This window comes from Sus scrofa, chromosome 10 (genome assembly GCF_054392235.1).
Source record: "Sus scrofa isolate SSC_HxYL_T2T_F1_AM1 chromosome 10, Sscrofa_HxYL_maternal_Yorkshire_Landrace_v2.0, whole genome shotgun sequence".
NCBI classification, from domain to species: Eukaryota; Metazoa; Chordata; class Mammalia; order Artiodactyla; family Suidae; genus Sus; species Sus scrofa.
This window is the reverse complement of record NC_139392.1, coordinates 37,600,381-37,672,469: the sequence shown is the minus strand read 5'-3', so window position 1 is coordinate 37,672,469 and position 72,089 is coordinate 37,600,381. Positions and strand designations below refer to the sequence as shown.

Below are 72,089 nucleotides of genomic sequence, written 5' to 3'. Positions count from 1 at the left end.
TATGAGAATTTGCTTCAGTTAAAAAAAAAGCCAGCTACAAAAGGAAATGAGATTTGATCCTAATTTTTATCTTTATTCCTTGGTCTCCGAAGGAATTCATTCAAATTTTTGAAAAGAAAAAGTTTTCTTCCTTCTAACTAAAATTCCAGGGCTTCCAATTTCCATGCTATTGATAATTAACCAAAAACAAGTCAGTTAATTCTTTATTTTAACCTTCCATCCCTAGTTTGCTGAGTATTTTTATCATAAATATTTGCTTAATATCATTAACTATTCTCCACATCTGTTGAGGTGACTGGTATTTCTACTTTCTTAATGTAGTAATGTATATTGATAAAATAGAAATGATATACCGAACTTGCATTTTGTTCATTTTTTAATTGCTTATTACTGTTACAGCATTTATGCAATTACATACAATTTAAATGCATCCATTGTATATACTTTGTTGTTGTTTTCTTATTTTTTTTCCCATTTTCCAATGAGTGATATGTTGGTGTCTGTGACATTGAATGAAAGAGAAACTGGAACTTCCAAGAATGCAGGCTTTTTTTTTTTTTTTCATTTCCACTGTCTGATGAACAGAACTACAGGTGCACCCAAACCCGGAGATGCATTAGCATGTCATGAGAAATCTAGGGCGGCTGAGTAGGATGAGAGAATGTTTGTTCTTCCCAAAAATACCTGGGGAGGAAGCATGAAGTCTTGCTACGGAGATACATGTGGACAGGCTAAGGGGGCTGCCTGAAAGATGGCATTCATCCATAATGTTTATATATATATAATTAGAAAGGCTGTAAATTAAAAAGAAAACTCAGAAAATACTGCCTTCATAAAGATCTGATAGCCTTAGCATGGGCCCTGCTGGCAGTATCAAAATTCTTCCTTCCCAATTCCCCCTTGTAGAAGACAAGATGTTTGGGATCTTAATGGCAGAGAGCAAGTAACAGCAGTTCAGGTACAAAGAGATGTACTGTACTTTCAGACATTGAAGTCCTGGACTGATTGGTAGAGGTGACTGAAGTTATGTTAGTTCTTCCCCCACAAAAATACTATTTGGATTCTCCACACCCCCTCCCTCCCTTGATGGGACAAAATTCTTTTACTCAGGTGATACTTATCAGGACTTCCAATTTGAAACCAGTTAGTGTAGGAGAGGAGAGAGAGAGAGAGAAAGAGAGAGAGAGAGAGAGATCATTGATTAGCTGTATTTTTTTTTCTCCATAGGCTGTCCTTGTTACTTTTGAGTCCTATGGTTTGAACTGAATTAGCTTGGGGTCTCAGATTTGACCTCATCTGCAGGGCTGTGGGGGCTCCGGGGGCCACAGGGGCCTGGGCCTTTGGCATGGAACTGGGTGCTTCTGTGGCTGATGGGGTCTCCTTGGAGGATGGGGCAGCCTCAGGGCTGCTATGTTTTGAGTCTGAAGTTGGGGCCCCATCACTTTTCTTTCCTAGTAGGACCTTTGGGAGCCTCAGTCTTTGTGGTTCCCCTGCCTCCTTACTCTTGTCACCCTTAGTGGGGACCACAAGCTCCATGGTCACCTCAGCCTCTGAGCCTTGGGGTCTTCATCTCCTGCCACTGGGCCTAGGAAGCCACCCCCTCATGTTCAGCATCCCTTGGGGGCTCCTGCTACCCCTCTGGATCTGCCTTTGGCTGCCTAGATTGAGTCTTCCTTGCCCTCCTTCACCTCTGGGGACTCCATAGCCACCTGAGTCTCAGTCTCCTTCAGTGTTCCTTCCTCTTCTGTCCTGGTTCCTTTGGCCTTATTTGCACTGTACCCCTTCTTCTTGCTAAACTTGCCTCCCATCTTGGAGTTTGGGTCTGGGTGCCTATGCCACCCCTGGTTGAACAAGCTGCCTCCAAGGGTCTTCGGTCAATGGCATCACCCAGCCTGGTGTCTGGCTGCTGGCTAAGGACCTTGCTCAGGTTCAGAGGTGGAGCCTGGAGCAAGTAGAAAGTTGGGGCCCTGTGCTGCTGCTGCTACCGCTACTTACTCAATCTTCCACTCTTTTGATTAAATGCCGCTTGGATAAGATGTATTATCTTTTTTATATATCAATGAATTGATTTAATGTCACATATTTGCCTATATATATTTATGATCCTGTATTTTTCTTATTTGGTGATGCTGGCATTATACAATGGACTGTAAAATGTTCTTATTCTATGTTTGGGCTAAGATTATGTAGGATGGAAATTATATTGCCTCTAATGAGCCATCCATATGGCATGGCACAGCTATAAGTTTATAAGGATTACCTGGAATTTTGATAATAGCAGTAGGAAATAAAGACCAAATATAGCTAGAAAATCACTCTTAGGTATTACTACTCTCAGATGCACAAGCTTGGGAAAATTTTTATATATTTGGGGTTGGACTTTATCTTTGTGCTTAGAATGAGACTTTTATTTATTTATTTATTTTCATTTACAGGGCTGCCCTTGACCTCAAATGAACCATGGATGTATCTAGGCAGCAATACCCAGGAAACACAAATCATTGATGGAGATACTCTACCACCCTTTCCCCTCTCTGCCCATCACAATTTTATTTTTCTCTTTCAGCATCAATCCTTTTTTTAAGATGATGAAGGGTAAGGAAGATCAATTGCACAATAAAAACACAACCTACCCTCCCTGGAATACACATATCTATCATAAGACAATTGTCTAGCACCAACAAATTTCTGGAATTCATGTTACTATTAAACATGATATGAAAATTAGATTTATGTAGTGTGGTTTATATCCAATTTATAACATTTTCTCTGTTAGATGACTATTTTGTACACTCTTCTTTTATTTTGTGAATAATTTCATCAAAATATCTTGCCCTGGCACTCCTGTGAGCTGTGATGTAGTTCACAGCTGTGGCTTGGATCTGGCATTGCTGTGACCATGGTGTAGGCTGGCAGCTACAGTTCTGATTCAGCTCCTAGCCTGGGAACTTTGATGCCATATGTGCTGCTGTAAAAAGTAAACAAAACATATATATATATATATATATATATATATATATATATATATATATGTAATATAATGAAAAATATGTACAGGACACTGATCTAGTGTAAGGCTAATCAAATAACTCTCTCCTCTCTACTTCTCCCCTTGCCACACACTTCCTGTCATTTCACCTGAGTGTCCAGAGAAGACTGAGTCCAGGAGGAGTGAGAGGGTTTTCCACTCACAGCAAAGGTGGGAACAAGACATCCCTCAGAGTAATTCCATCTCTTTTCCACCTTCTCTCCAAGCTCACACCTGGATTCCCCTCCAGGGAGAGACTCACCTCCCTCTCTATCCAAGTGGATTATTCGAGAAGGGACCCAGATGAATGAGCCTGGAAGGACCAATGTCCATTGGCCACAATTTATGTAAATAAAAATCAAGCTGCAGTATATGATGAAGAACATCAATAGTTGTCCAAGGGATGGAGTCAGGCCCCAAACCCTCACATTTCCAGGAATGTTGCTGTGTGATGGGGATGGAACAGAGTGTTTGATGTTGACTTACACTTAGAACCTCAGGCTCAACACCAGGAAATTCTGGGACATACACTTCCACAGATGAGAGACAGACTGTGGCAGCTGAACACAAAATTAGAACCTACTTCCAGTGTGCTCTGGACCATTCCCTAAAGCGTTGTTGGAGCAACAATGACAAAACGAGATAGAAGAAAAAAGGCTGATTAAGAATAGGTCTTGGGAAAGTTACTTCCAGGCATAGTCTCTCTGAGCAAAAGTTTCAGCCTCATTTCCTTCCTGGGATCTGGAATTCTAATCAGCAATCAGGAGGTTGCTGTGTGAGAATGGGGGATACACATGTGCCTGGGCCAAAAGAACCCAATGCCCATTTGGTCATGAAGAGTCTATGCCACCTGGCCATTGAGCATGGAGGCTTAAGACCCAGCCTCCCTTCCACCAGCAGGTTGAGCATGGTTACATCTGTGAGTCAAGGAAGGCTTCTGTATACTAGCCCCGTATTTTTCACTTCTGCACAGCAGGCCAGGACCCATTAGCTCCAAGCCCATCAGCATCATACTTAATTTCACACACCTAGTTGTTATAGCGTCCCAATAAGCAGATTTTCAGCCATTTAGAACCTGTGTGTTTATCATACTCCACTGCACACAGCACCTGCTCACCATAGATAAGACAAACATCTGGCTGTCAAAGACCTCAAGCTACAGCTCCCATTGGTGATCTCTGATGAATAGGCTCCTGCCAAGCTACTGAGTGATGTCTCCTGGACCCGCCAGCCCCCGGCCATTTCCCTCTAACCCAGCATCTCTCCTTCTCTTATCACCTTGGATGGTGCTATCTTTGCTATAGCTTCTAGAAGGTCCCATATTGTGAGAGACATCCCTTATCAACAACCTGGCAGAGTGAACCCTAGTACAGCTCAGTATGGACACCTGCCATCTCATGACCTCATCATTCTTCTTAATCAGTCCCCAAGTCTTGGCCAGGTGACCCAACACTTCCTACCCCACATCCTCATCTGAAAAATGAAGACACCTGTAGACCTGTTTGGAGGATTAAATGGCATAAACATCAATCTGTTGAAGCAACATCTGGCCCATTGGAGTGTGTAACACTGCACAGAGCATTGGTGCAGGATGCCTCCTTGTCTTCTCATCATGCAGATCTGCTTCCTGTTCACCCTTTCCTTTTTGCTGTCTAATTATCTGTTGCACAAGACCTGACTCACAGGCCACAGTGACCATGCATTTGACTAGGGCATAGACATCCTGGTATTCTGGAAGAATACTAGACTCTGGGTCAAGATGGACACGGGTTCTCATTTAGGTAGGTTACTTATTTCTTATGAAGAAAGCAAGCATCAAGAGTAGCTGATTCTTCAGCATGAAAACCTGGATGGCCTCATGGAACTCACTGGAGGACAGAGTTTCAAGATGGCACACATGCTTATCGGTAGTAGGAGTCTAGACATGGGGAAGATGGGGAGAGGAATTGCCATCTTCCGCTTAGGCACTGTGACTCCACGAGCTCTCCTGCACTACCTTTCTTCCACATGGGAAGCCTCTTTTAGGGAGAGCAGGGCCCTTGAAAAATCTGGATTTGGCTTTGTTCCTGATCCAGAAATTAGTCTACTGCCACCTACAGGCCAATGCAGGAACTGCTGTCTGGCTGTTGTTCTGGGTGGAGGTTCTCAAGCCTTTCCTGACCCTCAAAACTCTCTTCTAAACAGCCACCCAGAGTGGGAGTTTGAAACCCCAGAGCACTGACCCTCACTCTTCACCATGCCTGTTTGCATGATTCTCTGTCTGCATATCTCAGTTTCATACTGATGCTTGCACGTTTTTCTGACCATGGAAACACAAAGAGTAAAATACTGAAGAGGGAAGAACAGCTGATGAGGGGGAACATTCCAGAGATGATGAGGGAATTCTAGCTATCCCAACAACTGAAACAGTCACAGCCAATCATTGTAACTGAGCAATGCCTTTTGAGGCTTCACATTTCTTGTTTTTAAGAAATGGGCCTCATTCAGCCTCCATGGCCTTCCCTGAGTTCCCAGGGGCAGATTCAGACAATTTCTGATTAGGCAAGGAAGGAGAGGCAAAAACAAAGGGGGATCAGTGAAAAAAACAGTACAACCTTGGGGCAGGATCCTGGCTCCCTCTCAAGGGATAACAGAATGACATAGGCATCTTCTACACCTCAGAGAAAAGTGATATTCCTTTTGGTTACTTTAGAAAAGAATACTTAAAACTGAACAGCATAGTTTTCATTGTCCTTCTCACTGGCTTCATTGCACCCTAAACACAATCACCCATAAGATCAAGATTAGGCACCCTGAGTGCAATTGCCTGTGGGTTAAAGACGATTAGCACATGATGCTTTTTCAAGATATACACTAGTTTTTATTAATCAGTGATCGATATGCCCATTTCTCAAGTACTGTTATTCTAGGAAATAACCCAGAAGACAACCATTATGATCATGCCGAGATATCCTGACACCAGCTTTGGTTACAAACATCCCCCTTAAAATGAAGAATGCATGTTTTCCCCAATCCTGATTTTTACCTGAAAGCCTGCTTTTTGTTTGTTTGTTTGTTTTACTATAAAACTCCCCCACAGTTCTCCCAAAGGGGGCAGAGTCTTCAGGGCAGTAACATGCTGTGGCCTCCTTTGCCTGGCAAAGCAATAAAAGCTATTCATTTCTTCTTCAGCCAAAACTCTGTCTCTGCATTTCTCTTGAGCACTGGTGGAGAGAGGCTGAGTTTTGGCAACAATACGGATCATCTACCAAAAACTACAGCTCACCTCACATATAAAGCAAAAACCAGATTCCCCCCTGCCCTGAAAGTAGTAACAAAACAAAGGAATCTAGTGTTACCAAACTTATTCAACATCATACTGGAAGTCCTAGCCATGGACATGTTTTCTGTAGATCTATACAGAGTATTTGATTTTTTGGAGCTATTATAAATGTGGTTTTTAAAATTTCACATTTTCAAAAAGACAACTTGCAGAATGGGAGAAAATAGTTTCAAATGATGCAACTGACAAAGGGCTTAATCTCTAGAATATACAAGCAATTTATACAACTCAACAACAAAAAAGGCAACAGCCCAATTGAAAAATGGTCAAATGACCTGAAAAGACATTTCTCCAAGGAAGTTGTACAGATGGCCAACAAGTAAATGAAAAAATGCTCAACATCACTGATTATTAGAGAAATAAATATCAAAACTACCATGAGACACCACCTCACACCAGTCAGAATGGCCATCACTAATAAGTCCACAAATACCAAATGCTGGAGGGAGTGTGGAGAAAAGAGAACCCTCCTGCACTGTTGGTGGGAATGTAACCTGGTACAACCACTATGGAGAACAGTATGGAAGTACCTTAGAAAACTCTACATAGAACTACCATATAACCCAGCCACCCCACTCCTGGGCATATATCTGGACAAAACTTTCCTTGAAAAAGACACATGCACCCACCCTGAAATTGTCTAGTCAGCCATGTCCTCTGCAAATGGGAAGTTGATTCTTCCCTCCTAGTTTGTCTGCTTTTTCTTGCCTTGGGAAGCAGCTGAGTTTTTCAGGACTGATCTGCAGTCGGGAGCAGACTTTCTGGGTCATTCCCACTCCAGGAAAAGGCTGGGGCCAGAGCTGGTACCTGCCACACATGCCATCCAAAAAGAACACAGATGTGGTGTCCAGTGTCACTTGCAACACAGGGCTGGTCCTTATCTGCAGTGATCATGGTGCAGCTGGCTCAACAAATGGGCACAGATGGTGACATTAGATGGGCACCACAAGACCAGGTGACACACCCTTCATGGCCAGAGTGAGGGACCTGGACTCAGTCCAGGAGCTGGTAGAGTTCAAGACAGAGAGAGACAGAGATATAGATACAGAGAGACAGAGACAGAAGATGTGATGGCACAGGAGGTCCTCTTTTGTGACTCTGTGCCTTTGCAGTGTGACCTGAGGTGGGACTTTTACTGACCAGCTATAACACAGATTCTGGACACAGATCAAGTCCCCAGTGCTCACCCACCCCAGCTGGGTCTCAGCACTCCTGAGGAATCAGGTTCCAGGACTCCTGCTGGGGGCACAGCATGTGTCATCCAGCACCTGGCAGGGGCAATGCCCTCCTCAGAGTTCTGGTAAGGGTAGCGCAGTTCCTTTGATTTTCATTGGCACTTTCTACTCTTTAGGGATCCGAAAATCAGGAGTGCTTGATGATCACACATGGCAGTGACCTGGGTGTGTCCTTGTGGCATCACCTCAGGACTTTCCATCCTGGGCCAATCTGGAAACAGTCAGGTGAGTGGAGCTTTGGCCAACCTCCCAGTGCTAGTCATTGGCAGGGCAGAACATGCAGAGGGATGGAGAGCCTTGTGTCTCTGCAGGGACCATGCAGGGTGGAAGGGAGCCAGGCACTCTGGTTGCCTGGCCCCACAGCCCTTGGGGACCTTCTTGTCACTGAAAAATCACCTGTCCTGCAGAGGCCTCCAGACTCCGCTCACTCTCTCCAGAATTTCATGGCATCTGGTGGGCCTGGTAGGCATCACTTGGTGCACATCCGTGTGGCAAGGACCACAAGGTTCCCACTGCATTCAGTGAGCTCAGTGAAAACTAGCAGTGAGGCCACAGCCACTGGACCCCCAGGCACAGCTCTTGAGCCTCAGGTGAGCAGGCAGTTCCCTGCCTTCACCATGGCTCCTGGGAGTTCTCACCCACCAACAGGCCCCCCAAGCTGTGTGCTCATCTGCATGCTCATGGGCTCCAGGCTTTTTGGAAGAACCAGCTCCTGGGCCCTCCTGAGCCCTCTTCAAAACTCTCCTCCTGCCCTTGACTAAGCCTATTCTGCATCCAGCCCCATGAATTCATGAACCACTCATAGACTTGCAGTTTCCCTTGTCACCTGGTTCAACAACAGACTCCACTCTTCTCCTGAAATCCACTTGAGCGGCATCTCACATGCCTGTTGGTGTAGTCACTCTTAAGTATTTCTAATTCCCATTGTGAATTCTGCTCAGACCTGTGATCCATTGAGAAATGAATCTTTGTTTCCAAATCTGTGGATTTTTAATCCATCAACAAGGAAGTATTAAGGGCACTCTGGAGCACTCACTCTGTTCTAGGCCTGAAATACCCAAGAGGGCTCTCCACACTAAATGTATATTTTTGGCTATACATACGTTTTGTTTTGTATGTTTGTTTGTGTTTTTTTTTGTCTTTTTAAGGCCACACCTGCAGCATATTAATGTTCCCAGGTTAAGTGCACAATTGGAGCTACAGCTGTCAGCCTATGGCACAGCCACACCAATGCCAGATCTGAGCCAATTCTGCAACATATGCCATAGTTTGTGGCAATGCAGGAATCTTAACCCACTGAGCAGGGCCAGGGATCAAACCTGCATCCTCATGGATACTTTTCAGGTTCTTAACCTGTTGAGCTACAATGGGAAATACCTACACATGTGTTCCCGAAACATTTTTTTTCCTTTTTCCTTTTTTTTGGCCACGTCTGCAGCATGCATTACATTCCTGGGTCAGGAATCAAACCTGTGCCACAGGAGCAACCCAAGCTCCTGCACTGACAACACGGAATCCTTAACCCAAAAGAAAATGCCAGCCTTACCTGCATTTAGGTAGAACTTATTTTTTTTTTCACTTAAATCACTATTTTCAAAGAGAAAGTGAGGCCCTTTTACAATTATTTTAGTGACTGAACATATTGGGCTTTATTTTTACTGTCTTACTTTACATCATATTCACCTCATTTTTCTTTCTTCTTTTTTTTTATTGTGATGTAATCATGAGATCTACCCTTTTGACTTTTACATCACGGAGCAGTGTTGTTACCCACTGGCACCTCTAAAACTGATGCTTTCCAGCCACACATGCTTAAACTGATTTCATTCTGGGGCCTGTGCTCTGTGTTCAGGAGCTGTCCAGGGCACAGAGACTAGAACAGAGGCCACCCAGCCCGTGTGAACTCAGGAACAGTGGAAATCATTAGAATGTTTTAAAGTGGTTCACGGGTGCTGAGTGAAGAGAAAACTAGAACAGGGGAGTGGGAGCAGGGCTCCCTAAGACAGGGTTTCCTTGATGCCCCAAGGAAGGTGGTGACATGGTGGATGTGGTCAGTAGGGTCTCCAAGCCTGTGTGGCTGCTATTCTGAGGCCAGGCTACAGATTAAAGGCAGGAGGGCTGGCTGAGCAGGATCAACCCATGACCATGGTCAGTTCTCCTATGTTTTCTTAACAGTGGGAGACCGCCTCTGACAGTATTGGGGGCAGAGACAGCGAGTTGAGGCTCCAGGGCCCCCACCAACTCAAGCCTTGGGGGTTGGGCAGCCATGCCTGCTGGCCCATGTGGGGCTGAACTTCCCTCGTGTGGTCTCCATATCCAAGCCCCACCAGCCAGGAGGGTGGGTGAAGGGAAAGGCTGTAGATTCCTGCCCTGGTGGACAGTCCTGGACCAGTGCCCACACCCCTTTGTACCCTCAGCACATACCTAGGTCAGGGAGGGAGACTGGGGAGGGCCATGCCTGATCCACCCATACTGTGGGTGACAGTGATGAGATGCTGTGTGCAGGGTGGGTCAGCTGGGCCCAGAGGAGGAGCCAGATGCCCACCCACACAGCATATTTGCATGGTCACATGCACAAAGCATACATGTGCCACTCTGGGAGGTGTAGCTAGAGGGAACACCTGTACCAGATGACTTTGCTATAATCCAGGCCACCAGCACAATGGATTGGCCTGGGTCCATCAGTGGACTTAATAACTTTGCTATATTTTTTCTTTTTATTTATTTATTTTTTAGGGTCTCAGGTGTGGCTTGAGGAAGTTCCCAGACTAGGGATTGAATCAGAGCTGCAGCTCCCAGTCTATGTCACAGCCAGAGCCCAGCCTGCAGCCTACACAAAAGCTTTCAGGAATGCTGGATCCTTAACTCACTGAGCAGGATTAGGGATCACATCCATATCCTCATGGATACAAAACAGGTTCATTTCCAATGAGCCACAATGGGAACTTTCAGGTTGCTATTCTTTGGGAGGCTCTTGGTGTCAGGGAAATTACAGAGGCCCCCCAATCCCACCCCTCTCTGTAGTAATGTGACTGTCTGTGAAGCCTGCAGGTCCCACCCCAGGCCCAGGCAGGAAAGTCTCAAGCCCACCACCATCAATGTCCTCTGCCAGGGTGGCGCCTCCATGGACCTCCTTCTCCCTAAGTGGATGACACAAATGAGCCCAGGGAAAATGTCATGCGAGCTCTTTTGAGGCCTTCTTGGGCAGCTTCAAAAGTTCACATGCAGAGTAACTAAGCAACAATAGCTAGAAAAACTGAAAAAAAAATGTTCAAGAGGGGTGTCCGTGGAAGCTAAGAAGACAAACAAACTTAATACAAGGCTAACATACATAAGAAAAGCCTTGCTAAGTCAGACAAAATCCTAGAGGCTACTTATAAAAAGGGAAAGATTCAAACACACACAAGTCAAGTATGTGTATGGAGTAGGGGTTCAATGAAGTCAAAGAAAATTTGAAACTGAAAAAAAATTGCACTTCTAAAGTCTTTAATGAGTGAGGAATTTCTACAAATCAACTTTTTAAAGGCAAACAGATGGGAAATGATGTGACATACAGGTCACAGTACAAAGGGAGGAGAGATAAACCATGCCTATTTGACCTCACTACTAAGAAATATGCAGATGGAGAGCAAAAGCCCTGACAGCAGGCAATTCTAACTCAACGGCTTTTAAGGTCAAAGCTGGGAGGGAAAGTCTGAGGGTCAGGAGGTCTCAGAGAGTAAATCTGGGGGCAGTGGGCACCACCAACACCCTTATTTATAACCACAGGCTCCATCTGCCCCTGGTCACACTTCCCTGTGTGGAGAGAGGACCTCATACCAAAGGAAAGTCATTTTATAGGTCAAGAGTTCAGTGCTGCTCCTGGCCAATGGGATGGCCCATTTCCACTGTGGGTGGAAAAGCAGTGACCCCAGAGTACTGCCCCCTGCCCTGTACCCAATTTGCTTCATGTCTCCAGGCAGTTGGAGTACCTCATAGTCGCTGACCTACTCTGACGCTCATTCAACTGTCCTCCCTGCTCTGACCCACCTGATCCCCACACCCGCCTGGTTACCTTTTTACCATTTTGAGAGGAGAGGCCCAGGTCCAACAGTGAGAGTCAAAAAGGTGAGCTTGAACTTCCCCCTCACCCACTACCAACACCTCAAGGATAGAGGCTACTGATGGGTGCCTGTGCCACTCAGATCTGGGGCTGAGGTGATAAGGACTTCCAGCACCAACCACTGAGCATGCAGCACCCCTCAGGGCCAGAATTCCCAAGTCCCTTTGAGAAGCCTGAGGTGACAGCTCAGACCCCTGGCCCAGAAAAGATAGAGGGGGAGGAGGAGTGAGGGGAGAGTATCCAGTAGCTGGAGGAGGAGGATGGGAGGATGGGGAGGAAGGATGGTCTGGCTGGACCAGAATTGGATGGAGAAAGAAGGATGTAGGAGGTGAGTGAAGAGGAGTATTAAAATACGGGAGGGTGAAGAAGTAAAAGAAATATGGTTGGAAGAGGGAGTGGGAGGGGAATGGCAGGAGGAAGGATGCAGAGGAGAGGAGGTGGGGAGATTGAGGTGAATGGAAGAGAATGAAGGTGAGGTGGAGAAGGGAGTGAAAGAGAAGCAGGGTGTCCAGACCAGCCCAGTGTCTGCTGTATTGAGTTCCAAATAGTGTTTCTTAAAAGTTGTACCTGAGTGAGCACCTTGTTTGATGCTGTGACCCAGGGAACCTCAGGGAGATGGGTGAGGCCTGGGTTGGAAATCTCTGGCCTGATTTTTAAGTCCAAAGGCAAAAACGTCGGGTCCACCTCACTATCCTCCCAGAAACCTCTAAAATGGAGGAGTGAAGGAAGGTCAGAGTTAGGGGACCAAGTGTTCCTGAGGGTTGATATGCCCAAGTCCATTGCCTGCCAGGACCTTCTCCTGATAGCCTTGTCCCTGGAGCAGATGACCTCCCTGGTTATGCACTCAACGTTGACCCTGATCTCTGACATCAACTCTACTGTGGGTGGAATGACAGTGAATGCACAATTCTGCCTGCTGCCTGAGAGCCACTCTGCTTCATGTCCCCAGGCAGTTGGAGGCGCTCGTGGTAGCTGACCTGCTCTAATGCCTGCTCCTCTGTCTGCCCAACCTTCTCTGACCCACTTGATTCCCACACCTTACTGGTTATCTTGTTACTTTTTTTGAGAGGAGAGGCCCATATCCAACAATGAGAGTCAGAAAGGTGAGCAGGAGCTGCATCCTCACCCCCTAACAACACCTCAAGGACAGAGGCCACTGGTGGGTACCTGGACCATTCAGGGCTTGGGGGAGGTGGCAAGGACCTCCAGCAGAAACCACTGGGAATGCAGCCCCCTCAGGGCTCCCTGCAGTGCGGGCTTCTGCCAGAGGTGGCTGAGTCCCTGTCAGGAGCCTGAGGTTGGATCTCAGACACCTGTCCCAGAAAAGGAAGGCATGGAGTAGGAGGGAGGGAAGCAGATGCAGGAGAGGAGAAGGATGGGAGGAAGGCAGGTCGTTCTACATCAGAGTTAGATGTAGGATGATGGAGGGAGGAGGTAGTGAGGGAGGACAAGGAATGAAGACAGGAGTGAGAGAAAGAAGAGAAGAGATGGATGGAGTGTTAGGCAATTGATGGAGGAGGAGGAGCTGGAGGAGGGGGAGGATTGAGAAGGAGGAGATGTATGGTGTGAGAGGTGGATGGAAGAGGATGAATCAAAGATGGAAGAGGATGTGGAGGAGAAGCAGGGGCTCCAGGCCAGCCCTGGGTCAATCTTGGGTCCCAAGTTGGGTTGCTAGAGATTATACTTGACTTAGGCCCTTGCTCATCTTCCGGCCCTGCTCTAACCTACCTGATCTCCACACCTGCCTGCTTACCTTGTTACCCTCTTGAGAGGGCAGGCCCACCTCCAACAGTGATTGTCAGAAAGGTGGGCCTGATCTGTACTCTCACCCCCTAATGATATGTCAAGGACAGAGGACTGTGGTGGGTGCCTGGAGCATGTGGGCCTGAGGTCAAGGTGACAAGGACCTCTAGCACCATCCCCTGAGCATGAAGCCCCTTCTGGGTTCCATGGACCATGGGCTGCTGCCAGAGGTTCCCGACTCCCTGTGAGAAGCCCAAGGTTAGAGCTCAGACTCTTGGCCAGAAAAGGAAGAGGGGGGGGAGGAGGGACAGGAAAGCTTGCAGGAGGTGCAGGAGGGGAGAAGTTGCAGGAGAAAGAGGAAGATGGGAAGGAATGAAGGTCTAGCAAGAGGAAAGATGGATTCAGGAGAAAAGGTGGATGCAGCAGGATGTAGGAAGGAGGTAAATGAGGAGGAGAAGTAGTGACAGGAGTAAGAGGAAGAGGAAGAAACGTGAATGGAGGTGAGGTGGATGATTCAAGTAAGATGGATCAGGAAGAACATGAAGAGCAAGAGTAGGAAGAGAGAGAGATAGAGGAGTGGGAGTAAAGGACTGAGCAGGAGGAGTCGGATGAATGGAAGATGTTGAAGGACAGATGGAGGAGGTTGGAGGGGAAGCAGGGTGTCCAGACATCTGACCTTTTGTCCTAAGTGGATGGATGGAGGGGGAGCATGGTTCCATGCCAGCCCATAACCAGTTATATTGGGATCTGGATGGGGTCCCTGCAGTGCTTGTACCCTACTGAGACCCTAGGTTGATGCTCACACCCAGGGACATCAGGAAGTTGTGTGAGGACAAGGTTGTATGAAATAGCTGGCCTGATTCAAGTCCTCATGGCACTGATATCAGGCAGGGGAGAAGAGGAGTGCAAGAAGGGTTGGAGGACAAGCTGGTTGCAAGTTTCCAGCTGAGTCAGTCCCCACCCACCCCTGCTGATGCACCCCTGTGTGTAGACCCTTCCAGAAAAGAAAGTCACTTTTCAGGCCAAGGAGTCAGTGCTATACATGAGCAGTGTGATGGGCACCATAGTGGTTGGAATGGCAGAGCCCCCAAAGTTGTATCTGCTGCTATGAACCTACTCTGCTCCATGTGCCCAGGCAGTTGGAAGCCCTAGTGGTCACTAACCGGCTCTGACACTCACTCATCTGCCTTCCCTGCTCTGACCCACCTCATCCCCACACCCACCTGATTACCTTGTTACCGTCTTGAGAAGAGAGGCCCACATCCAACAGCTAGTATCAGAAGGTTGAGCAAGAGCTGTGCCTTCACCGCCTACCAACACCTCAAGGATAGAGGCTACTGGTGGGTACCTGGACCACTCTGGTCTAAGGTTGAGGTGACAAGGATATCCAGCACAAACCACAATGTGCATAGCCCCCTTAGGCCTCTGTGAAATGTGGGCTGCTGACAGAGGTGCCTCAGTCCCTATCAGGGGCCTGAGGTCAGAGCTCAGAATCCTTGACCATAAGTGGAAGATGGGGAGTATGAGGGAGGGGAGAGGTTGTAGGAGGAGGAGGGGAGAGGATGCACACAAAGGAGGAGGAGAATGGGGAAGAAGGAAGGTAAAGTCAGACAAGATATGGGTGTAAGAGGAAAGGTGGATGCAGGAGTATGGAGAAATCAGGTGAGTGATGAGGAGCGTTAAAGACAGGACTGTGAAGAAGAAAATAAAATTTTGACTCATGGGGAGGGGGATGATGGAGGAAATGTATATGGAGGATGGAGAGTGGGAGGACCAAGCACGAGGAGATGGAGCAGTGGGAGGTGGATGGAAGAGAATGAAGGTGAGATGGAAAAGGGGATGAAGTAGAGTTTCAGGTCCAGGCCAGCCAACAGCCTGACCTACTGGGATTCAGGTGGTGTCACTTAAAAGTGTACCCATGTAAGCCACTGGTTTGATGCTCAGACCTAGAGAAATCTGGGAGCTACTCTTACCTGGGTGGTCCATCTCTGGCCTGATTCATGTCAAACTCAGGAGCTTAGAGTCCACATCATTATCTTCCCTGAACTCCTAAGAGGGATGGAGGGAGGAATAGTGAAGAAGGTTAGGGTTGGGGGACCAAGCCTTCCTGTGTTTCCATGTTCCCTGGTCCATCCCCTGACAGGTTGCATCTTCCTGTCACCATCCCCTGCCATCTTGTCCTGCTGGGTTCAGCCATGCCCCTGCAGATAATGAGTCTTTAGTTATGGGCTCAGTGTGAATTCTGCCCTCTGCCCTTAGCCCTATTGTTGTTGGAATAACAGTAACCCAATTCTGTCTGCTGCCTGGCACTCACTTTTTCTTGTCCCCAAGCAGCTGGAGGCCCTGTGGTCTCTGAACTGCTCTGATGCTCATCCATTTCCCCACCTCTCCTGCCCCATCCCTGGGTGCATTTCCACCAAAGTGGCACAGCTTCAGCTGCAAAAAGCCACAAAGGTAAGTGTGACTTGCTCCCACCACATACTGACACTAGGGGACAGAAGTCACTGGTGGGATCCTGGACCATTATGGTCTGTAGCCAATGTGACAAGGAGCTACAGCACCAACCACTGAGGATGCAGCACTCTCAGCGCTCCATAGTGTGCAGAATGCTGCCAGAGGTGCCTGAATACCTGTGAGGAGCCCGAGGTCCAAGCTCAGACCCCTAGCCCAGAAAAGGAAGGTGGAGAGGAGTAGTGAGGTGAGAGGATGCAGGAAGAGGAGGAGATGGACAGTCAAGGGAGCTGGATCATGTGGAGCAATGGATGTAGGATGTGGAAGGGTGAATGGCTTGTTGAGGAGCAATGGGTGGGGAAGAAAAACATGGAGGACCATTGCGGAGGTGGATGGGGGAGACACGGTCCCTGGGTAATGGGCAGAATGCAGCATTGAGACTATAGTGGATGAGTGTGGATGTTGGAGGAATGTGGAAAAGTGGTCGTGGGAGGCAGAAATTAGATAGACATAGGTGGTAGAGATGGGTGAATGTAAGGATGAGGAGTAGCATGGGGCAAATGTGGAGGAGGAGGTCTGAGATCAGGCAACTCTCCAGGTCCCAATGGTTCCTCCAAGCCTCTTCTTTGGCCTGGATCCTGGAGGTTTCCCATCCAACCCACCTGAGATCAGGGACAACAGCTGGGTGAGATTGTGTGGCATGTGGGTTGGGGAGCCTCACCCAGGTCAGCATACTGTCCCCCATTGTTTCATGTGTCATCTGATCCACAGACCCCAGCTGTGTCCCCCATTGGCTAAAAATTCTTTGTGTTGTCCCAGAACAGATGTATCCCACCATGTGAACAGGGAAAATGAGGTCCTTCCCCCGTGACTTGTTCAGAACTGTGAACCTAGGGATGATCTCATAGCACAGAGGCTGCCTATGGTCAAATATATTATCCTTGTACCAATTCCACCACCACCCAATGGGCTGGTGTTCTTCCCTGATTCGCCAGAAAGAATCAGCTTAGAGTTAAAAGTAATGGAGCAGGAGTTCCTGTCATGGGCTCAGTTGTTAAGGAATCCAACTAGGAACCATGAGGTTGCAGGTCCAATATCTGGCCTTGCTCAGTGGGTTAAGGATCGAGCATTGCAATGAGCTGTAGTGTATGTCACAGACTTGGCTCAGATCTGGCATTGCTGTGGCTATGGCATTGACTGGCAGCTACAGCTCCGATTGGACGCTTGGCTTGGGAAACTCCATTTGCCACAGATGCAGCCCAAGAAAAGACAAAAAGACAAAAAAAAAAAAAAAAGGAATGGTACGGATGGGAGCCTCTTGTCCTGGAGATCTCTTGTCTTCACACTCCACCCTGCCTCCATAGTGGGCACATCCAGGGTGGGCACATGGTCAGGGAAGAGCTTAGTGGGCTGAGGCAAAGGGCTCTCCTTGGCTGGGAGAATGCTGGGCCTTATTTTCCCCTGTGCATCTTCCACTCCCAACTTCAGTGCCTCCTCAGAGATTTTTTCTTAAAATTTACACATCAAATGTTATTATACCACTCAATGGTATTTAGTGTATTAGCGGAACCATGCCACCATCACCACTATTTCCACCTTCCTCTAACTTGTGAAAAAATTTATCCTATCAGTACATACCCCCACTGGGCCCTCCCCCAGCACTGAGGGCCAATGACCTCATTCTGTCTGGGCCTGGCTCTCCTGGACACAGCACCTCCATGGAACCTCACAGCATGTGGTCTCTGTGTCTGCTTTCTTTCCTGAGCATCATATCCATCCATGTTGCAGCATGTGGCAGTGTTTCCCTCTTTTTCTGGTTGAATGATGTACCTGGTCTTCCAGCCACCTGTCCAAGGCTACTTAGGTTGTGCCCTCATTTTTGCTCTTGGGAGTAGCTCTGCTATGAATGTGCATGTACATATATTTGTATCCCTGTCTTCCTCTCTCTTGGGTATATACCTGGGAATGGACCTGTTTTATCACGTGGCAACTCTTCATTTATCTTTTGGAGAAAGGACTGGTTTTCCATAGAAGCTGTCCCATTTTACAATCCTGCCAGCCAAACAGGAAGGTACCAGCTTCTCTGCATCCTCATTTGATCAGTAACAGCCACTCCAGTGGGTGAGAAGTTTTGTCCTCTGCTGGATTCAATTTGCATCCCCCTGATGCTAATGTGCCCATCTCCTGTGCCCTTTGGCCTTGATCTCTAAAGTTGGGTTAATTTTGCAGAAATGTCTATTCAGACCCTCTGCCCAATGTTTACTTGGGCTGTTTCTATAGTGAACTTAGGAGTTTGGCTGTATTCTGTATACTGGGCCCTTATCTGTCAGGTCATTCTCACATTTTTATTCATTGTGTGGGTTGTCACTTTCTTGACAGTGTCACTTGAAGCACAGCTGTTTTAATTTTAATCAAGTCCAGTTTATCAATATTTATCTTTTGTTGCCTGGGCTTTTGAGGCCTAAGCAAAATGTGAGTCCCATGAGCCTGTGGGGCCTTCCATAGCTGGTAGCTGCCCTTCACTCAGTGCCCCTGGGCCAGAGAGCTCACTTCCCTGTGCTGAAGGACAGCTGCTACCCTTGGCCTCCTGGCCCCCTTCTTGTTCTTCCTCATGTCATCGTGACAGGATCTCCAGGCTGCTGGCAGGGTTCTGTAAGTGGAAGTGTTAGGATGTTTGGGATGTCACCCCCTCAAGCAGCATGGTTTTCTCCCCTCTGATCAGACAGGAGAGCTACCAACAGGGGGCCCACTTCAACCTGTTGGTTCTCTGAAGCTCTTTTGTGCACTGGGATATTTGGATTTTTTTCAGCATCAGACATGGTAAAGCTGGAGACCCTGCTGACCCTGGAATGAGCAGATATCATTGCCAGCTATGATCAGGTGAGGCCACAGAGGAGCCATAGACATTAGGAGAAGCTACAGCCTTGGCAGGGGTCAGAGCCAAGAACAGACAGGGAGGCCTGGTGGGTACAAGAGCCAGGTATAACTGGTGAGGCCCAAAGGTCATCAGCAGGAGCAGGAGCAGGTGTGGACCACCACCTGAGGGGAAAGGTGAGACCCAAGGTGGGAATCACAGCCCAAGGGGGCAAGTATGTCCCTGGGGGATTAGAGCAATGACTGACCAGGTAAGGCCAAGAGGCATCAGGAGCCTGTGTGCCCCATGCAGGATCAGAGCAGGTAGGAGCAGATGAGGTACAGGTGGCTCCCCTTGGGAAAGTTCTCATGCTGGGCCACCATCAGAGTTTCCTGGGCTTCTGAGGACACTCAGCTTTTACCCTCATCTTGGTGCCCCATCTGGGTTTCAGGGGCACTGGGCAGGGCCTCCAGTGGACCCATGGGATCATGCTAACCTGTTGCTCTACAAGGTCACCGACAGGCTAGGTTTTTTGCCATGAGTCACCTTGACACCCACTGCCCCTCTCCCAGGGAGGGTTGACATTTGGAGAAACCTCTGGAGGCAGAACCCTTCTGTCTAGCTCAGGGCCTCAAATCCTGGTGGCCACTGGGGAGCAGCATCCACACTAGGCTTGGGGTGAGTGAGCTTAGGCAGAACTGGGGTCTGAGCCATCCTGGGTCTTAGCACTGTGGCTTCCATACCCACACTGGTGAGAGTCCAGGGCAGCTATCCAGCAAGGTCAGGGTAAGGGTTCAGCCTGATCCTGGCCACAGGGCGAGATGAACCTTGCCAATGGGTCTCCAAGGGCAGTGGGCCCAGCCAGGGGACTATGTGGGCACAGCATGAAGGACAGTGAGATGTTGCTTCAGATGTTGGACAGATGGTTAGGAATTGGTAATGTAGGACCTAAACGCTCACAGGAAGGTGACAGAGGCACGTGGAGTTTGACTCCTTGTATAGTGCCAGGAAGAGATTCAGAATAGATCCCTGGCCTGGCCATGATGGGGGAGGGGAGATGGGGCTGAAGTTTCTGCTTCTGCTCTGGCAGTGGCCACACACCTGTCAGGTCAGAAGTTGGGGTGCACAGTCCATAGGGGGTGGCCAGCCTCAGTGGAAGTAGGGGCACTGGCTGGGGTGCTGCAGTCTGCTCCAGAGCTGGTACCCCCTGGGGTCCTCCTCTGTTTCAGGGTGTCCCTGGTTAAGAAGGGGGTTGCAAGGGCTGGGGACCTCCAGGCAATTGGTCTTCACAGCTCTACTTTTCTTGCCTTGTAGTCAGGAGCAGCCTAGCCTCAGCACCCAGGGCCTCAGCATCCACACCCTCAGCACCCAAGAGGTGAGGGTGAGAGCCATGCTATGCTGGTGGGAGGTGGGAGGTGGCCAAGGGGTGGCCGTTGTTCCTTGCTGCCTGACCCCGAGCTTTTGGAGGTCCTTGGGCTGTGAGGGGTCTGTGCATTCACTGCCTCCTCTAAGATCAGAGCCCTGAGTCAGGGATACTTTAGGGAAGCAGGAAGCTTGGCTAATACAACTGTGTCCCCTTTTCTAGCAAAGAGCCCAGGAGATCAGGCAAGCCACTAATTGGGTGAAGATGCTGAAGAACTGGAGTAAATACTAGGGCAGTCAAAACGTAGAAACCTGAGCCTTCAGACCCTGAAGGAGGCTGGTCTGGATCCCCTGGGGCTTCCCTGGCCACCCTATCCTAGGACCCCACAGGCTGGACCAGCCATGCCCACACCACAGCCTTTTATTAGTTGGGGGAGACTGGGCCAGGCCCAGGCAGAGCCAGCCTCTCCTGAGCAACTCCTGCATGAGTTTTGCATCATTTCACTGGGTGTCACTTGCACCAGTCTTAGGGCCCCTTCATTCCTGAAGATGTGCCATTGAGTCTACAAGGGAATCCCCGCAGAGGTGAGAGGACAGGCATGGTCTCTGCTGTTGGACCTGGAGAAGGTGAAGGCAGAGAACCAAGGGAAATACCAGGTATGGCCCCTCCACCTGTGACTCATGGACCACTCACCTGTCTCCAGGTTTCCTGGCACATCCCAGGCTCACAGGTCCAGGGTCCACCTTTCAAGAAAGCCATGTATACCATGCAGGCACTGGGTCTGGGGTTGGATAGGTGCCACCTAGCATCACTCTAAGGCCTCTCAGACCCCTGACAGGGACATAGTCACAGAGAAAGGAACAGAATCCAAGAGTAAAGAGCAAGCTTACCCCACAGAAACCATGAAAGTAGATAGCTAGGCTAGATGAACACAGGCCTGACTTGGGACACCCATCCCCACAGTGGGTACCCCAAGTCCCACAGCCCAGGGTGGGTGCTATATGCACCTAGCTGATCTGCAGCATCAGGGGAAGTTCAGGGTGAGTGGGTGTGACAGTGGCTACAGGTGTCTAAGTTTCTTGATGATGGGCGGTCTTAGAGGCCCCAAGCATTGTGAAAACCCACTGACACTGTGGGAAAAGAGCCAGCATCACATTTAGACCTAAGGCTCTCAAAAGACCCTGAAAACAAGGTATGGGCTCCCCTTCTGGCCTTCTGTCTCACCCAGTCTGTGTGTGGTGGGGTGCAGAGGGGGCAAGGGACAGAGACCCAGTTGCCCTCCCAGCCTCCCACTGCCCTGGGACACACACCTAGGAGCAGCCTCCCAGGTGACAAGCCCAGGGCTGGGCTATAGCACTGTCATCTTGGACTGCCTTGTGTGGGCTGGGGGAGGAGGGGCTCTGGTGGCCTGGCCAGTGTGTCACCATTGGGTGGGGCTCTGGGCCTGGAGAATCCACAGGCTGATTATCCACAGGGCTGCTGGGCACAGTCTGTGACCTGGGCCCCCTTGTTATCCTGCCTGGCTTCTGAAACAAGCAAAAGGAAGGTTTCTCTAGGAACCCTCATGTTGAGCTGGCAGCAACTGCTGTGCTGGTTAGGGTTCCATGCGTCTGACTTTGCCACATTCTACTCCCAGCTCCACCAACAGAGAATGAAGGAGCAGGCCAAGCTCTACTCTGAGGACATCAAATTTATCAAAATGGATGTGAGCCAAAACTTCCAAAACAATATTATGTTCAGGGAGAATTACAGCATTAAGTGAGGATTCTGGGCCACTGGTCCTGGGGCAGGGAGCAGGGGGCAGGGGTGTAGTGGCCAGGGGGTCCTGGAGGAGGGGAGGCATGTGGAGAAGGGCTGGACCTGAGGTGGTGAGAGTGGGGCCTGTGCAGAGCGCCTGCAGGAGTGGGAGCACACAGGGCTGGGGTGGCCTTGAAAGTGGTTGGCTGTGCCCTCAGAGGTCAACAGGCCCCTGTGGGGAGGGGAGGAGTACTGGGCAGCCAAGAGCAGGCTGGACCAGGACACAGGAGGATGGAGAGAGAGAACAGATGAGTCAAAGTGACACTTCATTTAGATGTTTGTCTACTTTTTTAAACAAATTGTATCATTTATGAAAGTAAAGTGGGATGGAGCCCCCAATTCTATCACCCTGTCCTACATTAGCAATTCTTGCCTGATCCAGTGTCCCACACTCACCACACACTTGAGCAGTGGAAGGTGTTTATAGTGAGCCCTATTTTCCCCTTTCCAGGTAGCAAGCTCTCTTCAATGTGCACACAGTTTACTCTGTCTACAACATATTGAGTAAGCACCCTTGGTCTGCCATCCCACAGTGGGCATACTTCTTAAGTGGCCTGTTGGCTTCACTCAGAATGCCAGCTCCCACAGCCACAGAGATGATGCAAGGGGATCTCTGCTCTCAAACTGACATGGATGGCTGGGGTGCATACCCCACTTTTAAGGACAGAAATGGCACATGAGACCTGGGCTGCACCAGACCATGAACTTGGAAATGTCTTCTAGCAAGTTCACATGACCCTAAAAAGCATTGTTGTGGTCATGACACTTGAGTTTATGTTCTGAAATGCCATTTTATGAATCAGAATCTTAGTAGGGATGAGATTTCCCAGCAACCCATCTCATGTGTGGCCCACGGAGGGCAGCTCCCCACCCCATCTTCTCTTTCTGGAGTAACCCCTCAAAGAACACAAGCTGAGAGGACCCAATAGGCTTCCCACAATGCAGCTTGGGGCTGCCCACACACAACCACCACACAAAATCCAGGCACACACAGGCCAGTCAGCAAACCACCACCTCCACTCACAGCAGGACCTCCAGACCTTGCTGGTTCCCAGCATCCACCATGCCTAACGTTGGAAAGGGGGCCCTGGGATGGTGCCCAGTCATGAGTTGGAGCTCTTCCAGGAGCTGAGGTGCAAGTGCCAGGGTGGGGGTGGTGGAGGCCTCTGAAGTGGTCCCAGCAGCCATGTCTGACTCTTGCAGGAGGTGGGCTACTTCCAGGGCATGAACCAGATTTTCGCCATCCTACTCATATTTCTAAATGAGGAGGATGCTTTCTGGGCACTGGCCCAACTGATGGACAGCAAAACACATGCCATGCATGGTGGGTGACTTCCATGGAGCACAGGATGTTACTCAGAGTCAGGAGTCTCTCTTAAGTCCCCCCCAATTGGTGGGGCTGGCAGGGAATGACTTGGTCCATCTCCTCATCAGCAAAGGTCATGGCCTCCCCCCATGGCCCTCTGGGTCCTGTAACCAAAGCCCTCAACCTTGGCCTTCTCCAGACCACTCCATCCCTGCTGCTCCCTCTGCCTCTCTTCTGCCACCACCAGGCCACCTCCAGCCCCACCTCAAGCCCCTGATCAGAGGAGGCCCAGGTGGAAGCATCTCCCTGCTATGCCCCCCACCTGACTCCAAAGCCCAGATGTTCATACACACCCCACCCCCATCCATTGGGCCACACTCCCTGCCTCTCAGTACTGGGACCCTCATCCCTTGCTGCAGCCACAGTCAGCAGAGCCTGTTCCAGAGACAAATGCTTGCCTGATGCTCAGCACTGGGCACCCATCAAGCCGGGCCTCAGTGAGTAGGTTCTCAACCCAAGGCCTCAAAGGCAACCAGTCCTATCTGGGAAGAGCCATCCAGCCAGGCTGGGGTGGGCCCTTCACACTGGGGTCACTGTGCATGGAGGAGGCCCTGGGTTCCCAGGGCACACAAACCCCTGCCAGGTACACCTATGACTTTCTGGGGTTGATTCTTGTGGCTTCTCAGGCTTCTTCATTCCAGGGTTCCTGAAACTAAAGAGATTGCAGGCCTATCATGATAAGATTCTGGAAAGGACCCTCCCCAAACTGAAGCAGCACCTGGTGAGTAGAAGCTTCTTTCACAGGGTCTGGCCTGCCTGCACTTTCATCTTCTGTGTTCTGGTGGGGCCAGGCCTGAGCTGGGATCCACTGGCCAGGGGGTGGCTGCATGGGGCCTCCAGAGGGGGAGGTTTGGGGCCAAGCAGGCAGGCCCTGATCACTTGTGTCTCTGTCAGGACAAAGAATACATCTCCACAGCAATTTACACTATGTTGTAGTTTCAATGATGCTTCATTGATGGTGTAAGTGTGCCCAGGGTGACCTGTTCCCTAAGGGGTATCCCAGGGGAAGTCCAGAACCCTGGGGAAGGTGCAACTGGGGTCCAAGGCAACCTGTTTTCCCCTGGGTGCCTGGAGGTAAGTTTGGGTCAGCCAAGGAAGAAGGTAAGCCCATGCCCACCCTAAAGTCAGGCCCAGGTTCCTTGGAGGATCTCCTGTGGAGCCTGGGGCATTCTTTTATCTCTAGGTAAGTGGAGGCACAGGTCAGGCCCTTAGGACCCCAAGTCTCCTGGTGGGGACCTCCTCAGTCCACTCACTTAAGAGCTATAGGGACTGTCTGGAGGCAGCTGTGGGACTGCAGGACCCAGAGGTAGTGGGGGCTCTTACCCTGTGCTGGGACACTCCCCCTGCCATACATTTTGTCTTGCTCAAACTGCCACTCTTAGGCCTGCTGTCCCCATAGACACCATTCTCACTCACACTGAGACTATGGGATATATACATTCTGGAGGTTGAGCAAATCCTCACAGCCATGGCCTATATAGTCATCAAGATGCACAGAAATGAGTAAGCCTGAACCTGGGTCATTTAGGCCACAGAGGTGGGCCAGCCAACATATAGCCTGGGAAGGAGCCCTGGGAGAGGTGGTGGGATTGCAGCCAGTCCCTGGCCGTGACACTGTCTTGGCTCTCCTGGGCCAAGCAGAGCATGACTGCTGCCCCCAGGAAAGGGCCCATGGTGGGGGCTGAACCTTCCCAGTGGGGCCCCTGTTGGCCTGATGGCATCCTTATCCCCAGAGCACCTCCTTGAGCTGCCCCTGGAAGGATTGCATGAGTTTTTCCAGTACTTAATCTCCAGGACCTGGCCCTGGAAGATGACACATTGATCAAAAGGCTAAAGGCCTCAATGACTGAGATGCAAAGGAATAAATATGGCCTACCCACTCCAGGTGGGTTCAGCAGGGGTCCCCTCTTGATACCCCTTCCAGGTGACCTGTGGATCATCCAGGGACTTCCTGCTCCCCCTTTACACTGGACTTTCTGCTCTAAGCCTTGGCCAGCACGGGTTGGACCCCAGGGAAGCATCCACAGATAATAACCCTAACCTTCCCAGGCATGAGGGATGTTCTCAGGATGGGGCCAGGGTGGCTATTTGGGCAACCAGAAGCCCAACCCTGCACAGACCACAGAGCCTGGGGGAGACACTGACTTGGTGTGCTCACTTCCAGAAGAACCTGAGGAGTTCCCCATGAGGCCCCTGGGCCTGGAGCAACCATCCCTCGAACCCAGGCCTTTCCCTATCACTACAAGCAGCAAGGAACTCTCTGGGGAGGATGGTCCAGCTCTCCCTGGCCCACCTGCCCAGTACCAGCAGCCCAGACCCTCACCCAACCAGATCTGCCTAAAGGCTGAGGCACCATCAAGAGGGGACAATGGCATCAGAACTCCCCCAGAGGGCTCAAGAGTCTCTGAGTCTGTCCTGCCTGTTCCCATCCCTCCACATACCTCAAGACCAGATGTGGCTCTGGAGATGGACCTCTCTTCCCAACATCCAAGGAAATATGAGTGTCCAGTGAAGTGGCCAATTGACATTGGGTTCAAGCCATAGCGTTGGGACCTTTGCCCTTCAGCATGGGCCAAGATCACTCTCAGGCCACACTGCATAATTGAAGAATAGAAATATTTTCACCATTATCATTTTAAGAACACAATTGGCACAATAAAGAACTACTTTAGACGAGTACTATAGAGGGGCAGAGCGAGGTGGTGGAGGACTAAAAGGTTGCACTCACCCTCTCACACAAACACATCAAAGAAATACATGTACATGTAAGTTACACAGAACTTCAGCTGAATGCTGGCAGAAGAACTTAAGCCTCCAAAAAGGGCAAGAAACTCTTGACATAACTGGGAGAAGAAAAGGAAAATAAAAGAGAGAGATGGAATCAGGATTGCACTAGCATTCCAGGAAGGGAGCCTTGAAGGAGAAAAGAAAACCATACCCTGGGAAGTCACCTAACTGATGTAAAGATCAGCCAAGCCAGAGGGACCTCAAAGTCACCAAGAAAAGTGCAGCAGCAGGACTGAGAACATCAAAACAGAGTGAGAACCACAAGATTATCTGAACCACCAGCCCAGACATCACAGTCATATATTCTTGGTGTGGGGGATGGATACTGAGCCTTAGACTCCAGAGGTCAGTCCCCAGGAGAAGATTGGGTTTGGTGGTGTGGTGACAGACTGAGGGGCTAAGAACCAGTGTGCCATGGGCAGAGGAGCAGTATATCACAGGCTTGGGAGTGGAAAGCCAGAGCAGAGGGAACTGGGGAGAAGGTCAAAACACTTAGGAGAGGCAAGGCACCATTGTTGGGGAGGGAGAGAAGAGGAGGGGCGGACCCCTATAGGAAACTCCTGGAGCCTGAGCCTATGCATGAGCCAGCAGGCTCACAGAGGGTGGGGCATTTCTGGCACAGGCTGCATGGGTGGAGAAGCTGCTTGCTAGTCTGCAGCAGACCAGAGAGTTCTGGATCAGGCCACCTCAGGCATGAAGCTGCTTGCTACCCATGGCAGACCAGATGGCTTTGGCACAGGCAGCCTGTGTCTTGGGGCCACTTGCTAGTCTGTGGTATACTGGGCATCTCTGATGCAGGCAGCCTGTGGCATGAAGCCCTTCACTAGCCAGACAGCTCTGGCTCAGACTGCACATGGCAAGAAACCTCTTGCTCCTATATGAGGGATTGGGCACTTCTTGTGCAGGCTACTGGTAGCCAGGCCCCTCTAGTGTGGGCTAAGGGCATCAGGGGGCAAAGTGTGGCACAGTGCCCACCATGCACCCTTCACTGTTCCTCTCACTCCACTGGGAACACATCCACCCTGCAGCTGCCACTGTTAATCACTTTGGGTGGCACACAGACAGTTGGTTACTGTCCCTTCCCAAGACCACACAACTAGGAGCAGTGGTCTAAGTGGTACAGGGGGTGTCTTACATGGCCTGCACGAAATGGGGGCAAACCATCACAGTTATCCCTGACTCTGTAGGTGGATATGGCCCACCACCATTGTGGATACCTGAATAAAAATCACTTGCAGCCCCAACCACCTCAGAGGGCACCACAGAGAAGGACATTATGATGGACCACCAACTTTTATTGGTCTCGCGCCCCTGGAAGCAAACCCACCCAGGTACTGCCACTGCCAAAGCCTCTTGACAGTGCCCAGATGCTTGATCACTCTGCCTTCCCAGTAATCTGCAACTAATAGCAACTGTGTAGCACCTCATGTGGGGGCTAAATAGGATGAGGTGATCTTTGCACGGGCTACAGGAGGTAGGGGCAAACCACCACAGTTATCTCTGGCTCCAGAGGTAGGAGTGGCCTAGCCCCTCTAGGGGTCAGAGAACAGGCACCACTCGCAGCCCCAATCACATCAAAGTCACACAGAGGAGGGCACTGTGACCAAACACCACCTGTTGGTGATCTCACACCCCTGGAACACACTGGCCCTGCTACTGCCACTGCTGGATTCTCCAAGAAGTACCCATATGCCTGATCTCTGTCACTTCCCAGGGTCCTGCAACTAGGAACCAGTCTGTGCAGCACCTCCTATGTGGGCTAAGAGAGTCAGGTTTCTTCTTGCATGGTCTACAGGTGGCAGGGGCAAACCACCACAGTTATCATTGATTCTAGAGGTCGTCATGGCCCACTCCAACTAGGAGTCCCTGAATATGCACCACCTGTGGTTCCAATCACCTCAGAGGAGGGCATTGCAATTCAACACTAGCTGTTGTTGCTCTCACTCTCCTGGGAATTCACGCACATTCTGTTGCTACTGCCAAATGCCCTGGTCACCTTGTAGATTAGCCTAGAGCTCATTATCACTTCCCAGAGCCCTGCAACTAGCAGTACCCTGTGCCACCTTCCTGCAGGTCCTTGCTGCTGGTGAGAGTCCAGCAACCAGGCACAGACTACTGGCCCTACGCATTGCCTCCTTCTCCCTGAAAACACACTGAGCATCCTGGGGATAGCAGATTGCTCACACTGAAGAAAGAGACAGCAAATAATCAAACTCCTACACCAAAAATAAACAGTAACCCCCCAAATACAAAGGGGTGCACTTGCATAGAAGTAGCCTTACAAGACTACAGTTTGTCTTCCCCAAACTCACAGAAAAAGAAAAAAACACAAGAAAGATGAAGAAGCTCAGAAACCATTGTCAGTTAAAGGAACAGGAGAATTCACCTAAAGCAGTCAACAATGAAACAGACCTCTGCAGTCTAACAGACAATGACTTCAAAGGGGAGATAATGAAAATACTAAAGGAATTAAGGCTGAATATCAAGGAATTGAGATGACACAAATAGCAATGCAGATTCCCTTAGAAAGGAACTAGAAAATATAAGGAGCCAAGAACAGCTAGAAAATTAATTTTCAGAGATGGAAACTGAGGTAAAGGCAATAAAGAGCAGATTTAATAATGAAAAGCAACGAATTAGCAACTTGGAAGATAGAATAATGGAAACCACTAAATCAGGACAGCAGACAGAAAACCAAAAGAAGAAATATTAAAGCAATATAAGAGATCTATGGGATAATATAAAGCAGGCCAATCTATGCATAATAGGAATTCCAGAAGGAGAAGAAAATGAAAACATGATTGAAAATATCTTTGAAGAAAGTATGTCTGAAAACTTTCCAAAACTAAGGGAAACTAATATCAAGATACAGCAAGCACAGAGGGCCCCAAACAAGTTATACCCAAACAGGCCCACATGAAGACATAATAAAAATGGCAAAAGTTAATGATGAAGAGCAGATTATAAAGGCAGCAAGAGAAAAGCAGTGTCAATTATAAGGGCACCCCCCATAAGGTTATCAGATGATTTCTCTAGAGAATCATTACAGCCCAGATGGGAGTGGCAAGATATATTTAAAGTGTTGATAGGAAAAAAATTTGCCACCTAGAATACTCAACCCAGAAAGAATATCATTTAAAATAGAAGGGGAAATAAAGAATTTATCCAACAAACAAAGCTAAAAGAGTACAGCAATACTAAACCTTTCTAAAAGAAATTCTTATAGGGCTTCTCTAAAAAAAAAAAAAGAAGGGAGAAATAGAAAGGAGGAAACCACAAGTGGAATGCAATCACTTAAATAAGCCAGCATACAGATCTAATTATGAAGATGTTCAATAAATAGATAAATAAAAAAGACATAGAAATTTCACAATAGTCCCCCTCTAAATATAGATTATTTTTTTTAATTAAAAAATTTAATGATTGGAGTTCCCATCATGGCTCAGTGGTTAACGAATCTGACAAGGAACCATGAGGTTGTGGGTTCAATCCATGGCCTTGCTCAGTGGGTTAAGCATCCGGCGTTGCCATGAACGGTGGTGTAGGTTGCAGCCAAACCTTGGATCTGGCATTGCTGTGGCTCTGGTGTAGGCCAGGAGCAACAGCTCTGATTAGACCCCCTAGCCTGGGAACCTCCATATGCCATGGGTGCAGCCCTAGAAAAGACAAAATAAAAATTAATGATGTGTTTGAACCCATACGGCTATCAGGCAAAAGCAAGCAGATATAGGAGGTTGTTAACATACTTAAGAAACAGGGAAACCACAAATCAAAACCAAACATCACATTCAAAAAAACTGAAAAGTACTCAATCATAAAATAAATGGAAACCATCCAACCAAAAAAAAAAAAGAAATGAAGAAAAGAGAAACACAGAGACAAGTGGAAAACAAGGTCTAAAATGGCAATAAATACGTATCTATCAATAATCACCTTAAATGTTAATGGACTGAATGCTCTAATCAAGAGACACAGAGTGACAGATTGGACAAAAAAGCCAAAACCTACAATCTGCCTCCCTCAAGAGACTCATCCTAGGGCAACGGACACATATAGATTGAAAGTGAGGGGATGGGAAAAGATATTTCATGCCAATGGACATGACAGGAAAGCAAGAGTTATAATACTCATATCAGACAAAACAGACTTTAAGATGAAGGTGGTAAAGAAAGACAAAGAAGGACACTATTTAATGGTCATGAGATCCATTCAAGAAGAGGATATTATAATCATCAATATATATGCCCCTAATATAGGAGCATCCAGATACCTACAACAAATACTAACAAACATAAAAGGAGAAATCAATGGGAATATGATCATAGTAGGAGATTTCAACACCACACTCCCATCAATGGACAGATCCTCTAGACAGAAAATCTTAATAAGGCAACAGAGATCCTAAATAACACAATAGAAAAGTTAGACCTAATCAAAATATTCAGGAGATTACATCCAAAGTGTCAGAATATGTATTCTTTTCAAGTGCACAGGGAACATTCTTGAGGATAGATCTCAAACTGGGGCACAAAACTAACCTCAACAAATTTAAGTGTATAGAAATTGTTTCAAGTGTCTTCTCTGATCACAATGACATGCAACTAGAAATCAACCACAGGAAAAGAAATGACAAAAAACACAGGTCTTGGAGACTAAACAACATGCTACTAAAAACCCAATGGGTCAATGAGGAAATCAAGAAGGAAATTAAAAAATACCTTGAGAAAAGTGATAATGATGACATAACCTCTCAAAATCTATTGGATGCCACAAAAGAAGTGCTTAGAGGGAAATTCATAGCAATACAGGCCTTCCTCAGAAAAGAAGAAAGATCTCAAATTGACAGCTTAACTTATGTCTATGTCTAACCACTTCTGATGAATCTATACATGTATGTGCAACCGGGTCAACACACTGTACAGTAGAAAATTGACAGAACACTGTAAACCAGCTATAAATATATATATATATATATATATATATATATATACATATGTAAAAAAATAGAAAAGTAGTATAAACTTTACCTGATGTGAAATCCAATATTTTAATAGGGTTTATAATTATCACTTAATTTGTATTTGAAAACAATATTTAAAATATTTGATACATGCATGTTTGATCAAGTAAAAATGAATTATTATAATAACATTTAAAAATCAGGTAGTTTCCTTCCTAACTGTTCCATTTCCACAATACTAGATAATTGGACTCCATAATAAGCTCATGTGTATCAAAAACCTAAATTCATAATTGGTTAACTGTTTTTTTTCCTTGTCATATTGGTTTTGTATTCATGAAAACTCAAGGAGACATTCAAAATTATATTTTAATGCTATCAAAGTTCTAATTTTCTGTTCATTTATATTATATGGAATGATTGTGTTGTTGGCAAGGTCTGCTAATGCTGATAAAATACCCCTGAGGTCCAATTAGCCTACGTTAAGAAACTATAGAATTTGCCTGCAAGCAGGGTATGCAGTAGCAATTTTGCGTGTGTGTGTGTGTGTGTGTGTGTGTGTGTGTGTGTGTGTGTGTGTGTGTGTGTGTGTGTGTGTCTTTTGTCTTTTTAGGGCTGCATCCACAGCATATGGAGGTTCCAGGCTAGGGGCCTAAACTGAGCAGTTGCTGCCAGCCTACACGAGAGCCACAGCAATGCCAGATCTGAGCCATCTCTGTGACCCAGACCACAGCTCAAGTCAATGCTGGATCCTTAACTTTTTTTCTTTCATGGTAGCACTTTTAAGACTTATCCAGTGATATCATTTATAAATCAACAAAGAAACATAGAAGCTGAGTTGCAGTTGGCATTTGTAATCTTACAACCTTTCTTGGGGAAGTAGCAGCTGCCTGGGGTCCTGGCCAAGAAGTTATATCAGACAAGTTTGTAGGTGAGATTTTTTTCCAGAACTTGTATAATTATAGACTCTCATGTTTAAATGAATCTTACACATCAGGAAATCACCCTTCATCCTCACCCATCTCACAGTTAAATCCCTTTTTCAGTACACAAAGCATCATAAACTATAGATGCATGTACAATACTACCAACTTAGAGGTAAAAATAATTTTAGGATATGTTTCTTTATTGACATAAATTTAAAATATAATATAATAAACTTGCTTATAATTAAATTAGTCAGAATAATACTGCAAAATTTGCATCCATAATTTTCTTCATTTAAGAATACTACTTAAGAATGTTCTCACATTCTTTTACATTTACATTAATTTACATTTACATTACATTTACATTATATTACATTTACATTAATTTTTACAACACCTGTTAAAAAATTGTACATTAATCAAAGAGAAACACCATTTTAATTATCCATTTCTCTATTATTCAAAAATCAATATTTCTAAATTTTCACCAGCTCTTAATGATTGCGATGACATATATGTGAGTAGTAATCTTTCTCCTTTAATAATGATTTATTTAGTGTTTATTCCTAGATGTTATATTGTGGATCAAAAAAAACACATAACATATTTCTTTGTGGTTACTTCTAAAAAACTTTTCTTAATTATGTCTAACACTTACATAAAGTTAAGTAAATGGTAGTAAAGTTAAGTAAGTTATTAATGTTACTTACTTTATGTACACAATAATCCTTTCTGATTTATTAGGCAAGCCCACCTTGGAATAAGGGAATGCAACAGAGCTGCTGCACATGGTACCCATATATATAGAATCTTCATTTTTGGATAATTAAAAAATAAAGCTCTTGGCCATTGTGGCACAGCATAAATGGATCCAACTAGGAACCATGAGGTTGCAGGTTTGATCCTTGTCCTCACTCAGTGGGTTAAGGATCTGGCATTGCCCTGAGCTGTGGTGTAGGTCACAGACAAAGCTTGGATCTGGTGTTGCTGTGGCTCTGGCATAGATCAGCAGCAATAGCTCTGATTAGACCCCCTAGCCTGGGAACCTCCACATGCCACTGGTGCAGTACTAAAAAGCAAAAATAAATAATAAATAAATAAATAAAACTTTGAAAATGAAGATTTATTTTGCTTGATAGATCTTTTTGTAGTGGACACCTATGCAAGAAGTTTTTTTTCTTTAATTTGTATGGCTGCACCCACAGCATATGTAAGTTCCTAGGCCAAGGACTGAATCTGAGAAACAGCTACAACATATACCACAACTGAAACAAAGTTTGATTAGCTCACTGCCTTAAGCCAGTTTATGAACCCACACCTCCAGAGCAATCTTAGCTGCTGCAGTAAGATCTTAACCTAGTTTGACATAGCAGGAATGACAGTAAGGGTTTTTTTTAATTTTATTTTGTTATTTTTTTAACAAGTCCACAGGAGTTCCTGCTATGGCACAGTGGAAAGGATCCAGTTAGTATCCATGAGGTTGTGGGTTTGATCCCTGACCTCTCAGTGCATCAGGGATCTGGCATGGCCATTAGCTATAGTCTGGGTCACAGATGAGGCTCCAGACTGGCACTGCTGTGGCTGTGGCATAGGCCAGCAGCTACAGCTCCAATTTGACCCCTACCCTGGGAACTTCCATGTGCCACAGGTCCAACCCTGAAAAGCAAACAACAACAACAACAAAACAAACCAAAAAAGAAATCTATAGAAGCTATATATTTACTGACTAGGATGATTTTAAATTGTATGTGGAACATAATTTTGAAGAAGAAAAATATCAATTAACAAAACACTAATTATCTAGAGTAAATGAGGAAGTACTTAGGTTTTCCATGTGGCAATTAAATATTTTCATAATGTGTGTCAGAAAGTATTAAAGGGTGGAGAGCTTCCTCTCTGTGTCCATTTATGTTTCTCATAATGTGGAGAGAAATGATAAACAGTGGGAGAACTGGGGCACTTGAATTTCCCCCAGGTTTATGGTCTGGAGAAGCAGTCTTATTCTTACCCATGGAGAATGTCAATCCACTAAGCTTTTACTCATCACCTAATTAGGTTCAGACATTGCAGACATCATGCCAGGAACTAGAGTAAGTGAGGAAACACACCTGGATAGTTTTGTGTTCTGGTGGGTACAATGGAGCGTGTGTCACCAATGACTTATACAGAGTTCTGGAAACTCTCTGCTTGTAAGAGGTATTATTTGATGGTGTCTTTCTTTTCACATTTAGAGTTGAGAGCTCAAAGGTCAATTCTCATGGAAGAGGGGATAATTCTTACGTCTGTGGGGCAACTCCTCAGTTTATAAAATATATTTGAGGATTACAATGTGTAAGCCCACAGACACAGGGGATGTTCAGAAGCATGGGACACTGAGATGACTTGGCAAAGTCACTTGGACTTAGGAGAAAGAGGATAAACCTCATCTTCTGTAGATAGAACAGTGGTTTCTCACTAAATCACACATAAAATAATTCCCCATAGAAATTTCTATGGTGACAGGTACTAAGTACTCAAGCAAATCACATTGTGGCTTGACTTTCACATGGATTGCTCTCATCAGACACCTCAGATGCAGATGGACATGCCCTCTCACAACCTCACCAATAGGAATGCCCAGGGCACAAGGGTCCGTGCCCCTATGCCTGACTGGGTACCTAACAGCTGTAAAAACACTGACACCAGCCCTCCCCAACCATAAAGAAAAGCAATTATGAAAAATGCTCTGATTCTGAAATCCTATCAGTTGTCATGAAAGTTAATTTCTGAGAGAGTTACACAGTGTAGATGGCATTTGCAAACCAAGCATGAACACTTTTCAAAGACATAGCAGCACTGCTAAGAACCAGAGTGACACTAATTGGTCACATTCCCAGGTCCCTTCTGTGAGACCCACAAATCACACAGGCAGACAAATGAGAGGTTAAATCCACATCTGACAATAACTTATAATTTTTATCATATTAATACTCTATTCTACTGCAGAGCCATCAACAAGAGCTGTGTCATGGTAGAAGCATTCAGAAACTTTGAGGTCTCTCTGGCTGCAAGGCTGAAATCAATTCACTGTAGGGGGATTCCTCTTGCCCAAGGATGCAAAAGGCTCTACTCTCTTTCTGAGCTTCTGCCTTGGGTGGGTGAGCTCCTCCTTGCTGGGGAAGATGATCCAGCTACTCCAAGCAATTAGGTTAGTTTAGCAGACAGCCTGGACCCCAATGCTGGGAAAGCTGACCCCAAGTGCCTGAATGTGAGTCTGTCACTCTCCAATGACAAAGGCTGAATCCTTGAGGAAAACTGAGAACACCTCTCAGGACATGAGGCAGGGTGGGTGTTGTCTGTGAACTCCAGTGACTGCCAGCAACACCCCCCCACCCTTGGCTGAGTGAGAAGAACATCTGTAAACTCCAACACTGCAAGCAAACTCCATAGGTTTGAGCAAGTGAGACAGTGTGTAGCTCACCAATTCATGCTCAGAGAATCATTGCTGACCTCTGGTTCCAATGACATGGACACCCAAAGACAAGGTCCCTTACATATCAGCATCCAAAGAGGGCCTGAGGCTCCCCCACCCCCCACAATGGCAGCAGAAAGAATCCTGAGAGCAGGTGAGTGCTGAGCAGAGCACAGTCTGGGAATTACCTCCCAGGGGACCTGGGTGGAATTTGTGGATAAGCCAGAAACCAGTGTTCAATGTCACATAGTGGATAGGGCTGTGGATGCTGAGTCTGTGGTGTATATGTCAGCCATGCACAAAGAAATATCCTGCTCCAAAAAATGCCAAGAGGCCCCTACTGAGAAACTTCTAGAAGGAGCAGGAGCTTGGAGGTCAGAAAGGCTTGGGTTTATAACCCAACTCCATGACTCTAGCATTGTTATCCTGGACAAAATTCCCAACCTAGCAGTCATATTAATGTGATAGAAACCATGGCAGCTACGTAACTTGTAGAGGTATTTTAAGTATCAAAACACAGATAATAATGCTGTTATGGTTTGAACTGGGTTCCTCCATAAGATAAGAATTCTTGCCTTTTAAGGAGATCTGATGTTAGTGGACTGGGATGTTGGTTAAGGATAAGGTCTTGCTGTGAGCTGTGATGTAAGTTTCAGATGCATTTTGGATCCTTAATTGCTATGGCTGTGGCATAGGCCTGCAGCTGTAGCTCACTTTCAACCCCTAGCCTGGGAAAGTCCATATGTAAATAAATAAATAGATAGAAAGAAAGAAAGAAAGAAAGAAAGAAAGAAAGAAAGAAAGAAAGAAAGAAAGAAAGAAAGAAAGAAAGAAAGAAAGAAAGAAAGAAATTATGAAATCCCCCTTGACATCTTAAATCCCCATACCCTAGCCCACTTTGAGACCTGCAGGCTGCTTGACCTCCTCCATCTCTCACAGATTCAACTCCCTCTCACTTTGCCCATCACCAGAGTCTGGTCTAGGACTCCCTGCACCACCTCCTGCCATCCTGCCCACTTCCACAGAGTCACCAACAAAGGCCTGACAACTCCATCTTTCAACTCCACAGGGAAATACACTGACAACTAAGGTCCAGCTCCTTTGTTCTGTATTTCCAGTAAATGCATTTCTCCCCATCCAAGTAATGGTTGCAGTCACAGTCAACACCAATCAAGGGCCATGTGCTTCACATGGGTCCTCTTTGATTCAGACAAGAACTGGTGAGGCAGGTACTACTGTGCCATCTTGTAGTATCCCATGGAAAGAAAGGCACAGCAAGACCAAATTGCTTCCAAAGTCACACAGCTGTTGGCCAATGAGGGCAGGAATCAAACCCATACTGGCTGACTTAAGAGGTGATGAGGTTACATGGCAACCCTACAGCAGCCTTACACTTACCAGGTTGTATTAAGCAGACATTAGGCTTGATACAGTGTAGTGGACTCACAGTGTCAACAAACTCTGCAAAGTCATTCCATCAAGATGTGGAGCCTTATTTCCATCTACTTGAATCTTGGCTGGGCAAGCAGCTAGTTTTGTCCAATAGGATGTGGCAGAAATGAAGCCAGGCAACTGCTAAGGCTGAGCCTTTGGAGAGCTGTGGTTCCCATCCCCCTCTCAGAACAGCCAACTTTTTGGAAGCCAGGTCCCACATAAGGGGTCTATCACTCCAGGCCCTAGAGGGCCTTGCCCACAATGAGAGGGGACAGCCAGGACTTCTGTGGGGCGGCTGAATACCACCAGTTCATCCCATATGAAAGACCAGCCCACAGAGTCCCAAGATAATAAAACTTTTTTTTTTACTTTTTTCCTCATTAAAAGGTACTTTATTTATTTTTATTGAACTATAGTTGATTTACAATGTTTTGTCATTTTCTGGTGTATGGCAGCTATTCTTTTTCAGATTATTTTCCATTATAGGCTATCAGAAGACAATGAATATAGTTCCCTGTGAAATACAGTAGGACCTTGTTTATCTATTTTAAACAAGGTAATTTGTATCTGCTAATCCCAAAATCTTTAATTTATTCCCTCCTTCACTTTGGTAACTATAAATTTGTTTCTTATGTGTGTGAGTCTGTTCTTTTATGTAAATAAGTTCATCTCTATCATTCTTTTTTACATTCCACATATAAGTGATATCATTCTTGTCTTTTTCTGTTTAACTTCACTTAGTATGTCACTTCAAATAAAGCAGTTATAGTTTTCAGTCCCTAAATTTCGGGGTTGTTTTCTCAAGCAGGGGTTGATGACAGGAGAGCACTAGACTGGAATTTGCTCCAAGGGTGGGGGTGGGGGTGGGTTTGTCCATGCTAATTGATAGACAGCACTGGCCACTGAGCACAGCCTTCAACCACCTTGCCCTGGGAGAGCAAATAAGACTTTGATGGATGTTCCACCACCTCCAAAGCTGCAACAGGACCACTGACACGCAGGTGGGGAAAGCATCAAAGTGTCTTCAGAACAGGAAGAGGGCACCCCCACCACCACCAATGCCTGGCCCCTGCACCCCTCCCCCACCCCAAATCAGCAAAATGGCCCAGAAAAACACCCCCAGCTCTCCACCCCCCAGAACACATGATTCCACTTCAGGCTAAGGGTTTCCAACCATGACCCATAAGGTCCTTCCAGAAACAGATTCTTTCCCTCTGGGGAGGTTGAAGTCTGTGCAAGGCAACAGGAAAAGAGTTCATGATCAGAGGTGACATAGGAGGAAGCACAGGGATGTGAACACTGGAAGATAGAAATAACTTTAGCCAGGTGAATTGCCTTGGCAACCAGGTAGAGCAGCAGAGACAATGCGTGAGAGTCAAGTGAACTTGGTGTGGGGTTGGGACATATAATGTTGGTGCCCAGTGTCCTGTCTTTTCCTATATCCTTGAGCAGTGCCCATTCTCACTGGCTGAGCACCTACTGTATACTCTGGTACTGGGCTCACCAAGGTGAACGGGACAGTGTCCAGATGGTGCACAGGTCTGCCCTGACCTTTTCTCCAGTGAGAGGGTATCACTGCCTCAGTCCATCAGGTGATAGAGTCAAGGCAGGTGCTGCCAACCCTGGAGTTCTTGGAGCAAAGCTTCCACCTGGAAGGTTGAGCCCCTGGAAGCTGCCAGGCCACAGGCATGACAGCCAATGCCAGGGCCCAGTGTCTCAGAGGGAAGAGGATAACAGAGTCCTCCCAGCCCCTGGACCAGATGCTTGGGTAGGGCCTGAAGCCATCAACCATACAGCTTTCCAAACAGCCATGTTCTGGGTTCTTGTTCCCAAGCCTACTCTTGGACTTGCTTTGCTCAGGTGAGAACACACATCCTAGAGTTTGGAAACTGAGACCTCTTTTAATAAAGGAAGAAATTTTAGATAAAAAAGGAAAAGTGTGATGATGAACGAGGAGACAAATCAACAAGCAAAAAGCCTGCAGGAAAAATGATGATCTGGAAGATTAGGGCTCAGGTATAACCCATGCAGCAGAACCAGCATTTGCATAGCACTGCTTAGAACCTATAAACACCTTAATTGTATGCAAACACCTTGCATTTTGAGACAGTCTTTTAAGTTTTATTATTCATTTCTCATGTTTCATTGTGTCTTTGTTAATGTCCACTTTTATCTTTCATTATTTTATCTTTTGCAGCAAAATTCCTTACAGCCAATTTGTTAGGCAGAGAAAGTTCAGCAAAGATGCCTACAGGGAACACATCTCAAACCACCAATGTGAGCTCTCACACAGACAGCTGGCTGGCCAGTCTCCCTGAATGGAACAGGACAATGCTCTGATCTCCCAAGCTGTCCCAGGACCTCGAACCTTCATGATGGTGCCATAAATGAAAAGATACTCAAGGCATGGGTTAATGGAATAGCCTGCACCAGCCTAAATTGGAAAGGCTTGCCTTGATCAGGAAAATTATTCAATTCATTTTTATACTTTCTGCTTGTCATTACTAGAATGCTCTCTTAACCAATGCAAATTGCAAGGAAATCTATACTTAAGAAAATTTGCAAAAGATCTGCTAGGAAATCTTAAACTTAAGGTTTCTTCTTTCCTAGGGTTTTGTTACCCAGCCATCAGGAGGTATCAGCTCATAAAGGTGACAGGAAAAAGCAAGCCCCAGAAAACATAATCAAGCCTGTTTAATTAAGTCATGTGCAGGGTGCCCAGGAAATGGCTTCTCTAAAGTACTACAGCTTCATTGGGAAAGTTTTGTCAAAGGTTAGCATCCAGTGCAGACAAAAGCATAGCCACTCATTCTTCCTTAATATATTAAAAAATCTGGAGAACTGAACCTGGCTATCTGCTAAGTACTAGGACAAGAAAAAGGGAGTAAGGAAGTCCTTCCAAAAGTCACCTTGTCAGGTGTACAGAGACTGATGTCTCCTGGCTGATGCCAAGAGGTAACGTTGGAGACAAGGCTGTGCCTAAGCCAGGTGCTTCCATCGTGTTATATTCACACCCCAAAAGCTGCTGGCATCTGAAACTATGGTGACCATCACAGGAGCTGGCTGGGAGGGCTTCCCATCCACAGACTATGGGCAACCACAACACAGCCTTGCAATAATTTCAAGTCAAAGGGAACTTTAATATTTTGCCAGAAGGAGATACCCACTTCTTTGTTTACCTACTATCTGCAGGGCTATTCCATATCCCAAAGCAGGAGCTAGAGTGATATTCTTCCTGATGCCTGGCAGAGGAAGCACCAAAACTACCATCACAGCAGGGGATAACTGAGCCTTAGTAATACCTCCCACTTCTCCAGGGTCAACGTGCACTCCCTGGCCACCAGGACCAGAGTCCCTATCTAGCTGTCCATCAGCATGCCATTGCCTCTGGCCTGCCTCTGGTGAATTCTCTGCCTAGAGATCTCTGTCCCTTTTGGGTCCTTGGTGCCTATATTAGTTAGTTTGGGCTGCTGGAAAAAAGTGCCACAGGTGGGGTGACAACAGACCTTTACTGTTTCTTAGCCTTGGGGCTGCAACTCCAAGGTCAAGGTGTGGGGAGGGTGGTTTCTGTGGGTGATCTGCCTGCCAGGGAAGGATCTACTGCAGGCCCCTCCCATCGCTGGTGGATGGACAAATTCATGTTCACATGGTCTCTCCCCCGTGCACATCTGTCTCCAAATTCCCCTTCTTAAAAGAACACAGGTCACTTTGGAGTGCGGCCCACCCTAATGACCTCATTTTTCCTTAATTTACCTCTTTAAAGGCCTTCCTTCCAAATACATCCACGTTCTTTGTGTCTGTGTGTGTTTTGCCATTGTTAATTTTCACATTTTGATGTTAAAGCACTTGAGGTTCTTTTTCTTAAAATTTTATTGTACTATATTTTCAGGTGTACAGCAAAGTGAATCAGTTATACATATACATATATCCATTCTGCTTTCCCATATAGGTTATTACAGCCTATTGAATAGATTTCCCTGTGCTATACAGTAGGTGCTTGTGAATCACCTAACCTTTGCAGTAGTATATATATGTTAGTCCCATCCTCCCAATCCCCTCTCTCTCCTCCATGGATTCCCCTATGGTAACCTTAAGATTGGTTTTGAAATCCAAATGCAATCACATTCTGAGGCACTGAAGGTTATCACTTGAATTTGGGGGGACATATCTCAGCCCACAACATCACTGCCAAGAGCATCATCATTTTGTTACAGGGAAATCATAGCACAAAAGAAGCCCAAAGTCTTAAAAAACCAAAGGGACTCATATCAACTCCAGGATGGGGTGAACCAGAAGGGTGGGTGTCCAGAGAACTCAAGGGAAAAATCTTTCTTCATGTCGCCATCAATGTTGCACCTGAGGTCTGTGTGCAGGTGGCTGGGCCTCAGATGTAACTAAGAGGCAGGAAGATAGGCACGTGTTGGAGTCAGTGCCCAGTGGGGTCAGTGCTAAGACCTGACTCAGCCCCCTGAGGGAGTGTAGGAAAGGTACAGCCAAGTCTGCTGCAGCCCCCAACCTCTACCTTCAACTATCCCACAAGTCACATTAGCCCACAACATCTCTAACCCCAATGTTACTCCCTCATTAGTCTCTGAATCACCTCCTTTTTTAAGCTCAAATTTTATTTCAAATGAATAACCAGAATCAAGCTAGTAAACATGACTTAACTGCTGAATCCAAAGGGTGGGCCTGGAGAGGTGGGAGGCAGATTTCAAGGTGAGGACCAGTGAGAGAGATACAGGATTCCTGGACCCATGAAGTTATAAGATGTTACAGGTGGGGGTGGAGGATCTGATGAATTGGGCATAACGTGTCCTCAGAGCCAAGCTGGAAGTAACTAAAAAGTCTTAGGAGAGCCAAAGAAATTCAAAATAGCACCAAGCAGTTAAGGAAGTTCACTGTAAAGCTAGAACAGCAGATTCAAAGCCTTAAGAATATCCAGGCATCTGTAAGGAAGCCGGGCCTTGGGATGCTGGGCTGCAGGACCCAGCCTTGTAAGTTTGGAAGGATTGGCCAGAGAAAGCACCACACACAGGCTAAAATACAAGTCATGGTCCCACCCCCCTGGTGAATGGTCAACCCCAGACTGAGACTCTCAGCCACATTCCTGTGCTTGTCTGATTCCTTCACTCCAAGAAGACTTGAAGTGACAAAGAAACCAAGGAATTCCCATTGTGGCACACTGGGTTAACAACTAGTTGGATCTGTGTCCAATTTGATCCCCAGCCTGGTGCAAATTGGGCATTGACACAGCTAGAGCACAGGTCACAGATGCCAAAGGTTTAACACGGGTCACTGATGTAGTTCAGATTCAAGCCCTTGCCCAGGAACTTCCCTATGCCATGGGTGCAGCTGAAAAACAGATAGAAACACAGAAAGAGAGGGAGGGAGGTATGGAGGAAGGAAGGGAGAGAGAAAGAGGAAAAAGTAAACCAAAAGCACCTAACTAGTGTTGATGCATGAGATAGAGGTGTCCCAGGCTGAGCAACTGTAATCTATTCCCTGTGGATTGATAAATTCAAGCTAAAGATGATGGCAGGAGCAAGGAAGAGACCAGCTACTTCTCATTCTTGAGGTCAAAGAGAACTTCAGAACAACACACTCACTGAAAGCTTCCTAGGGGGTCAGAGAAGGGAGGGGCAGCAGTCCATAGCATATCCTATCAACTTCCCAGAACCCCTGTGCTAGAATCCATCCTGGCTAAAAAAGTAAGTGCATATAAGGGAGGCCCTGAGTCAAGCCAGATGTGAGCTCAAGGCCAGAAGAAGCAAGATGAATGGCCAGAGTAAGCCTGGAAGGAAGTCCCCTCCAAAGCATTTGTCACTCACTCTCTTACCCTCTTGTTCTTTCTCTCTGTCTATCTCTGTCTCTCTCTCTCTGCCCACCTCCACTCCATCCACTGGAGCTGGCCTGTGGCCTGTGCTTTTTCCCCACCTATCATCTCTCTTTTCCCTCCTAATAAACATTCTATTTTACTCACCACTCTCACTCGTTGCAGATTTTTCTTTTCCAAAGGGACGAGTTATGGTACCTAGGTTAAGTGGTTAGGGCTCAGTATTCTCACCCCACGGACAATCCAGAAGAGTATTATATGTTAAATCCAGAGGAAGGCTTCACTTTTATACCCTTTCCTGTTAATACTCATTATCCCGGCCAAAATATGCAATCAAATGGCAGATTTAGACATAAGACATTACATAGAAAGTATAATTTAAAAAAAAACTGATTATTCCCTAGAATGTTTCAGAGAACTTAAGATTCCCCCCAAGTTTTCATATAATTAGGTCATACTTTACTAGTTAATGTAATTAAAGAATTATTTTCATCCTTGAAACAATTTCTGGTTAAAATTCATGGGCATTTGAGTTTGCAAGTGAAATATCACTGTTACCTAAGGTCCCCACATATTATGGATTGTAAAAAAAATCAATGAGATTCATTAATAAAATATGAGCCATAAATTCATGAGCTTTAGGAAAGTTAAGGCTTGGGGTTTGTACCTTGAACACATTAACTATTAATTCTAAAATCATAAGTAACTGAAAGTTCTCTTTGTGAGCAATAGGAGATGTGCATCAGTGTACTGCTTGCCAGCAATGAAAGACAGCCACAGAGATGTGGTTCCCAAACTCCAGCCCAGGACTCACACCCAGCAAGGCTCTCAGTCTGCCATTGGCTCCTTCTGATGAAAAGGAAGGTGCTGCTCATCCAGAAGTCTCAAAGTCTTGCTGACATGGCTGAGTGAGAATCTCCCATTCAACGCTCAGAGGATCCACTCTCATTCTAAGAGGTGTTTCTCTGCCTGGGTGCTTGAGACCACTTGCCAAAACCAACCAAAAGCCCTGTCCTGGAGAGCTTTCATCCCATGGGGACATTAACAGAACTGAAGGCCAAAGAGCTTTGGTGTTATGTTGACCAGAAATACACACAACCTGAAAGTTGAGAGTTATGATTTACTAGTAGAGTGGATTTTCTGACAACTCAAGCCAGGGACACAGCCTCTCAGGTGGCATTAAGGGGTGGCTTTGAAGAGGAAAGGGAGGAGCCAGGATACTTAGTGGGTTTTGCAACAAAGAACAGGTAGCTGGAACATGAAAAGATTACTGTTAATTAAAAAAAAACAGACTTTACAAGTTATTGAACTCATCACTTTTCTCTGTATGGGAAGAGGCAAGAGTCTGGGCTGACTGAAATCACTCCCTTGATGGGAACCTCTGCTTTCTGAGGCCAGTGTCCTGCTTTTCTCCATCCTGAGTCCCCTCAGGGTATACAGTTGGGGTGGCTGCTGTGACTGAGGGCTTGGTGGTGAGCAGCCCCTTCATTGCCATCCTGGATTCCCTCAGGGCTCACCCTTAGGGCCACTATAATGTAATGGCTTGATGGTCACATCATCCTTTGTTTACTTATGTGGCAGGAGATACTTTTTACTCACAGTTTCCTGAGTCCATGTTCTCCAGGACAGTGTGACATGACCTTCTGAGTCATTGCATCCTTTGGAGAAAACAGCTGGACCAGCCCAGGTCCAAAACTAAGGGCTGTGCTATAGGCCCATGACCCTCCCTCATCAGGCTGCTGGAGCCCCACAAATGGACCACATTTGTCTCTCCATCTGGGAAAACCCCACGTACTCGACTGGGCGGGAAATCCGAGGCCAGGACCCTTGTCCACTTTAGACTTGGTCTCCAAACTTTAAAGGCATTTTTTTTTCTTTTTAGGGCCAAACCTACAGCATATGGAATTTACCAGGCTAGGGGTGGAAGCCCACCTGCAGCTTCCAGCACTGGAACAATAATGGGAATTATACCCAGTGAATTCTGACCAACCAGACACCAGTCCCAGCAGCAGCCATATCAACCTCACCCTGAGCCCTCCATGAGGGAGATGTGAGTGTGCATTCTGGCTTTTCTATGCTATGAATTGTGCAGATGAGCTCTGTGGAGAGGACCTGGGACTGCCTGCACAATACCCAGGACCCTATGAGGGTCCCACCAGGCAGAAGGAACTAGCAACTAGCAGACGCCTGCTAAGGAGGCAGGTGTCATGAGTCTTTTTAGGAGAAGCCTCTGAGAAAGACCACAGGAAATAGGTTCCCTTTTCCTTAGGACCTTGTCTGTAACTCTATACACTCTCCCTACCAGCTTTTTTTATTATTATGAAAATTATGTAATGGATCAATGTAATTATTTTTTTATTTTTATTTTCCCACTGTACAGCAAGGGGATCAAGTTATCCTTACATGTATACATTACAATTACATTTCTTTCCCCACCCTTTGTTCTTTTGCAACATGAGTATCTAGACAAAGTTCTCAATGCTACTCAGCAGGATCTCCTTGTAAATCTATTCTAAGTTGTGTCTGATAACTCCAAGCTCCCGATCCCTCACACTCCCTCCCCCTCCCATCAGGCAACCACAAGTCTCTTCTCCAAGTCCATGATTTTCTTTTCTGAGGAGATGTTCATTTGTGCTGGATATTAGATTCCAGTTATAAGTGATATCATATGGTATTTGTCTTTGTTTTTCTGGCTCATTTCACTCAGGATGAGATTCTCTAGTTCCATCCATGTTGCTGCAAATGGCATTATGTCATTCTTTTTTTAATGGCTGAGTAGTATTCCATTGTGTATATATATCACCTCTTCCGAATCCAATCCTCTGTCGATGGACATTTGGGTTGTTTCCATGTCCTGGCTATTGTGAATAGTGCTGCAATGAACATGTGGGTGCAAGTGTCGCTTTGTTCTTGTTCCTTTGTAATTAAATTTTGTTTTTATCTTGCTGCTTTAGAATCTTCTCTTTGTATTTAAATTTAGCATTCTACTTATAACTTGTCTTGATGTAGATCTATTTGGGTTCATCTTGATTGGGACCCTCAGTGCTTCCCGAAGCTGGATGTTTCCATCTTTACATTTGTGAATATTTCAGAATTCAGTCATAATTTCTTTAAAAATATTTTTGACCCTTTTTTATTCATCTTTTTCTTCTGGCATCCCTATTATGTATAGATAGGACTGCTGTATATCATCCCATAGGTCTAGTGTATTGATTTCTTTTTTTTCCCATTTGTCTTTCTCTCTTCTGTTCTGATAGGATGATTCCCATTATTCTGTCATCCAGATCACTTATTTGTTCTCCTGCATTATCCAATTTGATATTTATTGCATTCAGCTCATGTTTTTCTCATCAAATGAGTTTTCTAATTCTATTTGGCTCCTTTTTATAGGTTATATTTCCTTTTTACAGTAATATGCATTTCTATCAATAGCCCTTCTTAATCCTTCAATATATTCATTAACTCCTTTTTTGAACTCAGAGACTGGTAGATTGGTGAGATCTATTTCACTTTGTTTTTTCAGGGAATTCTCTTGGTATTTTAAATGGAAGTGGTGCTTCATTTTACTTGTATTTTTCTGACTCTCTGAGTTAAGATAAATAGCTGCCTACTGTGGTCTTGAAAGGCTGTTTATATGTGGCTATGTCCCTGTGTATCTCACACGAGTCTAATATTTTGGGTGCAAGGGATGTTTTAGATATAGATGACGGTCACATCTTTCCTCAATATGTGTTGCCCATTATCCTCTTGTTGTTGTTGTGACCAGAGCCTGCACTATATGTCACCAGGGCCTCCTATTGGCTTAGTGCTTGTTGAATCCTTGCTGGGGGCAGGGGCTGATCCTCAGCTATTGGAATAGACAACCCCAGATACATTTCTGAACTTCATTTTGAGGTAGGTGGAGCAGTAATACTCCTGCTGGGAGAGGAGCCACTGAAAATTCCTTTCTAGAAGCTATTCACCAGGAAGTGCTCTGTGGTGTCACCTGTCACTCCTTTCACTGGCCCACGAAGTACACAGTTTTTGGCATTGTGTTCTTTCCAACCTAAATCAATAGAATTTGGGAAGTTGGCATGGGTGTCCCTTGGGTACTATGTTTACAATGCCGCTAGTGCAGACCCACTGGCACAGAACTGCTGAGGCCAGGCACTAGGGCTGATGTTATTGAGCACCTGGACCCACAGTGGGAGCTACTGAGTCAGCCCAGACCCCAACACCAACACTGTGCTAACATACCCACAGAGCCTGCAGCCCCTAGCCACAAACTCACCCCAGCCAAGGAAACACCAGTACTCTGCCCAAGTTTCCCACATGCACTGAGTATACAAGCTCTCTGTGATGAATATATCTGAAGATTGCATGACTGCTGGGACATTCAGATTTCATCCCTGCTTCTGAAGTTATAGGGCCTCTGGGGATCAGCTTGGATTTCATACATACCTTTACATAAGGGCAACTTACCAGTACTTGTGTGCTTCCATATCTCATATAGGTGGAACCATACCCAATGTAAGATAATGGAGAATGAGGTCACTATGGTGGGTCCTGCCCCTCCCTTCTAGTATATGAGTTAATGATGGCAGACTGAGGTTCCTTCTTGTACACATTCCTGCTTATGGCTGGGACCACATTCCAGCACCTTCAGGCTGACTTTGTGCAGCCAACCTCAGTTTTCTCCATGGGTCTGTCCTCTAAAGCCTACATTTCAAACCCCAGTACCACTCTGCAACAGCAGATGAATTTCTCAGGTTGGGAAATGCATTCAGATGACCAGGACTTCTGTACTGATATCTCTGTGCTCTCCCTGGTACAAACTGGATGCTGCACATTTTTCTAAACCTCTGAATCTACCTTTAGGCCCAAGATTATCATCCTATTGTTAAGTGGTATAGGGCTTCACAGGGTAAGGGATATTTCTTCTTTCATAGCACCTATCATGAGGTGCAGATCCCATCCTGAGTCCCTCATTCCCCCCATGTTTTGTTCTACTCAGTAACACAGTGATCTTTTTTGCAATTTTAGTTTTATGAGATCTTCTGCCAGTGTTCAGTAGGTATTCTATGAAAATTGTTCCACATGTAGTTTCATTTTTTTATGTGAGTGGATCTCACATCCCTCTATTTTCCCTTCTTGATCTGGCCCCCAATCTTGATAGCATTTTTGATCAGAGCACAAATTTATCAGAAGAAACCTCCACAGGAACAAAAAAAAATCTGAACTGTATTTCATGATTTGCTGGAGGCTAAATGTGTACACCTTTGAGAGTTAACTCCAGGGACTGGGTCATAGGAAGGTACCCACAATATATTAAGATTAACCTCAAAGAGATCAACCATGACTACAGAGTAAGTATCAAAGGGAAATCCCCTTATTCTTCCAGAAAAATACATCACACTAAAAACAAATCAAGAAGAAATATATAATTTGAACAGACTGATCACTAAAATAGAATCTATAATTTAAAAACAAAAAACAAACAAATCAAACTTCCCAGCAAATAAGTCGAGGACTAGATAGCTTCACTGGGGAATTATACCAAATATACATAGAAGAATTTTTAAAATCTTTCTCAATCCCTTCCAAATTTTGAAGTGGAAGGAACACTTCCAAATTCTACAAAGTCACCATCGTCCTGATACCAAAACCAGGCCAAAAAAAAAAAAAAAAAAAAAAAAAAAACAAATAACAAGCAAAATTAAAGGCTAATAACTTTGATAAGGATAGATGCAAAATTCAATCAACTACTAGCAAACTGAATCCAACAATACATAAAAAAGATCATATATATGATCAAGTTAGATTCATCCCAGGTTCACAAGGATGGATTAGCATATGTACATCAATCAATGTAATTCACCACATTAACAATAGAAAATTCAAAAGACACTTGATCTTCTCAATAGATGCACAAAAATCATTTGATAAACTTCAGTATGCATCCATGATAAAATCTCTTACCAAAGTAGGTATACAGGGAACATATCCTAACATAAAAAAAGCTGACCATGACAAACTGACAGCCAGTGTAATACTCGATGGTGAAAAGCTCAAAGCCTTCCTGCTAAAATCTGGACAAGATAAGGATGCCCACTCTCACGACTTATTTCAACATGGTATTGGAAGTATGAGCCACAGTGATCAGATGAGAGAGAGAGAAAATGTATCCAAATTGGAAGAGGCAAAACTGTAATTATGTGCAGATGACATGATACTATATATAGAAAACCCAAAAGACTCCACATAAAACTTACTGAACCGATAATTGATTCAGCAAGGTAACAAGACACAAGATTATAAAAATGAGATCGGTTGTAATTCTTTACACTACCAATGAAATCTCAGAAAGGAAAGGTAAATAAACAGTCATTTTAAAAATTGCATCCAAAAAATTAAAATACTTAGGAGGGCAAAGGAGGGGAAAGACACATGCTAAGAAGTATAAAACATGGAAAATGGAAACTGCAGAGGATTCAAAGAAATGGAAAGATAACCCATGCTCTTGGATTGGAAGAATTGACTTTGTTAAAATTTCCCTACTACCCAGAGCAATCTACATATTTAAGGCAATCCCCATCAAATTACTTCTGACATTTTTTCACAGAACTAGAATAAATAATCCAAAAATTTATGTGGAACCATAAAAGACCCAGAATTGCCAGAGCAATCCTGAGGAAAACAACAAAGTTGGAGGCCTAACCCTCCTAGATCTCATACAATAAATAAATCCACACACCTATACTCAATCTTCAACAAAGAAGGCAAGAATATGAAATGAAGAAAAGACAATCTTTTTAGCAAGCGATGCCAGGAAAATTGGACAGCCTCATGTAAATTGACAAAATTATAACACAACCTCACAACATACACCAAAATAAATTCAATGTCTTAAAGACTTAAACATGAGATCATCAAATAACACCATTAAATTCCTAGAAGAGAACATAGACAAAACATTCTCTGACATAAATCATACCAATATTTTCCTAGTTCAGTTCCTCAGGCAATAAAATAAAAAATAAACAAATGGGACAATATCAAACTTACATGCTTTTATATATATAACAAAGAAAACCATAAAAATGAACAGATAATTTACCAATTGGGAAAAATATATTTTTAAATGAAGCAATCTATAAGGCCTTAATTTCCAAAGTATATCAACATTTTATATAACTGAACACAAAAAATAAGCAAGAACAAACAAGAACAACAAAAAAAACAATCAAAAAAAGGGGAGAAGACATTCTAAATCCAAAGAAGACATGCATATAGCCAACAACACTGCTAATTATTACAAAAATGCAAATCAAAATTACAATGAAGTACCAGTTCACGCTGATCAGAATGGCCATCGTTAAAAGGCCTACAAATAACACAAATGCCCACCAATAGATGATTGGATTAGGAAGATATGCTATATGTACACAATGGAATACTACCCATCCATAAAAAGATGAAATAATGCCATTTGCAGCAACATGGATGGAACTAGAGACTCTCATACTGAATGAAGTAAGTCAAAAAGAGAAAGGCACACACCATATGAAATCACTTATAACTGGAATCTAATATACAGCACAAATGAACTTTTCCACAGAAATGAAAATCATGGACTTGGAGAATAGACGTGAGGTTGCCAAGGGAGAGGGAGAGGGGGAATGGGGTGGATTGGGAGCTTGAGGTTAATAGATGCAAACTATTACCTTTAGAATGGATAAGTGATGAGATCCTGCTGTGTAGCACTGGGAACTCTGTCTAGTCACTTGTGATGGAGCATGTTAATATGAGAAAAAAGAATGTATACATATGTGTGTGTAAGTGGGCTACCATGGTATACAGAAGAAAAAAATCTGTATTGGGAAAATAAAAATTAAAATTTTAACTTAAAAAAAAAACTCTGCAAATAACAAATTCAGAGAGAGTGTGGAGAAAATGGAAATCTCTTTCACTGTTGGTGGAAGTATAAATTGGTGTAGCCAGTATGGAAAACAGTATGGAGTTTCCTCAAAAAAAATAAAAATATAGTACCATATGATCCAGGTATCCTACTTTTCAGGCATAAATCTGGACAAAGCTATAATGCAAAAAGATACATGCCCCCTTATGTTCATATTAACACTATACACAATGACCAAGACAAACAACATAAATGTTTGCCAACACATGAATGGATAAAGAAGATGTGTGTGCAAACACAAAGATACACATGCACACACACACACACACACATGCACACATACACAGAATGGAATACTTCTCAGTCATAAAAAGAATAAATTAATGTCATTTGTAACAACATAGATGGATTTTGATATTACCATACTAAATGATGTAAGTCAGAAAGGGAAAAAAAGTCATATGATATCACTTACAAATGAAATCTAAAATATAACCCAAATTAACTTATCTACAAAACAGAAGTAGATTCACTGACATAGAGAATAGACATATGATTGTCAAAACGGGAGTGCTTTGGGGAATTAAAATTAGGGGGTATGTGGGCAGCAGACTCAGTTATAAATAGAATGGAAAAAAAGAAGTCCTAGTATCTAACATAGGAAACTGTGTTCAATATCAACATCATTAGTCATCAAGGAAAGCAAACAAAAACCAGAGTAATTTATCACCTAGTATAACAAAGGAAAATAATACAAAGTGATTAGAATGCGGAACAACATTTGTGTTTGAAGTTGAACTCCCTTCTTATGTTTGAAAATCGCTCCAAATATTTAATGTTGCCTAATGTTCCATATTGACTATCATAAAAGTCCCAGAGATAATTAGCAGATCTCCTTTGAGTGTCTATTTCCATAGTTTCAAATGTGAAAAATTATTTGGATTTGGATTTAAGAACTTTTGTATGGTTGACATTGACTTTATGTCCTCGGTGTTTTCTCAAGAAATTGTTACTCAGTTTTCAGGAAAAAAAAAAATCATACTGATAAGAACACAATTTCCTCTCTGAAATGTGTCCATAGTTTAACTGTATCCTTGGTCCCCATGCTGGAATTACGCCATCTCTGCTATTCACATGACATTCAGCATTCTTAGAAACCCAGTTTCAGATAGATAAAGGGGACTTGTGTGTTTTGGTTTCAAGTGCAGGAATACAATTCCCCATTCAAGAATGAGTGTCTCTCTAGCATATCTCTCCCAAATATTTGATTCTTAGACAAAGACTGTCTGTCAGAATAGATAATTATCTCCTGGGAGAGAAAATAGCAACTATGAGGCAAGATGCATGAACCTTTGTGGAAAACTCTTTAAATAGCCATGCATTCAGGTGAAAATGTGTTTTTTTAACATCTACACAACAATATCCATCAAGGATGGAATGACCCACTTGAATGTGTTTACACCACATATTCTGCCTCCTGCCTATGGGATCAGAGCCATCTGTAGAAGAGCATTTCTCCATAGTGTTTGAAATGAATCAATTCTAAATTTAAGTCACTGTTTTTCTGTGAAAACTGTTTGAGGATTTAGGCCAAAAGGAGAGATTTAGACTTATAATTTCTTTTCTATTGTGATACTGATTTATCTGAATCATCTGTTGTTTTAGTGTGTCATATCTTTCATATTGAAAAGTACTTATCCAACAGGAGGTAAATTTGAAGATGGTATTAATTTTGGACATCCTCAAATACTACTAATATCATCAAAGAATAGAAGGTAAGTTTTTCAATAGTGCTGATGCTCATTAAATTTTACTTTTTATATATATGTATCGTTACATCACAACATTTTTCAAACATAGTAATAGAGCAATTCATCTTCCTCCATTCTTCAAAAGATAGTCAGTAAATATCTTTAACCTAATTTGACAGATTAAAATATTTGATTCATAGATATTAAAAATTTGTAGGATCCAGCTCTCTCACCCCAGATATCCTTCTCTTGCCAAGAGGCACTTCTTTAAATAATTAAAACTAACTATGAGAGTAAAAATAATATTTAATACACTCACACACAAAAAGACATACATGTATTAAAAGATATAAATCATCACCCATTTATTCCAATCAGGAACATGGAGAATTCTTGCTGGGATCAACTGCTATGGACATTATCAATCTCTGTGGCTTCTTTAAATTAAAACTGGAGAAGTTTCTTCCTCAGCTTATTGCATAGTTAAATATTTCTCTGTATCTTTGCTCAAAATGTCAATTCTTCTTACTTTTAAGTTCACTGTAAAAAATATATATATATAAGTGAAGTTCCTTTGTGTGACCACAGGAGTTTAATATATATATTAATATATGTTTCCTCAATCAATACTCATAAAAATTTGTGACATGAACATTATTTTTATTTGATATTAAGGAAACATGGATGTAAGAGCCCAAGAAATGTACCCCAGATCAAGAGGTTGCAACTGGAGAAGAGCAAGATCTATGCTGTTCTTTTTTATTCTCAAATCAATATTCTCAACCACTGGGATTGTCATTTGAACATTTTGCAGAAGAGTCTATGGGGTTTTCATATTTTACATGGAGATTTGGGAGGCAGGAAATGGGGGTGAAGGAGGGACAAGGATAAAATGGAACTTTAGTGAAAACAGTACTACATAGTTATTAATATCTCTGTCAAAGAAGTTGCTTTACATAAGCTTGCAAGTAGTATTAAAACAATCTACTTATTATGGCCATGCCAAAAGTGGTTTACAAACTTAACATTGTATATTTACCATTGTATTGTATGTTTAATAATAAAAGATGTATTTTAAGAATATGGAATAATAAAGGATGTATTTTAAGAAGATGGAGGAAAAAAGATAAGATATATAATCCGAAATGATCTTATCTGCTACTTTGAGGCAGGATTCTTAATTTCTCTAGGCTTCTACTTCCTAGCATGTAAAATAAGTATAAAAATAATGGTAGTAATCATCTCATACATTTGTAATAAGAATTAAAAAAACTAATCTCCTAAAAAGATTTAGAGTACGTTAAATGTTCATTTTAGTTTTTATAAAGGTAATTTTATTGAGGAATTATTGATTTAAATATTTTAGTTAATATTTCATTAGTATTACTATTAGCATTAGTCTCAGAGATTCTGTGCAAAATGGAGAAAACAATACCATGTAGAGGATGCTGTCATACCATGTCCATGGAAATCAATCATTAAAAGTATATTTATTAGCTATTAAAAAGTTATTGGATTGCAGCAACCCAATTTATCAATTCTATTTCAGTAGCACCTGTATATTTTCATAACTTTGCCATTATCAACACCATGGTATATTAATGCCAACTATTATAATAGTCTGGTAATGAGGTCCATTCTCTGGCTTCCATCCCCTTACTGAATCAGAACCCACTTCATCCAAGTCAGACAAATATATTTACTAGATTTATATACAAGATTCTCCATTTCAAAAATCCCTCTTCTTACTTAAACTCATCTTCTCATATCCTTAAACTCATATTTTCATATAATCAGGAACTCATATTTGAATAATCTTAAGGAGACCAGGACTTTTCTACCCCTATTTCAAAAAATCTTATAAGAATTCAGAATCTGGTAGAATATAGGCATTAATTATTTATTAGATGGAAAATCTTACTAATCTCAAGGTGGAGTTAAAACAATTAAGCATTTTTTCTTTTTCAATTAATGTGGCTAACAATAACATGAACTTCATGGAGGTTGGGGACAATTTGAGAGAGTTCATTCTCCTGGGACTCTCACAGAATCCAAAGATGCCGAAAGTCATATTTTTTGTGTTTTTGATCATTGACATCATCTCTATGGGAGGAAATATGCTCACCATGCTCACCATCATTGTCAGTCCATTATAAAATTACCAATGTACTTTTTCCTGGCTCTTCTCTCTTTTATTGATACTTGCTATTCCTGGTCAATACCCCTAAGCTGATTGCAGATTCACTCTATAAAAAGAAAACCAGTCCTTCCATGAATTCATGACTCCAATTTTTGGCAAACATTTCTTCAGAGGTGCAGATGTCATCCTACTTACTGTGATGGCCTATGACTACTATGTGGCCATCTGCAAGCCCTTGCACTATGCAGCCTTCATGAATTGGCAGCTGTGTGGCCTGCAAGTGGGAGTGGTGTGGGTGGGAGGCTTTCTTCATGCAACTACACAGATCCTATTCATCTTTGGATTATACTTCTGTGGTCCTAATATCATAGATTACTTCACATGTGATCTGAATCCTTTTTTTGATCTTGCCTGCACTGATACCTGCACTCTTAGGGCTCTTTGTTGCTCTCAACAGTGGTTTTATATGTCTGTTAAACTTTGTCCTCTTGATTGGCTCCTATATGATCATTCTGTGTTCCCTAAGGACCAAGAGCTTGAAGGCTAGGCAAAAATCCCTCTCCACCTGTGTATCGCATATCATCATGGTGGCCCTATTCATTGTGCCCTGCGTATTTGTGTACATGAGAACAGCAGATACTTTACCTATTGATAAAGATGTTGCTGTATTCTACACTATGATAACTCCCATGTTAACCCCCTTGATCTATACCTTGAGAAAAGGACAGGTGAAAAATTCTATTAGGAAATTGTGTAGTATAAAAGTGATTTCAAGTGAAGTATAAATGAGCTTATAACTCAAAGTTGATTGAACACAGGCAAGGGTCACATTGTAGATAATATCTGTAAAGAAAAATTAACTCAAAAAATATAAATTCTGCAAAGAGAGGAGAAGAAATGCCTATAAGAAAATGGACAAAAATCCAGCCTAGGACTCATCTTTGCATATTGGGAAAACTCTACCAAATTGTCATTTAGTTTCTCTGACTTCATCATTGTTTATGGATGTAAAAAACTTACTACATTAAATAAATAAAATATACTGCCATTTATCAATAATCTCTATAACAATCCAAAGAGAGAAGCATAAGTGTTATCTGCACTTTTTATAAAAGGAAACAAACAGAAAGAAAAAGTTACAAAAGAGAAATCCTTTTTTTTTTTTGTCTTTTTATGGCTGCACCCATGGCATATGGGGGTTCCCAGGCTAGGGGTCAAATTGGAGCTACAGCTGCTGGCCTATGCCACAGCCACAGCAATGCAGGATCCAAGCCATGTCTTCAACCTACACCACAGCTGACAGCAATGCTGGAGCCTTAACCCACTGATCAAGACCAAGGATCAAACCGGCAACCTCATGGCCTCATGACTATTAGTCAGGTTCATTAATCACTGAACCATGATGCAAACTCCCAAAACAGAAATCTTGATGAAATTATAACCAAAATCAAACAGATCTCTAAGAACATGTTCCTAATTGTTGTGATATACTGTCAGGCAATGGTGATAGAAAGATAGCATGACTACTATTCAATATTTATAGAGACACAAACTATGCTGAAATATATTATGTTTGTAGATATAATATTAAACTTGTATAATTATCATTATATATGAGTAAATTCTGATGATTTTCATGAATAAATCTGACCAATTTTATATATCATAGCTGATGGTTTTATGTCCACTGTAATATTGTGATATATAATTACTTTAGAAATATAAAAGCAATGAACAATTTAATATCTAAGCATAAAGCAATAAATGTTATACTGTATTTACAAATTATCTTGTTGCATTCAGAATCATTTTGCCCCACACATGTAAATATTTTATGCTGATAAATAGCAGAAAGAGGAAGGATTCAAAGAAAATAATATTTAAAGTCTGACAGAAGTTCCAATTGACTAAATAAATAAATGGTATTATTCCATAAAGTACTAGCCTCCATGCTAACAATAGTTTGTACAAGTAGCACAATGTATGGTTCATAATAAAAGCCAAATGAATGCATTTAAATACAAAGGAGGATGAATAAATCTAAATAAATACAGACAAAAAGTAATACTGGAGACTAGGAGATTTTCTCTACCTTTAACCATTTCAGAGTCTCAGATGAATTCTTGTTATATCTCCTTGGGAAAATACAATTTGTATTTAATCATATTTTAATCCTGCTTAAGCTAGGAGTAAGAAAGAAAATGAAACTGAATATATGATTATGTGAACAAACTGTTTTCTTTGCTACTTTCACTGATCTTAGTAAGGTTTAGTTATTGTATGAGTATGGGCTTTTTCTTTAATTTCTCTGTTAACCTGTATGCTTTTGGTAACATTATAAAAGTATTTTTTAATATGTAGCTTTATTTACACAGAAAGTTATTTCAAGATAAATGTATTCTATTTATGCCTCCACAATTCATTTATTAAACTATATTATTGAGCTTAAGGAATGTATCACATATGTTAATAGTTGCTGTGGATTCAGTGGTGAATTAAAAAAAATCCCATTAATCCCTTCTCAGAGCTTAGAATAATTGAGGGACTCCTAAATAGAACAGACAGTAAAATGCACTTTTATAAAAAGTAAGAGAGTAGAAGCACTGGATGCTATAAAAGCATGTTTGATGGGCATACAACAGACAGCATGGGGATTCAGAAAAGATTGCAGGATTAAAAGGTCTCAAAAAATTAGACTCAAAGTGTAAAAAAGACCCAGCAGAGTGAATTGGTTTCAGTTGTAGTAAGAGTGTTCTGAGGAGATGGACTATATAATAAAGGCTAGAAGGGGAAAATAAAAATGCAGGAATCCTGATAAATGTGATACAGTTGTGATTGATAAATCAAATATTCATTCAAACAGCATTTATTGAATGCCCCACTGTGTTCCAGGCAACATCCTGGACACTTAGCTTATCAAGAGAAAATAGAAAGATATGAAGTTGGAGAGATTGGAAGAGAGAAGTTCTAGAATGGTTTCATCATTGTGTTAAGGCTTAGAGCTCAGCATTCTGAAGAACTTATTGGAAGGTTTTTTAAGCTAATGAATGATGCAGCAAGATTTAAGATTTAGCATGATGACTCTAGATACAGTATGGAAAACACATTGAAGATATTAAGACAGGCACCAGAATAGCAGTTAAGAGGTGACATTTATGATTTGGATGTGAAGTGATGGAAGCTTCAATTTTAGTGATACCAGTTATGATGAAGTGTTGTGGATGCTACTGTGTTAGGTCAAATCTCCTTCACTGGGCAACTGAACCCAAGAAAAACTGCTGTGTGAGCTGCAGAAAGCCCACAGCCCCATTTTTTTCTCAACAACTATATTGGAGAAAATTGGAATTACCTCATTTTAAGATTTTGTCCACCATCCAAGGCTTCACTGGTGGCCAATAAGTGGCTGAAGCAGGGGGAAGGCTTGTCCCCATGACATAAGTTGAAACCAGTATCATGGTACAATAACTACTCCAGAACTCCAGGATAAAGTGAAACAGTCTAATTGAGACAATATCCCATTTCCCCTACCACAGGCAGCTTCCACCAATTCTTCTGCTTAAAAATTACTTTTATAAAAGTTTCACCTCAAAAATCTGCATCTAGGAAAACCAAGTTTATTTTAACTTGGTTAAAAAGAGAAGAGTTCAAGAGTTCAATAAACATTTAGGAGTTTTAAATAAAAGAATTTGATATAGGATGAAGATGTGAGAAAGAAGAGTCACAAATGAAATCCAGGTTCTGACACTGATCGCTGGATGCTGAGGAAACTGAGAAGGCATAGAGAGATGAATGTTCTTGTCAGTGAAGTGGTCTCTCCACCCCCAGTGGATGTGGGCACTCATCCTCTGGCTGAAACATTAACCCTTTCTTGTCTGAAGAAATTGTCATGAGCTCCCTGTGAGAGTTGCCATGAAAGACAATGCTGATTTGCTTCAGGACCCACCACAGACACTTCATGTTGCTTTCAGTTCTTTAACCAGTCAAAGGTCCCAGCAGGCCCGTAAAAGTGAGATATGGTGTGACACATGAGGGGTACACTGCACTCCAAAATAACTACTTGAGTTTTCTAATTTATATAGACAGAAATCCAGGGAAAATTTTTGTAAATGGATAATCATAGAAAAATGTACACTTGGGGCTCATCAAGCAGAGATTATGCATTTAGCATTGCAGCCTTAAAAGGTTCTTAAAGTTTGTGAGGTATTGACTAACACATGACCAAAAATATGGCCCACAGTGAGCAGCCTAGAAATGCCAGGCCTGCCTTGTTTTAATTTAGAGGAAGAGATTCATAGGTGTAAAGATTTTGGAAGGTTATAGTGCATTTGTCATTTCAAAATCTACTTAGCCACGCTGAGAGTTTCCAGAGACATAAAGTTCATCATGACCCTGTGGGATACATTTATGGGGGGGGGGTCAATACCCTTGAAAATCTCTGTGATGGTTGATTTCCCTGGGCCAGAATTCTAATGTAAACTATGGTCATTGCCTTGAGAAATCCAAATTCAATGAGTATGACTTGATCTCAGGTAACAGTGACCAAGTGATGGCACTTAACCAAAAGGGAAGTTGAGCAGGGTTATTATAATGGTCAGCAGAGTCAAAACAAATAAAATCATAAACACAAGAAGACTGATAGACTTGTCTAGTTGAGATGTTGTTTCTAGAATTGAAATAAAGGGGAAATCATACTCAATTCTTCATTCACATGTGTTAGCAGAAAAATTTTTCTACATCATAAAATCAGAGCTTCATGGCATTGCAATAAATTTCCAGATTCAAGTCTGTTTAGAGATTCAAAATTGCATGAATAAAGGGGAGGCTTAGTCCCCTTTCCCCTTAAGATAGGACTCTAGAGCACTGCTAAAAATTTACAGTTTATCTTTCTCTCAGACTTCTCTGAAGGGATATCTTGTCTTTCATCAGTGTAACTACATTGTGGAAAAGGAAATAAGTAGAGAATTTAGAAAATAATGGAAAATGGCACTGACCTGTAGTTTATTCCAGGAGATCCAAAAACAATACTCTATTCCAGCAAGCAGAGTAGTACCTTATGGAAGTATTGTGATTTTTGGAATTTTAGCTCAGGGCTATGTAAAGTGGGTACAGGGGTCACCTAAAGCATGCTATAGTCATTTCCCCAACTCCGGGAAGCACAATTGGAATAGACGTATTTAGCAACTGGCAGAATCTTCACATTGGTTTGCTCCCCAGTGGAGTGAGAAGTATTCTATTGGGAAAGGCCAAGTGTAAGGCACTATTACTATCTATTCCTATGAAAATATAAAACCCAAGCAATACCACATCCCTGGAGGGATTGTAGAGATCAGTGCCACCATCGAGAACTTGAAAGTGGTGGTAAGTAATGGAAGAAATGAGTTATAAAAAACAGCTACAACCATGTAACCACTTACAGAAATAAGAATTGTAATCATTTTGTGTCATCTTTACTTTAAAATCTTTCTGTGTGTATTTTATACACACACACATGTTTCTGTTTTCTTTCTCTTCTTACTTTATAGTGTAACATGTTATGTTGAATTCACATCATAGTATTTAAATATTATTAATTTCCATCACAGTATTTAAGTTACATGTTATCAATGACTCTACCTCCCAAGGACTTTGCCTCCACTTTTGAAGGACTTAGTACAATTTCTTGTGGGCATAGGAGAGTTGTGCCAAGTTAGAGGGAATTATGGCCTTAGTACTGTCTTAATTTACAGACCAACTGCAGTTAAAGGAAATGCATATTATTTGGGACTATGTCTGCTGGATTTTCCTGGATGAAATTCACATCTGAATTTGTAGAGTGAGTAGAGAAGATTGCCCTCTATACCCTGGTGGTTCATATCCTATACCTTCAATCAGGTGAAGGCCTGAAAATAATACAAGGGTGATATCCCCAGAGTTTGAAGTAATTTTCTGGCCAGATAATCCTTTGGAATAATCAGTTCTTCCTCTCTGAAGACCTGAAGCTAGCAAATTAGCTCTTCCTCATTCTATAGAGTCTTCCTTGTTATGGACTTGAAGTGGGACATTGACTGTTACAACAGCTTCTGCCCTCCAGCCTCAAACTGGGACACTGTATCTGCAAATTTTGCACTAACTAGCTTTCATAATCACAAGAGCCAATTCCTTATAGTAAATTTATAAAAAATATATATATATACATATATGCGTATATATACACACATACACACATGTGTATATAAATGCATGTATGTACAGGTGTGAATGTGTATGTGTGTGTATATATATATACACACATATACATATATATACACACATATACATATATATATATATATATACACACATAGAGAGAGAGAGAAAGATAGAGAAACCTTAATGATATCCCATTTTCATGGACTGGAAATGAGAATTGTTACAATATCAATGATATGTAGACCACTTGCGATTCAATATAATCCCTGTCAAACCTCCATAACACTTTTTTTAGAAATGGAAAAATCATTCACAACATTCATATGAACTCTCAAGAGACACCATAAAGAAAATAATCTTGAAAAGTAAAACAAAGTTAGATGTCTTACATTTCCTGATTTCAAAACTTATTGTAAAGATATAGTAGTCAAAACAATGTGGTGCTGACTTAAAGACAAGCATAAAATAGAATAGAATAGGGAGTCCAGAAATGAACCATCTTATGAATAGTCAAATGACTTTGTACATGAGTGCCAAGACCTCCAATGGGGAATGTAGTTTTTCAACAAATAGAACTGACAATAATAGACTTCTACATGCCAAAGAAGGTTGGTGGACCTTCAAGAGTTTCTGTTGTGGCACAGCAGGTTAAGAAGCTGACTAGTATCCATGAAGATGCTGGTTTGATCCCTGGCCTCACTCAGTGGGTTAAGGATCTGGCATTTTCCCAACCTGAGTCATAAGTCTCAGATATAGTTTAAGCTGGCAGCTGCAGCTCTGATTTGACCCCCAGTCTGGGAACTTACATATGCTGTAGTTGCATCCCTAAAAAAAGAAAACAAAAAGATCATTGGTGCACCCTTAATTTATACCACATACACAATAAATTCAAAATGGATCATGGACCTTAAAATAACAGTGAAAACTATAAATACTTGGGGTATACATAAAAGACTAAGGAAATTAGATTATACTTTGGTTTCTTTGAACATGACACCAGAAATAAACACAACAGAAGACAAAACAGGTAAATTGAACTATATCAAAACTTAAATCTCCTATGCATCAAAGGGCATAAAGTACAGAGAAGTAGCTACCCACAGAGCTGGAGAAAACAAATATTGTTTAAGGAATTAATACCTCAGGTATGTAAGAAATTCATACAACTCTATAACAAATCATAATTCTGATTAATAGGTAATGGACAAAGAACTTGAAAGGACAATTTTCCAAAGAAGACATACACACAACCAATAAGCAGATTAAAAGACATTCAACATCTTCAATCACACTTGTGAACTATTCATGGAAATGTAAAATAGTGCAGCTGCAATGAAAGACAGAATGGAATTCCTCTAAAAGTTAAAAATATAATTAACATATGATCCAGTTTTTCTACTTCTGAGTATATGCCCAAAAGCACTGAAATCAGGAATTCAAAGAGATATTCTATTTGTAGAACCATATTCATAGCAGCATTATTCAGAGCAGCTAAAATGTAAGCAGCCTAAGTGTGCATCAACAATGAATAAGCAAAAGGTGATATACAGAGTATTATTTAACATTTAAGAAGAATGATTTTCTGTCACATGCTACAATACCGATGAAGTGTGAGAATGTGTTAAATAAAATAATCATTCATTTTTCATAAACTTTATATTTTGTAACAGGTTTATATTTACAAGTAGTTTGGAAAATAATGTAGAGAATTTCCATGTAAGCTATATTCAGTTTCCTCTCTTACCATATTATATTAGTATGGTACATTTGTCATAACTAATTAATCACCACTACTATGTTATTTTTAACTAAAATCTACTTTAACTAGATTCATTAGTCTTTATCAATGTTCTGTTTCTGTCCAGAATATGATTTAGGAAATGACATTGGATTCATTTTTCAATTTTTGTCCAGTCCCTCCAAATAGTAACAGCTTCTCTGACTTTTCTTGTTCTGGAGGACCATGACCTTGACAGTTTTGAGGAGTACTAGTCAGAAATTTTGTACAAAACCCCTCCATTGGGTTTGCCTGATATTTTACTCTCAATTAGAGCAGATACATGTATTAGAAAGATCAGAGAGACAGGGTACAATTTTCTTCACATCATATCAGTGGGTGTGTACTAAGCAATTACAAATCTTGATTTTAACCTTGATCAGCTGATTCATGTCATGTTTGTCATATTGCTACACTGTAAATTTATTATTTTCCCTCATTCCATAGTATTGCCTTTGGAAGAAAGTCACTTCCTCACACAATATTTAGAGATTATGCAGAGAGAGTATCAATATAAATTATTTGGAATTCCATCCATTCTCCCATGTGTACAAGTAATTTATCCAGGTACTTGTTTCATTATAACTTATGAATATTTATTTTGTACTTTGAGTTATATTCCAATTCTATGTTATTATTTTTTTTATAGCTTTGGGCATCAGGGGTCTTTTATTTGGCTCCAGTTTTCCTTTGGTGTATCCTCATCACTGTGTGTTGTTTAGCCATTTCTTACTTTCTAGCTCAACAAGATGCTGCCCAAAACCAAGAATTAGTCATTTTTTCATAAAGCCCTGGTTAATTACTTGGAGATAATGATTTTAGTAACCAAGACTGAAGGCCATCTTTATTTTTTTTTCTAGTCAAAAGATGCCATTTTTGACCCATATAAACATCTCTAACTGCAAGGATAAGACATTTATTTTTTCATAATACAAAACAAATTAAAAATGAAATTCTATATTGCATTTTCACTCACATCTCTTAACTGGGAAGGACGGGACACTTTAGGGAATGACCTTCCCCCAGATTTCTATATGTGGCATCATCTATATTTAAATATTTCTCCAGAGATGGTGAAAGAGATTCAATTCCCCAGTCAAAATCTTGGGTGAGGGTGGATTTCAGAAAGTGTGTGATGAATCTGGGATTCACTTAAGTCTGTCCTCTGGGTGGCAGATTAGAACATAAGCCTCCTTATGAGATCAAAGAGATCCTTGTTCCTGATAAACAGCATTTTAGGGCCTTTCAAAAAAATCCATGTGAGTAAAATATATCCAAATTACCTTGGGGTGAAAATATGACGACTGAACATGAGAACACTTGCATGAAATCCTATAAAACTGGCGAGATTTGTATTGGGAATTAACTTAGTTTTATATACTACCTGGAGAAATTGAATATGCTTAGTTCCATTGGTACCTAACACATACAACACACTTGTGGACAGATGGAAAGATCAGTACAGTTGTGGTGTGTTTTTACTTTCTAATATAGGACATGCACATCAGCTTCTGATGGAAATGAGCACTACTAGGTCAGGGGTATTGGAATTGAGGGTATAAGAAGTAAAGACAGGAAATAATAACTGCTTGGGAGTTTCAGGATATGCTCCATAGACACAACAATTTGATGGTAGATATAGCACAATTCAGGCTTCCTTTTTCTTCAGTGCCATATGAATACAGCATAGTGGAAAACACTATTAGATAGCATCTACAGGATGTTTTCTTAATTCTTTCATTACTTCAACTAATATTTAAGAACATACTATTTTCTAGATGCTCAAATGCAGTAGTTTAATATGTCATTTTTATAAATGTAAGTCTAGTATGTATTTGTCTATATATCTACATAGGTATTTAGATATAAATATGCTATGTGGCATATGGGCCTATCTATCTATATATCTGTCTATATGAATAAATAAACAAATGTATATAAGGAGAGATGTTTATTTAATATTCTTAATTGAAATATAGAGCAAATAATTTTTCATTTGTTTTTTGAAGAACTTTGACCAGGGTATATTTAGAAAGGATCTAAGAAAACCACTGAAAATTTTGTTAAAGATAGTGTGCTGAAGTATGAGGTGATTACAAAGCATAGGGTTCCATAACTACCACTATAGTGGACACAACATTTAACTCATGCACTTGAGTCTTACCTGTCACAAAAAATATCACAGTACTTTGGGCTTACACAAAATACAGTTGCCATGGATCAGGGATATGTCAATGTGAATAATAGACCATGAGCTAACATAGAGTTTGAAAAGCTTTATTTTTGTAATACAACACATGATAGTGATGTATTTCAAGTTTGAACAGAGTGCATCTTAAAATTAGGTATGACTTGTAGCTCTGATACAAAGAATGTAGTTTTTTATTTTTATTCACACTGAGAGTCTAGTACATAATTTTGTTGTCATTCATCTAAATACAATCTATTTATATATGGATATATATATATTATATATATATTATATATAATATGTATTATCCTGCTTTTAATTGATATTGATCATCCAAAAATACAAAGCTGTCCTCCTATTTTTAACATTTAGAAAAATTGGAACCAAGAAAAAGAGCTGAGATGAGATCATGTGATCCAAATGATAATGGGATAAATGATAACACAGTACTTCCTTGTTGCATAAAATAAGTGAAAAGACACTACAGGTGGTTGGAAGACTGTGGGATTCCATTCCCTTCTATAGGCTCATAGTAGTATATGTTAACACTTTAGCCTTACTGATATTATTTATGTTAAAAATAATGTATGATTATTAAAGACACAAGTTAAAATTCTAGATATATAAGATCATTGTATACAGTCAAAAAAGAAGATAGTGTCTTTAAATTTAATTTAGTAACTATTTTTTACATCATAATTTGCACAGGCTCTTTGCTTATCAAGAGAGATATATGAAAAATAAAGACATAGTACATAAACTTCTGTCTCAGGCAAACTAGAAAAACACAGTTCATAAGAATACCAGTATTTGCATGTAAAATTATTTGAAATGAGTATACATATAGCTGAATAAAAACAATAAAAAGAACTGAGATGGAATTAGAAAAACATGTGCAGTCTGTTGATTGAGCTGTAAATCTTCCAAATAAGAAAACATCAGAAGTGTGAATTATATGTAAGACATGGACACTAAAGCATAGGGGTGGGTTCATTATAGGCAGAGGGGAGAGAGAAATAAGGCATATGAATGAGATTTTAGAGTATGTTTGGGGGATGCAGAGGGGTCCACTCTAGCTGGATAAATATCCAAGCAAAGAGAAACATGGAAATAAACTAAGGTAAGGCAAAAATACAAACCATGAGTCTCCTGTTTGTCATTTGCTCTGCTAAAACTTCATATATGTTAGCTAAAGGAATATTACTTTTTATGGAATACAAATATTATTCATTTCATAGATATTTGAAAAAAATGATTTATATCAATAAAGCAAATTGCCAATACTCAGAGTCAGGAGTCACACAGATCTCCCTGACCACAAAGACTGCTACAGTAATTTATGCAAGTGCTGTGTAATAATTTATACTAATCCTGTGACTTCTACAATGAGTAAATTCAACTTGGACCAATTTAGGAATGTATTTGATAAACAATTCAGGAGGCTGGATTTTATTTCAATCAAAATAGGGTTCCATAGCAATTTTTGGACAGAGCTCTGACATGATCAGAAATGTTCTTTAGAAGGACATTTCTATTTGCCTCAGAGCCATGGAATCACACCCAGAACATAGTTGGAACCTTCAAAGTGCAAACTGCACTCTGAATAACAGTGATTTTTTTTCTTTGGTCCAACTTTCCCAAAAAAGCATGTTTCCTACGTCAAATAATAAATTCCCTGGAGACACCAATCAAAGGTGCAATAAATACCATCTTATTTACTTCAATTATAAGTGTGTTATTTTAGACCATAACTTCTTCAAAGCAATTTTCATCTCCTCATTTCTCAGAGTATAAATGATAGGATTCAGCAAAGGCGAAATCAAAGTGGAAATCATGGAGATTTCCTTATCCTTCTTTTCATTCCCAGCAGGTAGAACATAAATGTGGATACAAGGAACAAAGAATAAAGCCACAACCATTATGGGAGAACTAAATGTTAAGAGGGCTTTCATTGGCCCAGTGAGGAGTGTGTTCTAAGATTATATAACATGGTTATATAAGAAACTACTAGTGCAGTAAAAACAACAACAACGTGAATTTGCAATCATTAGGATATTCACAAGTTGCATATTGCTGCATACTAATTTCAAAAGTGACTTCACATTACATAGGTAGGGATCTATCTGATAAGGACCATGGAAAGGTAAACTGAGGATCACCAGCAGTAGAACAATAGAGCACCCAAAACACACAGCTTGGACCATGATGACCAACACAGTGCACCTCTGCTGGTTCATGATGACAATGTACTACTGCAGGGCCTTGACAATTGCAACACAGTGGTCAAAGCCATGGATACCAAGAAGAGTATTTCCACACCTGCCATCAAGTGGGCACTGAAGAGTGGTTCATTCCATTGTTATAAGAAATATTTTTTCTTGCTGCAGCTCAGTTCCTGATTAGCCTGGGAACCATGATGGTAGTGTAGAAGCGGTCCATGAGGGAAGGTGTCAGAGAAAGTAGTCCATTGGTTGTTGGAGTAGATGGCTGTGGGTGATTGTAGGATTATGCCATTTCCCATTAAGATGACATAGTTTCCCATTGAGACTGTTAGGTAACATACCAGAAACAAGAAAAGGAAAAGTAGCTCTATTTGCTTATGTGCCCACAGCCTCATAAATACAAATTATGTGACATTGTTTTGATTTTCCATGAGACTGGGGTGTGTCCAGCATAAAGAACAGAAGTTTAATTCATCTGATGTGACACTGAACATAATACATCTTTAATAGAACTTTTGTAGTTTCAGACTATTTATACATTTAAAAAGATGTAGGTTATACAAAATTTATTTCATACTTATTTTTTTACATCTTTTTTATATTAACAATATCATATTTCAAGTGAAATTTAGGGAGAGTTTGTTTTAGGTCTGGAACTTTTGTAACTATTTTGCATGAATAGTTATTTTTTGATACTCATTTTACATGTGAGGAAGTAGAAAAATTTAATTCCACAAAATCACTAAGATACTAAGAAGCAACCTAAGATATTAACTTGTATTTGATGCCATTGTCTATGCTTTGCAGATTTATGTTACCTCATCTACTGGCCAAAAGCACTACTTCTCCTTTCAATCTCTATAAAGAATATAGGGTCTGATACCCTTCTTCTATTAACTACCTGTGAAACCTCAAGCTCCTGTCTTGGCTATTGTGAATAGCGCTGCTATGAAAGTGCATGTATGTTTTTCAAGGAAAGTTTTGTCTGCATATAGGCCCAGCAGTGGGATTGCTATGTATAAATAGTTCTATATTTAGTTTCCTGAGGTACCTCCATACTGTTTTCCTTAGTGATTGTACCAATTTATATCCCCACCAACAGTAGAGGAGGGTACCTTTTTCCCTACACCCTCTCCAGGATTTATTATTTGTTGTCTTATTGATGATGGCCATTCTGACCGGTGTGAGGTGGTACTTCATTGTAGTTTTGTTTGCTTTTCTCTAATAATCAGTGACATTGAGCATTGTTTTCATATGCCTGTTGGCCATCCATATCTCTTCTTTGTAGAAATGTCTATTTAGATCTTCTGCCCATTTTTCAGTTGGGTTGTTTGTTTTTTGCTCTTGTTGAAGTGCATCAGTTGTTTGTATATGTTGGAGATCAGGCCCTTGTCTGTTGCATCATTGGCAAATATTTACTCCTGTTCTGCAGTCATCTTTTTTTTTTTTTTTAAATGGTTTCCTTTGCTGTGCAAAAGCTTTTGGTTTGATTAGGTCCCATTGGTTTATTTGCGTCCTTATTGTCATTATACCAAGAGGTGGATCAAACAAGATGTTGCTTGATTTTATGTCAAAGAGTATTCTGCCTGTGTGTTCCTCTAGGAGTTTTATAGCATCTGGCCTTATATTTAGGTCTTTAATCCATTTTGAGTTTATTTTTTGTTTATGGTGTCAGTGTTCTTCTTTCATTCTTTTACATGTAGATTTCCAGTTTTCTCAGCACCATTTATTGAAGAGGCTACTTTCTTCCACTGATAAATTTTGATTTAGATTTATTTTAAAAAAATATTTTGGTTAATGAAAAGAAATAAATTTGCTCAAACTGATGAAAAGCATCTGCATATAACTTACAGTTACCAGCATATTTCCTAGAATAACTAAAAGAGTAATGCCAAGTGACAAGAATGTGGAGTTACAATATGTTATACTGTGTGTGTACATGTATATATGTATTTTTGTGTCTGTTCAATAAATTGTTTTATATATTTGACTATGAAGTATTATTAAGTATTTATAATTATTATGGTCATTTCAAAATGAGTTTACTAGTTTAACATTGTGTACTATAACATAACAATAAAGGATATGTCAAGAATTTGGAGAAAAATGGTAAAAATTATAGTCTGATCTAATCTTGGCTCTGATATTTATTAGATGTAATTTATGTTCTTTATCTTTATTATCTGCTCAACCTTGGGCGGGATCCTCAACTTTTCTATGCTTCTATTTACTGATGTGTAAAATAAGTGTAAAATGATAGTATTAACCATTTCACAGTTTTCACAGGTTGATTTGCAAATACACTTGGGGCACCAAAATTATTCATGAAATTTTTGTTTATATTATAATTAAGATTACTATCAATTTTGATCTTTGAGATGGTTTCTCATTTGCAAAACAGATGAAATAATACTACCCACACAGGTTTCTATCATGCCATGTCCATGGCAATCAATTATTAAAAGTATATTTATTAGATACTATAAAGTTACTGGGAAGTTCCCATTGTGGCTCAGCAGTTAATGAATCCAACAAGTATCCATCCATGAAGATACAGATTCAATCCCTCACCTGGCTCAGTGTGCTAAGGATCTAGTGTTCCTGTGAGCTGTGGTGTAGGTCATAGATGAAGCTTGGATCCTGTGTTGCTGTGACTGACTATGAAAATGATCTGGATAAATCCATGAAGAAACCCTAGTATTGGACTATCTGTAGTAATTTCCCTTCTACTATGCATCCATCATGAATTGGAAGCTATGTCGTCTGCTAGTGGGAGTAATGTGTGTGGGAGGCTTTCTTCATGGATTTATCCAGACCCTCTTCATAATCAGATTACCCTTTTGCAGTCCTGATATCATAGGTCATTTTATGTGTGATCTGAACTCTTTGCTCAATATCACCTGCACTGATACCCACACAACAGGACTCTTTGTTGCTTTTAGCCGTGGATTTATCTGTATATTAAACTTCCTCCTCTTGACTGGCTTCTGTGTGGTCATCCTGCATGCTCTAAAGACAAAGACTTGGAGGTGAGGCAAAAAGTCATCTCTACCTGTGTTTCCCATGTCATGGTGGTTGTCCTATTTTTAGGCCCTGCATATTTGTATACCTGAGACCTGCGGCTACTTTACCTAATGATAAAGCAGTTGCTATGCTCTACACTCTGATAACTTCCATGTTGGATCCATTAATATATACTTTGAGAAATGCCCAAAAAAAAATTCTGTTAGGATACTTTGTAGTAGGGAAGCTATTTTACGTGATAAATAAAATGTGCATTGTGCCTAATATTTATTCAAATGATGCAAATGTCAAAATTTTATTGTTGATGATCTTAGAAAAGAATGTTTATGATATAAAGAGGAAAAATTACTGCCATAAATCATAGATTACGAAAGGAAAGAAGAAAAAAATGAGTGTAAGAAAAATCTAGCCCGGGATAAATCTTGGAATATTTGGAACATTTTATCAAATTGGAGCTTAGTTTTACCATGTTCATCAATGTATATAGATTCATAAGCCTTAGTTTTAATAAAAAATATATACAAAACATGTAGATATTGAGCAGTAATCTCTAAAACAATCCATAGAGGTAAGAATCCATTTTACAGATGAGGAAATAAACAAAATAAAATAAAACTCCAAATCAGAATACTGAATACATACACACACACACACAGAGCAGAAAGAGCAAGAGAGAGACAAATACATACTGTATGACATACATATGTATGTTGTTATGTTTAATATATGTTATATATTAAATATATATTATTTCATAGACTATATGTATTATTTCATCATATATAAATAAATTCTAATAGTTTTCATTAAAAAATCTGCTCATCTTATATATCATAGTTGATGGTAAATGCTAACTGTAAGAACGTGATATGAAACTACTTTAAGAATATAAAAGCAATGGGATTTTTAACTTCTAAGAAGTAATGAATATTACACCATGTTTTCAACATTCTTTGTAGCATTCTGAATCCTATTGTATTAACTGTGTAAAAGTCTTATGCTAAAAATATATCAGAGGCAGTTTCAAAGTATATTTTAATGACAAATGGGAATTTCAATTTATTAAGTAAATTGTCATAATTTATAATGAAGTTGCCTACCTGCTAACAACAGTTTCTACCAGTGTCATAACATTTGGTATACAATATCTGGCACAGTATCTGATAAATATTGAATGGATAAATAAATATATAAGGAAGATATATGCATTTAATAAAATGTAGAGGAGAAAAAGTAAGAATGAGTTTAAGACATTTTTTCTGCCTTTATGTCCTTCAGACTATGAGAATTCTAGTTGTATTTCTTTGGGAAACCACATTTGTTTTTACTCTTGCTAAAACTGGGAACAATAAAGAAATAGAAATCGGTATTTTATCACATGAACAAAGGGTTTGCTTTGGTATTCTCCTTGATTTTACCAAGATTTCCTCATTTTCTGAATGTGGGATGTTCTTTGTTCTGTTTTCCTTTTAATTAGCTTGCTTTTTCATGACATTTAATTATGAAAAGCTGTTTTTAAAAATCTGTAGCTTATGCTACACAAAAACCAATTTCAGGGTAAATATATTCCATTCATTTTTTTTCCCCTTTCCACACTCATTAATCAACAGATATTCTTGAACCAACAGAATATATCAAGTACATTATTAATCACAAGGGCTTCAGTGGTAAGTAAAGAGTAATCTGAATTACTTCTTCACAGAGCTTAGAACCACTGAGAGACTCCCAAAGAAAGCAGAGAAATACCTCACAGTGGTATCAACAGTAAGATAGTAGAAGCACAGGGCACTATGAAAGTATGTCTGAAGGACACAAAACAATGTCCTGGGGGTTCAGAAAATATTAAAGTGTGGAAAGACATAAAAATTGGTATGAAAATGGTATAAAGATCAATAGAATAAATAGGCATCCGTTAGATGAAGATATTCCTAGGAGATGGACTATATAACCAAGGCAAGAAGGTGAAAATAAAAATGCAGAAATCCTGATAAATTTGATACAGCTATGGTTGTCAAATAAACTATTTATTTGAGTTATCTACATGGTGTGCCAGGTAACATGCTAGGGTAAACAGCAAAATATGAAGATAGAGAGATAGGAATAGGGAAGACGAAGAAGGCTCTCATAATTGTGTTAAAGGCTCAAAGCTAAGTAGAGTGAAGAAAATTTTGGAAGGTTTCTTTAAGCTATCAAATGATGCTGTTATATTTGAGATAAAGAATGATGACTCTAGCTACAAAATGGAAAATCAATTGAAGAGAACC

The 72,089-nt window shown here is 42.1% G+C and overlaps 2 pseudogenes; both read left to right on the top strand.

Annotated features, from left to right (window-relative positions):
* Positions 1 to 19,556: 19,556 nt before the first annotated feature.
* LOC146398999 (USP6 N-terminal-like protein) lies at positions 19,557 to 25,805 on the top strand (annotated as a pseudogene).
* Positions 25,806 to 54,467: 28,662 nt separating this feature from the next.
* On the top strand, positions 54,468 to 55,228 carry LOC146398998 (olfactory receptor 4C46-like; annotated as a pseudogene).
* Positions 55,229 to 72,089: the final 16,861 nt, after the last annotated feature.